At 45.4% G+C, this 66877-nt stretch overlaps 8 protein-coding genes and 1 long non-coding RNA gene across 14 annotated transcripts; 5 read left to right on the plus strand and 4 right to left on the minus strand.

Annotated features, from left to right (window-relative positions):
• The first annotated feature begins 2217 nt into the window (after positions 1-2217).
• Positions 2218-13146, plus strand: LOC117589222 (glutamate synthase [NADH], amyloplastic). 2 transcript variants are annotated; one of them, XM_034280970.1, is made up of 15 exons: positions 2218-2689; positions 2779-2906; positions 5154-6240; positions 6519-6521; positions 7020-7186; positions 7256-8419; positions 8479-8609; positions 8673-9031; positions 9098-9243; positions 9823-9932; positions 9997-10130; positions 10191-10522; positions 10586-12079; positions 12137-12795; positions 12862-13146. In XM_034280970.1, exons 1-15 carry the CDS (start codon positions 2372-2374, stop codon positions 12993-12995), a joined length of 6366 nt encoding a protein of 2121 aa, XP_034136861.1. In that variant the 5' UTR covers positions 2218-2371; the 3' UTR covers positions 12996-13146. The 2 variants fall into 2 exon arrangements, with proteins under 2 accessions (XP_034136861.1, XP_034136862.1); XM_034280971.1 differs by lacking the exon at positions 6519-6521.
• A 942-nt stretch (positions 13147-14088) lies between these two features.
• LOC117589226 (eukaryotic translation initiation factor 3 subunit E) lies at positions 14089-15757 on the plus strand. The gene is made up of 3 exons (XM_034280978.1): positions 14089-14274; positions 14384-14776; positions 14840-15757. The coding sequence occupies exons 1-3, from the start codon at positions 14185-14187 to the stop codon at positions 15659-15661; spliced, it is 1305 nt and encodes a 434-aa protein (XP_034136869.1). The 5' UTR covers positions 14089-14184; the 3' UTR covers positions 15662-15757.
• Positions 15758-15776: 19 nt separating this feature from the next.
• LOC117589225 (acetyl-coenzyme A transporter 1) lies at positions 15777-17913 on the minus strand. 2 transcript variants are annotated; one of them, XM_034280977.1, is made up of 3 exons: positions 17696-17913; positions 16200-17627; positions 15777-16137 (listed from the first exon to the last, which is right to left on the minus strand). In XM_034280977.1, the coding sequence occupies exons 2-3, from the start codon at positions 17613-17615 to the stop codon at positions 15964-15966; spliced, it is 1590 nt and encodes a 529-aa protein (XP_034136868.1). In that variant the 5' UTR covers positions 17616-17627; positions 17696-17913; the 3' UTR covers positions 15777-15963. The 2 variants fall into 2 exon arrangements, with proteins under 2 accessions (XP_034136868.1, XP_034136866.1); XM_034280975.1 differs by having other exon boundaries at positions 16200-17624; positions 17696-17912.
• Positions 17914-18486: 573 nt separating this feature from the next.
• Positions 18487-20179, minus strand: LOC117589227 (cold shock domain-containing protein CG9705). 3 transcript variants are annotated; one of them, XR_004574196.1, is made up of 5 exons: positions 20009-20179; positions 19465-19863; positions 19213-19335; positions 18917-19151; positions 18487-18883 (listed from the first exon to the last, which is right to left on the minus strand). XR_004574196.1 is itself a non-coding variant. In XM_034280980.1 (5 exons), exons 3-5 carry the CDS (start codon positions 19599-19601, stop codon positions 18980-18982), a joined length of 432 nt encoding a protein of 143 aa, XP_034136871.1. In that variant the 5' UTR covers positions 19602-19728; positions 19807-19863; positions 20009-20179; the 3' UTR covers positions 18487-18979. The 3 variants fall into 3 exon arrangements, 2 of the variants coding, with proteins under 2 accessions (XP_034136871.1, XP_034136870.1); XM_034280980.1 differs by having other exon boundaries at positions 18487-19151; positions 19465-19728; positions 19807-19863; XM_034280979.1 differs by having other exon boundaries at positions 18487-19151.
• A 59-nt stretch (positions 20180-20238) lies between these two features.
• Positions 20239-22523, plus strand: LOC117589224 (E3 ubiquitin-protein ligase RFWD3). Its single transcript, XM_034280974.1, has 2 exons — positions 20239-21793; positions 21853-22523. Exons 1-2 carry the CDS (start codon positions 20338-20340, stop codon positions 22407-22409), a joined length of 2013 nt encoding a protein of 670 aa, XP_034136865.1. The 5' UTR covers positions 20239-20337; the 3' UTR covers positions 22410-22523.
• A 512-nt stretch (positions 22524-23035) lies between these two features.
• LOC117589223 (neurotactin) lies at positions 23036-33444 on the minus strand. Of its 2 annotated transcripts, none has more exons than XM_034280972.1 (3): positions 32922-33444; positions 25477-26120; positions 23036-25416 (listed from the first exon to the last, which is right to left on the minus strand). In XM_034280972.1, the coding sequence occupies exons 2-3, from the start codon at positions 26069-26071 to the stop codon at positions 23477-23479; spliced, it is 2535 nt and encodes an 844-aa protein (XP_034136863.1). In that variant the 5' UTR covers positions 26072-26120; positions 32922-33444; the 3' UTR covers positions 23036-23476. The 2 variants fall into 2 exon arrangements, with proteins under 2 accessions (XP_034136863.1, XP_034136864.1); XM_034280973.1 differs by lacking the exon at positions 32922-33444 and adding an exon at positions 26192-26310.
• A 17595-nt stretch (positions 33445-51039) lies between these two features.
• On the plus strand, positions 51040-52791 carry LOC117588872. The gene is made up of 3 exons (XR_004574180.1): positions 51040-51108; positions 51220-52167; positions 52234-52791. It is a non-coding gene; the product is annotated as an uncharacterized LOC117588872 (long non-coding RNA).
• Positions 52792-56829: 4038 nt separating this feature from the next.
• LOC117588858 (mucin-2-like) lies at positions 56830-59719 on the plus strand. The gene is made up of 2 exons (XM_034280360.1): positions 56830-56840; positions 56900-59719. The coding sequence occupies exons 1-2, from the start codon at positions 56838-56840 to the stop codon at positions 59690-59692; spliced, it is 2796 nt and encodes a 931-aa protein (XP_034136251.1). The 5' UTR covers positions 56830-56837; the 3' UTR covers positions 59693-59719.
• Positions 59720-61207: 1488 nt separating this feature from the next.
• LOC117588862 (myrosinase 1) lies at positions 61208-66076 on the minus strand. Its single transcript, XM_034280365.1, has 4 exons — positions 65880-66076; positions 65049-65250; positions 62362-63255; positions 61208-61888 (listed from the first exon to the last, which is right to left on the minus strand). The coding sequence occupies exons 1-4, from the start codon at positions 65918-65920 to the stop codon at positions 61394-61396; spliced, it is 1632 nt and encodes a 543-aa protein (XP_034136256.1). The 5' UTR covers positions 65921-66076; the 3' UTR covers positions 61208-61393.
• Between the last annotated feature and the right edge of the window lie 801 nt (positions 66077-66877).

The raw sequence follows: 66877 nt of genomic DNA on the forward strand, positions 1-66877 counted from the left end.
TAATCGATTATGAAATTGTGAAAGATATTGCGAAAAAGTATTTCTTAGATATATCTCTGGGGATAACATTTAAGCAGATTATCTTTTGGTGGCAGAGGAAAAATTTGCGGATTTAATCTGCTCAGTGCAGCGGGACTCTATCCTCTTCCTCTCTCTCTTTCTGAATCGATTTCAGAGCGCGCCTGCTGCTGGCGTTGGAATGTGTCACCGTCGAAGATTAGGATTGTGGCATGACGTCGCAGCCGACCGCCTGATAGATTCCATTCCCAGCGCCTCTCTGCGCCGACTGCCTGGGACTTTGAACCATATATAAATTTGTAGTAGCAGCCGTCGTCGTTGTTGTCTGCTGGGCACAATAGAAAGTCTTTGATAAGCAGAGGGGAAGTGATTTCTCGGTCTACGTCTGGTGGACCCCATGAACTTGGCCGCTTATCGCTTATCACCCACGGCACACCTTTTGATTGATTAATTTATGGTCTCCTAATTAAAGCAATCGAACCATCAAATCGGGGCTACCAGTTCCTGGGAGAGAGATTTGCAAAGAGATTGCTGGCTAAAATTTAATTAGGCCACTGAAATAAAAAGGAAAGATAGAAAGAGCTGAAGAACTGATGGAAAATTTTTGGCAGAAATCTAGAAAGATTTTATCTTTCTAATGGAGATTCTATTTTGAGAAGAGCTCGCTAGAACAACCGAGAGCATCGATGTATATTCCAAAAATATATATGCATACATCATTTCGAATGCATTTTTTTCTGGTCAACGGTTCAAGGACCCCATAGAGAGATATGTAATGGAAAAACATTCCTTCAAATGCGATGACAACGGTTGACAGTGAATTATTGATGGCAGCTCTTTGCTTTAACACAAAAAATATCTAAAATTATAATCCTAAAACAAAGACAACGATAAAGATGCTGTGCTTCTGGGGATCGTTAAAATATTCTCGAAAAACAGAATTAATTTTGTTGTTCATTTCGAATATTTGAAATTGTTATTTCTCAATTGAATATTTGTTGTTGTTGTACTCGTATGCATATTGTAAATCGCATTTTCAAGCATACAAACGGGGGAATTTGCTTTAACGTCGTTCTGTGACGCCATTTAATATGTATTTTCTACAATAATAAAATACATGACAAATAATTCCACACTTGCAATTTGATAAGGTTCAGCGATTATGGCAGTATGTCGCTCGCTCGCTCCTGTCGTTCCTTGTTCGATAAAAGCCGCCATGTAAATATCGAACGATTTTTTCGTATTTCGCATTTACGTAGTGTCGAGCATTTCAAGGTCTCACCCCGCTGGAGAGGGGAGGGACAATCTCGATTGTTTAATCAATCTGTCAATCAATTGTAAAGATCGATTCGGCGTATGTATATATCGTCGAACTGTCTGTTTAGGAAGCAATTTAGGTAAGCCTTTCAGGTGGAGTGCCTCTTAGAGCGACAGAGATAGAGTGGTGCGAGAGGCAGAGTGTGTTGTAGTGGAAAATAAATTATTTTTTTGTGATAAGAACAAGTGCATTACACGAAAGCGATTGGAGATTGAATCAGGCTTAAATTTCGTTGCGTAGGACAGCGGGAGAGAGAGACAGAGACTCACGAATATAGCAAGAGTCAGAACAGGATTGCGAGAGAGCGATCATGGTGTGTTTGCAGTAAGGTGAGGTATGGCCAGAGGCACTCTCTGAAAAGCCAAATGGCAGCTCTCTGTTGCTTTGCGCTCTCCCCGTCGCAGCCATGAACGAGCTTTGCTGAGAGCAAGTACAGCTGCACTGAATCAGAAGTGAAGGAGTAATTCTCTCTATCTCTCTCTCTTCCTTCAGTTTGCACGCTTGCCTTCCCGCTTTCATTTGAGGTTTCCGTAAATGTCTCACCCCACCAGCGCACACGCCTTGCACCGATCCGAGTTGGGGGTTCGTTGGTGCTCTGCTGCTCGCTCCCCATTTCATTCGCTTGTGAGCAGCCGTCAGTGTCGCGTGTGCCCCCCCAGAAAGCGTCTTGCGCGAGAAAAAACTTACAGCAACAACTTTGAGGCAAGACAAAAAAAAAGGAATACGAAAACAGAACAAGAATCTGTATGCATGTTTTTGTGTGTGTGTGAAAATAGTGCAAAAGGGAGAACAAGAAAGAACGTGCAAAAAGTGCAGCAGCGGCGGCGCCAAAAAAAAGAAAACATCAATTAAAAACTGTTTTTCTCCTTATTTTTTTACAGCCATAAAACTGCAGAAATAACTGTTTGTACTCTAACTGTGAAGTAAACACGAAAAGATCGTAAAGAGAAAAAAACATAAATTAAACGCCAAGCGAAAAACGACAAAAACACAAGAGACAATTTTCAGCAAGTGCAAAGGGTATATAATCGTATAATGGCACCAATAACCACTGACAATTGCGAATTTGAATGTGAATCCTCTGTTGAAACATCCAACGAAACCATCATCGATAACTCGGTTGCCGCTTCCGCCAGTGGCAATTCCATTAACGGTTCGCGCATCAACGAACAATCGAATGAAGTGCATTTGAGCGAAGGTCAGGAGCAGGAGCAGGAGCAGGACCAAGATGGCCCGCAGGAGCTGATGCCTTGGGAGGCACCTGGCAAACAGGGACTCTACGATCCCCAGAATGAGCATGAGGCCTGTGGCGTTGGCTTCATTGTGGCCATCGATGGCAAACGCTCTCACAAGGTTAGCAGCAGTTGATGGAGAGCACACCCCCTGGTGAAGGGGATCCACCCAACTCTAATTGTTCTCTACGATTTCTCTACGCTCCTCAGATTCTACGTGATGCCCAGACCCTGTCAGAACGGATGAATCATCGCGGTGCCTGCGCCTGCGACAATGACACTGGCGACGGTGCTGGCGTCTTGGCCTCCATTCCTCATGGACTCTATGCCAAGTCTTTGTAAGTAACAAATACATAATATTATTTCCATATAGTATATGCCGGTCTGTTAATCCTATGGCGGCGCCGCCTGAGTGCCATTGATAAATGGCTTACACGATATCGCGGCGATCTCGTGCGCGAAATACGAAAATAGCTCAAAGCTCTCTCTACCGCTCGCTCTCATGTCACTTGTCGCTGTCTGTCACTGGGAATACTCTGTATAGAGAAGGGTAAATAACTTTGGGTTAAAATTTCTCCTCCTAATTTCACAGGAAAATTCCGAATGAAAAGTGAACGTTTACCATGAGAAATAATATAAAGGTTTTCTTATCATGGGAGTAAATTGTTCCATTGTTGAGTCTTAATCCTCAGTTGCACTTATCTCTACACTACATTTATTGCGCTTTATTTTATCTTTTATTGCCACTAAATCGGGATTGTAGATAGACAGATTATGGCTTGTAATTCTGCCTAAAGAATGGCACCATTCATTCGAGTCTTATAAAAGAATCAACACATGACAGTTGAATTTTATTGATTTATGAGTAGCCTTTAGCTACTGAGTTTAGCCATAAAATTCCTAGAAATATCAATAATGCATACAAGATTCCCCTTAAGCGTTCCCTGCATTACTTTACGGGTACATTGGCTTCTGCATCAGATGGCAGTCGAGCACGTCAAAAATAGTTTGCTGAAATGAAGCACATCTTCCCCCCTAGACCCTCATAAAACAGAGACCGAGACCCAGCCATGGTCATGTACATATTTTTATGTACCGTACAGCAATCCAACATCTGCTCTTTGCTCTTTGCGCTCCCTCTCTTGCTTTTTCTCTATCATCCGATGTACAATTCTGCTTTCTGATTTCTGTTTATTTTGTCAGCATTTTTGGCACGGTTTTTGTTTTCGTCACGCATTGCCCAGAATCCGGCATCTGTATATTTATCCGGCATGTGTGTATATAAGCCTAAATGTGCGTGTGTGTGCGCAATATTTTTTATAGAAAGTGCTTCAGGGAGTACATCCGTTGGTTAGGCAGGGGGACGGGAAATCTAGTGGCCATTATTTCGCGCAAATTATTCCATTAAACTATTATATTCTATTATTTTTATTATTTTGGAGGTAAACGATGGAAAAGTACAACAAGGTCTCCGAACTGCTAATATATTCTTAAGTGGGGGAGATGTTTTGCATAGTAATCAGAGAGAGAGAGAGAGAGAGAAAGAAAGAGTGAGCAAGGGGGCCTGTGTGCTGTTCTGCTGCTAAATGGAAGAATATTTTATGGGTAAATGGCATTAAAGGTTAATATAAGTCAAGAAGGTTAGGGGAAAGATGTTTATAGAGGGTGTAAAATTGATATAACTAAACTTTCCAGATATATAACATGTTCCCCTTTGGCAGCTATTCATTCATAAAACTCTTCTAGCCTAAAAAAAACTCATCGAAAAGATTCTACCCTTGATAAAACGATATCTATAGAAGCCTTTTGCTGTTGTATATTGATTCGTTCCATAACCCCGCCTAATAAATATGACACTGTCCAAAGCGATTTACAACTCGAACGAAATGTGCTAATCAATCGAATAAATTCGCAACTATTTGCCATAGAATTAGTGCTACATCTGTCTGTCTGTCTCTATATAGATTATGTGTCCAGTCGATTAAATCGCGTAATGTCGCACAGCAAGCCATAAATTCTACTTGAATTAGCGATCATTCGGGGGGTATGCCGAGAGTGGGGATTTTGGCAGCGAGCGGCACGCAATTGCCTGTAGACGGGCACGTGTTAAGTGATATGAGATTTGGGTTGAATTTCAAGTTCAAGGAACGCTTGAAATGTTGCGGCGGTACAGCCAGACTAATTGTGAAATTAGTTCCCTTGCCCCCCAATGGAGAGGAGCTGCTGCTAGCTGGCTGCTGCCTGGCTGACAGCTTCACTGAATACTGCGACGTAATAAGAACGAGATCGAAACGAAGCACCGTCTATAGGCGATATTTGAGTCTATGGAATGCATGTCGCTGAATGACAAACAGGTGAACACTGGGGGCACTGCCAGACGAACCAACAGACTGACTGACAGCTGAGATGCTCTGAAAACTGCGCTCAATGAAGGCAGAATGGCGCGATGAATGGAACTACTTAGAGATTCAATTACAACAAATAGAAAGCTGACTCTGGGGCAGCACTTTTATGGCGCATTACACATCAAAGTATTTTTCTATTTATCTCTAATATCAAACTCATTTTCCCCTTTGCATTTCCAGGGCCAAAGATGGGAAAACTCTGCCCGAACTTGGTGACTATGCCACTGGCATTTTCTACTTGGATGAGGCGCAGCATGCGGCTGCCGAAAAGGAGTTTAATGACCTGGCCCAGAGCCTGGGCCTCGAAGTGATTGCCTGGCGCACGGTGCCGGCCAATCAGCAGGCCATTGGCGTGGTGGCACGCAAATCGGAGCCACTGTCGCGGCAGGTGTTCGTTCGTCGTCCAGAGGGCAGCGATGAGAAGGACTTTCAGCGCAAGGTGTTCGTGTTGAGGAAGAGGGCCAGCCATGAGTTGGCCAAGCCGGGCAGACGCTTCTACATTTGCTCGCTGTCGGATCGCACGGTGGTGTACAAGGGTCTGTTCACCTCGGATCAGTTGTGGGACTACTACACGGACCTCAAGGATCCAGAGTTTGAGACCTATCTGGCGCTGGTGCACACGCGCTTCTCCACCAACACTTTCCCCAGCTGGGAGCGTGCCCATCCGTTGAGGGTCCTCGCCCACAATGGCGAGATCAACACGCTGCGCGGCAACGTGAATCTCATGAAGGCACGCGAGGGTGTCATGGAGTCTGAGGCGTTCGGGGATCAGCTGAAGAAACTGTATCCCGTGGTGGAGCCGAATCTGTCGGATTCGGGCTCCTTTGACTGTGTCCTGGAGTTCCTTACGATGGCCAGTGAGCGGTCGCTGCCAGAGTCCGTGATGACCATGGTGCCGGAGGCGTGGCAGAACGACAAGACAATGCCGCAGGAGAAGCGCGACTTCTATCAGTGGGCCGCCTGTGTAATGGAGCCCTGGGATGGACCAGCGCTCATCAGCTTCACCGACGGTCGCTACATTGGCGCCGTGCTGGACAGGAACGGTCTGCGTCCGTCGCGCTTCTATGTGACCAAAGAGAACGTGCTCGTGATGGCCTCTGAGGTGGGTGTCTACGATGTGGATCCCTCGCAGGTGACGCTGAAGAGTCGCCTCAAGCCCGGCCGCATGCTGCTGGTGGACACCAAGGAGAAGAAGCTCATCCAGGACATTGAACTGAAGCAGCACATCTCCAAGTCGCGTCCCCATTCCGAGTGGCTGCAGCAGAAGGTGAGTGAAGGCTAAACACACACATGGTAAAGCATCCACCTTCTCCTACTCCCACTAATCGTCTCCAGACGACACAAACACCCATTCAGACACGACACACGAAACACACGAAACTTTTGGCACATTTCAAATTGTATTTTTGTCTAAATTTTGTCCTCATTTCTCTCTCACGCTTTCAATGTGATTATGAAATATGAATATCAATGAAAATCCCCCCTCCAATTATCTACTTACAAATGTTTAATGTATTTGTGTGGTGGGAACTAATACTAATGCAGATGGTGAGTCCATAAATGGTGTTTGCCCCCCCAAGTTGGTCCAAGTGCCCGTAGTTGTTGTCCTTAGAAATTTGAGTTTGTTCTTTGCTTTGTTGCTTTTCTACTTGTTTGAGTTTTTTGTGATCAAGAGGCTATAAAATCGACCAAGAAAAACAAATAATAATAATAATATATGCAAAATTCATTCAGACGCGGCATGCAGCAGCTTTCATCGTTTTTTCTGCTAGAAAATGCAGCCTCAGCGTCGATGAAATCTACTGCACATCGCGTGTAGAATGATCTTACGTCATAATTAAATTTATGTGAATTCATAAATCAAACAAAAAAAGTACAAAAATGTTAAATACTTTAATCTTCACAGATTCTGTACTCAATGTAAAAGATTTTTATTCAATTTATACTTTCTTGGTAATTTTATAGTCTCTAAATTTCATTCCATGCATGCGCCATAGAACCCTCCCTAAACACAACTCTAATTCTCTGTTCTACGCTCCCAAATAGATCACTTTGGATGAGATACGCAATGCCAATATGTTGAATGCGCTGCCAGTGGAAGATCTCTCCAAGTTGCCAGCTTCCCAACGTGGCATCTTCGATCCGCGGCTGTCGCTCTTCGGCTACACCACAGAGACGGTGAACATGCTGCTGATTCCCATGTTTAAGAACAAGTAAGTGGAGAATACGCACCCAAATCTATCCATATCTAAACTTCAATACCTCATCTCTGCCTCTTACAGAAAGGAGGCTTTGGGGTCCATGGGCAATGATTCGCCTTTGGCTTGTCTGTCCAATTTTCAGCCGGTTGCCTATGAATACTTCAAGCAATTGTTTGCCCAAGTAACCAATCCCCCGATCGATCCATTCCGCGAGAAGGTGGTCATGTCCATGCAATGTCCGCTGGGACCGGAGGCCAATCTGTTGCAGCCATCCGCCCAGCAGGTGCATCGCATTTGGCTCACCAATCCCATACTGAGCATTCCAGACACCCAGCTCCTGAAGCGGAACACGCATCGCGGCTGGAAGACCAAAGTACTGGACATTACATTCCAGTTCAGCGACGGCGTACCGGGCTACCTCGAGTGCATCGAGCGCGTCTGTCGCGAGGGCTACAATGCCGCCCAAGCGGGCTACCAGCTGATCGTTATCTCCGATCGCAATGCCGGCTCCAATGGCATGACAGCCGTTTCGGCTTTGCTCGCTTTGGGCGCACTGCATCATCATCTGATTGAGACGCTGCAGCGCATGAAGGTCGGCATTATTGTGGAGACAGCGGAGGCCCGTGAGGTGCATCACATTTGCGTGCTGCTCGGCTACGGTGCCGATGCCATTTGTCCCTATTTGGCCTTTGAGTTGGCTGAGGCACTGCGCGATGATGGTGTCATCGGGCATGAGGTGACAAACAAGCAGATCTACGCAGCCTATGCCCAGGCCATCGACACGGGCATTGCCAAGGTGATGGCCAAGATGGGCATCAGCACACTGCAGTCGTACAAGAGCGCTCAGATCTTTGAAGCTGTGGGCTTGGGCATTGATCTGGTGGCCAAATGCTTCCGCGGCACTCAGTCGCGCATCGGTGGCGTCACTCTGGAGATACTCGCCAAGGAGGGACTCGAACGCTATCAGCTGACATACTGCAAGATCTCGCCGGACACACGCATCCTGCGCAATCCCGGACACTATCACTGGCGTCACGGCGGCGAGGCGCACATCAATGAGCCCTCGTCCATTGGCAGCCTGCAGGAGGCGGCTGTCAACAAGAATCTGGATGCCTTTGAGGCCTTCAAGAAGACCACGCTGGACAGCGTGAAGAAGTGCGCTCTACGCGGGCAGCTGGACTTTGTCAACGATCGCCAGAAGATTGATTTGTCGGAAGTGGAGCCAGCCAGCGAGATTGTCAAGCGGTAGGCAGGGATCTCTGAGTGATTCTTCAAGCAGAAATTTATGATTAATTCTCTTATAGATTTGCAACAGGTGCCATGAGCTTTGGCAGCATCTCCTTGGAGGCACATCAGACGCTGGCCGTCACCATGAATCGCATTGGTGGCAAGAGCAACACAGGCGAGGGCGGCGAAGACTCTGATCGTTATTTGAGTAAGTCTCTGGGTAGAGGTTTAGCCTGAAGCTAAGCTAATTATTCGCTTCTCTCTATTGCAGATCAAGATCCCAACCATAGCCGCCGTTCGGCCATCAAGCAGGTGGCTTCGGGACGCTTCGGTGTCACCGCCTCGTATCTGGCAAATGCCGATGATTTGCAGATCAAAATGGCCCAAGGCGCCAAGCCCGGCGAGGGCGGTGAGCTGCCTGGCTATAAGGTGACCAAAGATATCGCCAAAACGCGTAAATCGGTGCCAGGTGTGGGCTTGATCTCACCACCGCCGCATCACGACATCTATTCGATTGAGGATCTGGCCGAGTTGATTTACGATCTAAAGTGCTCCAATCCGAATGCCAGGATCAGCGTGAAGCTTGTCTCGGAAGTGGGCGTTGGCGTGGTGGCCTCGGGCGTTGCTAAAGTAAGTTGCAGACTCCACTTTGAGTAGCAGAGTTCCCCCCTAACATTGGCTTTCTGTTTCTTGCAGGGCAAAGCTGAACACATTGTTATCTCTGGCCATGATGGCGGCACTGGTGCCAGCTCCTGGACGGGCATCAAGAATGCCGGCATGCCCTGGGAATTGGGCATTGCAGAGACGCATCAAGTGCTGGTTTTGAATAATCTACGTTCACGGTAAGTCATCGACCAGGAGCGCAGGCTGCCCAAGAGCTAACTGCCTCTGTTGTTCAACTACTAATCATGAAACAAACCCCATTACTGAAAGTGTGCCTGGTTTTGGTGTGGTTATCCCCCCCCGAGCGAGGACAGCGTTGGAAGCAAATTAATGCTAAGAAAGAGAGCATCAAATGATCGATTGATTGATGCTCGAAGAGCAGACAACAAACTGAAAACATAGATTGAAATCTAAGTAAAACAAACAACTGAAATCCAAACAAAGATCCTAGAAGGATTTTCAATGATCTGAATTGAACTGGATATTCATGTGTGAAGTGCTCGAATTTTTAAGCTGATTATTTCGCTGCTGATTTGTTGAAAAAATGTCCACAAAATCCACTCACTTGCTCGCTTCACTCACTGCCGTGTCACGATCGTCGTGTGCTGTGTGCCGTGTGCTCCATTCGTAATTTCTTCTCATTAAATTAAAACTTGCGCTGAACATTAACGTTGCTAACATTGCGTTCCTTTTTTATGTCGTGTCTTCCCTACTCTCACAAACGGTCTGGATATCTGTGTTCCTACTGCTCTCTGCAGTGTAATTGTCCAAGCGGATGGACAGCTGCGCACTGGCTTCGATGTGGTTGTGGCCGCGCTGCTGGGCGCTGATGAATTTGGCTTCAGCACAGCGCCCTTGATTGTGATGGGTAAGTTAAGGCCAGCAGCTATGCCTTGCCGTAGATTAATCTTTTATTGTCTGCCCACACACAGGCTGCACCATGATGCGTAAATGTCATTTGAATACCTGCCCCGTGGGCATTGCCACACAGGATCCGGTGCTGCGCAAGAAATTCACTGGCAAACCCGAGCATGTCATCAATTTCTTCTTTATGCTGGCGGAAGATGTAAGCTGGGAGACAAAAGCAAACCCATCCACAGCAGATTAAACTCTTTCTCTTTGTTAGATTCGCAAAATCATGGCCAATCTGGGCATCAGTAAATTCCAAGATCTTATTGGACGCACCGATCTGTTGCGCGTGGCCAGCCAGCGTGATGCCAAGGGAAGCAATTTGGATTTGAAGCTGCTGCTGCAGCCGGCACTGGAGCTGCGACCAGGCACCAACATTGTCGGGGGCTCTGTGAAGCAGGATTTCCAGCTGGAGAAGCGCATGGACAACGAGCTGATTGCCAAGGCGCAGCAGATATTCAATGGCTCCGACGACAATGTCACCGTCAAGATGCGCATTCATAACGAAGCGCGTGCATTTGGCTCTACACTCAGCTATCATATTGCTTGGTGGGTTAACCGCTTGCAACTCTAGCAAGGATCTACCCCAACTAACTCTTGTTTCTCCCTCAGTAAATATGGTGAAGCTGGTCTGCCCGCTGGCAAGAGCATTGACATCTTCCTTGAGGGCTCCGCTGGCCAGAGCTTCTGCGCGTTCCTCGCTCGTGGCGTCAATGTCACACTGAAGGGCGATGCCAATGATTATGTGGGCAAGGGTTTGTGTGGTGGCAATGTTGTCATTTCGCCACAGGACACGGCCACCTTTGAGTCGCACTTGAATGTGATTGTGGGCAATGTCTGCCTGTATGGCGCCACCGAGGGCACAGCCTTCTTCCGTGGCATTGCCGCCGAGCGTTTCTGTGTGCGCAATTCGGGCGTCACCGCTGTCGTCGAGGGTGTGGGCGATCATGGCTGCGAGTACATGACGGGTGGACTTGTGGTCATCCTCGGCCTCACTGGACGCAACTTTGCCGCGGGCATGTCGGGCGGCATTGCCTATGTCTATGATATTGATGGCTCCTTCAAGCCCAAAGTGAATCCGGAGAGTGTTGAGCTGCTGCCGCTAGAGCTAGCGGAGGATGTGCAAATTGTCAAGAAACTGCTGGCGGATTTCATTGAGAAAACCGGTTCCAAGGTGGCCAAGGAGTTGCTGGACAACTGGGCCACATCGCAGGCAAAGTTCGTCAAAGTCTTCCCCTACGAGTATCAAAAGGCACTGCAGGACATGGCCGAGCAGCAGGCGGCGGAGCAACCGTTGAAGACCGCCGTAGCAGCCATCGAGAATGGCAATGGCAAGCATGAGCCGCACATCAAGGACATCGAGGAGTCCATACAGGATGTGGCACTCGAGCAGAAGCGGGCCGATCGTGTGCTGGACAAGACGCGCGGCTTTGTCAAGTACAAGCGTGAGACGGCACCGTATCGCGATGCCGCCGATCGGCAGCAGGACTGGAACGAGGTCTACAACTTCCCACATGTGCGCAAGAACCTCAAGGTGCAGGCCGCTCGCTGCATGGAGTGCGGCGTGCCCTTCTGCCAGTCCAACTCCACGGGCTGTCCGCTGGGCAACATCATACCCAAGTGGAACGATCTGATCTTCCATGGCGAGTGGCAGGAGGCACTGCGCCAGCTGCTGCAAACGAACAACTTCCCCGAGTTTACGGGTCGCGTTTGTCCCGCACCCTGCGAGGGCTCCTGTGTCCTGGGCATCTCGGAGCCGGCTGTGACGATCAAGAACATCGAATGCGCCATCATTGATCATGCCTTCGAGCAGGGCTGGATCAAGGTGGAGATCCCGGAGGTGCGCACCGGCAAGCGTGTGGCCATTGTGGGCTCTGGTCCCTCGGGACTGGCTGCCTCGCAGCAGCTGAATCGCGCCGGGCACTTTGTGACCGTGTTCGAGCGCAACGATCGTGTCGGTGGGCTGCTGCAGTATGGCATACCCACCATGAAGCTGTCCAAGGAGGTGGTCAAGCGTCGCGTGGACCTCATGGCCGACGAGGGCATCGAATTCCGCACCAATGTGCATGTGGGCAAGGATCTCAAGGCCGAGCAGCTGCTGAATGAGTAAGTAAATCCGCCTCAGCCGGCTGGAACTTATAATCTTCATGGTTTCCCCTGCAGATACGATGCTGTGCTGCTGACTATGGGTTCCACTTGGCCGCGTGATCTGCCGCTGGCTAATCGTGACCTGCAGGGCATTCACTTTGCCATGGAGTTCCTCGAGGCGCAGCAGAAGAAACAGCTAGGCGGCAAGAAGGACATCATTTCGGCGGCCGGCAAGGATGTGATCATCATTGGCGGTGGCGACACTGGCTGCGATTGCATTGCCACATCGTTGCGGCAGGGCGCCAAGAGCATCACCAGCTTCGAGATACTTCCAGAGCCGCCACTGAAGCGCGCCGAGGACAATCCCTGGCCGCAGTGGCCCAAGGTCTTCCGCGTTGACTATGGCCACGAGGAGGTCAAGCTCAAGTGGGGCAAGGATCCGCGTCAGTATTGCACCACCACCAAGGAGTTTATCGGCGAGAATGGCCACATCAAGGGCGTCAATACCGTCGAGGTTGAGTGGACCAAGACGGAGACGGGACAGTGGCGCATGCAGGAGGTGGCCGGCTCTGAGAAGTACTTTGCCGCCGATCTGATACTGCTGGCCATGGGCTTCCTGGGACCCGAGAAGACAGTGGCCACGGAGCTGGGCCTCGAGCTGGATCCGCGTGGCAATATCAAGGCCACCAATGGACAGTATGGCACCTCCAATGGCAAGGTCTTTGCTGCGGGCGGTAAGTACTTCAGCCTCTCCCCCGCTGTAGAGATATTCCTCTATTTTTCATTTGCTTTTTTTATAGATTGCCGTCGTGGACAGTCGCTGGTCGTCTGGGCCATTACCGAGGGTCGCCAGGCAGCACGCCAAGTGGATTCCTATCTAACTGGTCGCATCAGTGGCCTGCCAGGACCCGGCGGCGTCATCAGAACCTCCTAAGAAGGAGCAGCAGCAGCCGCAGCAACAGCAGCAGTCAATATCAAGTTTTGTGTGCGTGCATCGTCCCTTAGCCTAGAGAGAAATTCTATATACCGATTGCAATTTGTGATTTTTATTTTCGCGATTTTAGTTTAGTTAACACTAAAAACAACAACAACAACAAAGACTTGAGTTTTTTACACACCAAAAAAAAAAAACGAACGCCGTTTACATTTAGTTTTATTTTATCTCAATTCTGGCTGGGGACAGAGTTTTGCTTTTGTTTTTACTGTTACTTGTCTCTCATTTCTTTGCTGTTCTTTCATTTCTTGTACTGAGAGAGAGAGTGATGTGCCCTCCATAGGATGATGATGCTGCGTGCGGCAGGAGTCAATTAAGCGTGCAAAAAAACTATTGATATGAATGAAAATGAATTCCAGAAATCTATATCGAATTATCCAGCAAAAAAAATCTAAAGACAATAACTAGAAATTTACCGTTAACGTTATGAAAGCAGAAAAAAATGAAAAAGTAAAAAAAAAGTGTTAGAAAATGCATTAATTTTCCATGTTGTTTCGAGTTTTGTGTTGCCTGTTTATTGAAATTGGTATGCTGATCTCCAACCTCCAACTATATAAAATATATATATAGTATACACGGACAGACAAACAAGTATTAAGCCCAATATCGTAAAGCATTTTTTGTAGATGTTGTTTGTGCGTATTTTGAACTACAACTACAACCCCCGACACGAACCTTAAACGCAGAAGTACCTAAGTGGCAGAAGTGCATGATGAAAAGTGTGTGTCCTCTTTGGCAGTTATACCACTATTTATACAACAAAATATATATTTATAACCCATATGTATACTCCCTATATATACATACATACATCTATATATGAATATATTTATGTGCAAGCATTTGATGAAATAAACATTCAAACTATTGAAAGCATTAATTTAAATTTTCTTAGTCACCTATTTCAGTGCTGCTAAACTCTTCCATGTCGGCATACAGTCACATTGAAAATATGACTTTTTTCTGTGGTATTTTATTCCTTTTAGTGTGGGTTAATTTATGATATTTACTATCGATAAGCATAACGATTCTTTTCCCAACGCTACGCAGCACTGCGGTCGCACGCGTATTTTTCTTGTAATTTGCGTGGAAATTAAATAGTGAAAATTGTTAAAAAACAATCGCAAACATGGCTAACTTTGACCTAACACGCATCAACTGTCAATATCTGGACCGGCATCTCACTTTTCCGCTGCTGGAATTCTTGTGCGGCAAGGAGGTTAGAAATTTTTTCTTTGCGGTGTTGCCGTGTCACCACCAAATGGCGAAACGTATGGAGAGGGCGTGGAATGTGCATAGCATTAATGCATTAATGTTTATTTTTGCAGATCTACAACCAGCAGGAACTGCTGGAGTACATCCTGGAGACGGTGAACAAGACGAACATGATAGATTACACGATGGACACGCGCAAGCGCCTGAACCTGAGCCAGGAGATGCCCGAGGAGCTGGTGCAGCGCAAGGCCGAGGTGCTGGCCACGCTCAAGCAGCTGCAGAACGAGGTGGCGCCCATCATGAAGGCCACCGATATTCTGAAGAACGGCGAGAGCATGAAGGACTCCAAGACCTTTGTGAATGCCCTGCAAAAGGATTACAACTTCAAGGTGGAGCATCTGGAGAGTGCCTACAAGCTGGCTAAGTACCTGTACGAGTGCGGCAACTACCAGGAGTCCACATCGTATCTGTACTTCTGTCTGATTGTCATGTCGCCCAACGACAAGGTGAGCGAATTGGGAATATATTCAGGGTGCACATTTTAACTCAATTTGTGGCCTCTTTTCCAGAATTATTTGAATGTGTTGTGGGGCAAACTGGCCGCTGAGATTTTGACCCTTAACTGGAACACTGCGCTGGAGGATTTGACGCGTCTGCGTGACTACATTGACAGTGCCAACTTCTCGACCATTCAGGCCCTGCAGCAGCGCACCTGGCTGATCCACTGGTCCGTGCTGGTCTTCTTCAACCATCCCAAGGGACGCGACCTGATCATCGAGATGTTCCTGTACAAGCCGCTGTATCTGAATGCCATTCAGACCATGTGCCCGCACATTATGCGCTATCTGGCCACCGCCGTTGTGATCAATCGAACGCGTCGCAATGCGCTCAAGGATCTGATTAAGGTCATCCAGCAGGAGTCGTACACGTATCGCGATCCCATTACCGAATTCCTCGAGTGTTTGTACGTGAACTTTGACTTTGAGGGCGCTCGCTTGAAGCTGCACGAATGCCAGACGGTCATACTCAACGATTTCTTCATTGTGGCCTGCCTGAATGAGTTCGTGGAGGATGCCCGCTTGATGATTTTCGAGACATTCTGCCGCATTCATCAGTGCATCACGATTAGCATGCTGGCCGACAAGCTGAACATGAAGCCCAACGAGGCCGAGTGCTGGATTGTCAATCTCATACGCAATGCACGTCTCAACGCCAAGATTGACTCGAAGCTGGGCCATGTGGTGATGGGCACACAGCCGCTGAGCCCCTACCAGCAGCTGGTGGAGAAGATTGACTCGCTGTCCATGCGCTCGGAGCATTTGGCCGGTCTGATTGAGCGCAAGAGCAAACAAAACAATAAGGAATCGATCGACTCATGGAAGTACTACTAGAACCACAGACCTAACCCAGCTAAGAAACACTTTTGTAGCCACACCTAAAACACAATGATCCAGCGAATAAATCAACAACCCCTTTTCCATTCGCAATTCTGAGATTTTCCTTCTCTTTGCTTTGTACTCGAAACTAATTTTATTTCCAATGGAATCTATTGAGTTTTACGACAAAAAAAAACAATACCGAGGCGGGAAATTTTCAATTGCACTAGCCTAAACACGATGAGGCGGCTGCAAACAAACTCTTGCCACAAGTTCTATAAATAATAGCTGTTGGCTGCGTTTCACACGATTAATTGCTACCGCGACTTGTGCTTGACCACCAGCCATGACCGCACAGGCAAATCCTGCAAGTAGACAATCCATTTGTGCACCACCAGCAGCCAGATGATGCCATAAACCACGCAGAAGAACGACTCCAAATAGTAGCCATCGAAGGTAATGTCACATTTGCCCTGTGACGATTCGCAGCTCTGCAAAGGTAAGGCAAAAGTTTAGACCCGAAAGCAGGGACAGAGCCAGATGAGTGTCCTACCTGTTGCTCTTCCTTGTTGAGGCAGGCGTTATCCGCGATGCTGCTGCACTGTTTGTACGTTAACACATCCACCAGCCAGAGCACCACTGTGTTGGGCCAATTGCCGCCCAGATTGCACAGCGTATTGAGGAATGTCATGTATGTGCCCCCGACAGCGGGGTCCGAGATCTTTGCAAAGAATGCCATGGCCGCCACAAACATGGAGTACAGGAACACCTGATAGCACGCATACAGCACGATGAGCAGGGCATAGTAGTACACGGGCACATGTCCCTGCTGCACCATAAATGGCGTGGCATAGGCAAACATTGTGGCCACAGCGGCCAGCAGGATTCGATAGGGAATGGCCTTCAGATACACATCCATGGGACGTGGGCCGTTGGTGTAGCGACCCATGACCAGAGGGAGAACCAGCTGCAGTGGGATGAGCGGTATAGCGAGCAGTGCCAGCTGATCCTTGGGCACACCGGCATCGATGAGCTTCAGGCTGGTCACAGCATCCGAGGCGGAGAAGGTTACCTTAACGGTGAGCAGAATGGCAGCCAGGATCTGCACGGGGCGCATCTTCACCATGTCCAGGAGGATCTTGTAGCTCTGACGAATGTTCAGCTCGTGCTCCTCGGTGTAGCGTGCCTCCGTGTGGGCATCCTCAATGTCGTTTTCCTTCTTGAAGATTGCCACCAGCGTGGTGGCCACGACAAAGACAATGCCCCAGAACCAGAGGAAATTTGGCAGCGTGATCATGCCCTCGTTGAGGGGCACATCCCGCAAGTACTTGTTGCAAAAGTCCTTCGATTCGAGGGCAATGAACACCACATAGCCGAGGAAGTAGCCGGCCGTCTGGCCGACACTGTTGCACGTCGAGGCGTAGCCCACATTGCAGCGCTTCAGCATGGTCAGGGCCCAGCCGTCCACGGCGATGTCCTGCGTGGCCGCCAGGAAGTTCAGCAGGAAGAAGAGCAGCGCCAGCAGCACCACATTCGGCTCCACACCGTCGCCGCCCAGCCAGCGATCCACGTAGTAGGAGAGGAACATCATGAAGCCGCCCAGCAGATACTGCACCGGCACCAGCCACGACTTGCGGCGCCCAAACCTGCGCACATACACCGAGTCCACGATGGGCGCCCACAGCAGCTTCAGGCTGAACGGCCAATAGGCAAAGGAGAACTCCGCCTGCTGCTTGTAGCTGGCGCCGCGGTTCTGCAGCAGCATGGGAATGGCGGCAATCAGGCCAATGGGTATGCCCTGCAGTATGTACAGGAACAGCAGTATAGCTATATTCCGTCTGTCGCCGCGTATGTCTGGCTTTTCCTCATCCTTCTCCGCCAGCGGCTCCTTCGGTTGATATTCTGTGATGAGAACGCTCTGGTCATCGCCCGCACTGCCGCCCTGCGGCCTCCGCCGTGCTGTAGACATGCTGGTACTCTGCTAGAAGGGGTACAAGTACGTCTCCAAGCTGATTTCAATCTTGATAGTGCATGCACATGTCGCCTCACCTGTTTCTAATCTTTCAGGTCCACGTCAGTGCAGTGCCGATGCTTTCTAAGTACCAAAAGAGAGCAAATATTGTGTATGTGTGTCTGTCTGTCGTACGCCTAGCTAACAAACTCTGATTAGGTCTACGCACTTAATCCACTCGATCATTTTCGGTTACGTTTAAATAACTTAAAATTTCTATTAAAGTCGTGGCATACGTTTTTTGTTGATGTTGCTTTTGGGCAGTGTGACCGAGCGTTTAGCTATTAAATACACCGCCTGGCACTTAGCTATGTACCGTAAACACACCGAGTAGAAACATATTTCCAAAATTTTATATTCGCTTTAACATTACTAGCTATTTAGCACTTTCAGCATCGAACATATAATTTTAACCAATTGATGCATCAATTTTGCACAAGTTTGGTTAGCTTTTGCAACAATCTTATATCAGTTATACAATAAGTTTTCAACACAAAATGCCAAAAAAATATAAAAAACAGTGGCAATGGAACGATACAGTGAAACGGCACGCTGCATGGTCACACTCGTCAAGTCAAATTCAAATTGTGCGCGTACAACCAAAAGTTTGTTTGGGGGCATGAAAATTGCTATTTTTAGCCGGGTATACACACTGCGATACTCCAGTTGCTTGACTTCCCATGCCCACAGATAAGGCATGCTACAACTGGGGCATGGTATACAATAAATTAACATGCAGATAAAATGTAATTTCCCCATTCCTTGAACACATTCACGGAGATTGGAAAAAAGTGCATATTTAATTCGCAGCATTTTGTTGGTACATATAATATAATAATAAATTGAATTTTCTGTTTCCGTTTGCTTGGCGAACACATTCAGATATTTCATAATAATTAAAAGTAAGTACTGATTACAGACAGGCTCCAGAACCAATTGGGTGGACACACAAACGTGGCAGCTGGCAGGCAGGCTGTGGCGATCATCGAACAACAATTTCAATTTCCAAATACGACTTTCAATATGCATTACTCGAGTTAAACTGGTTTCAGTTGTCGCTCTTCCATTTCAAGGCAACATTTGTGACTGTTTTTTTTTGTTTCGTTAGCTTAAAGTCTAATTAAGTAAATGTTCAATTGATACTTTAATGGCTGGCTGTTTGCTGTTTCGGTTCTGTTCTGGTCTCTCTGCCGGTTCATGCTTTCGTTTTCATGGTTATTGTTTGATTATTGTATTCCCCCGCTTCGTACTGTTTCCATTTCAGCTCGTGCTCCAGTCCAATTAAAGTCCATGGAAGGCTGCTAACATTTATTCTTTCACGCCTACTTGGCGGGCGAGGATCCAAAGACGGGCTCCTCCCATTTGTGGTGCACCTCGGGCGTCAAGTTGCTTATCTGCACATGCACGGCCTGATGTTTCTCGTATTTTGGTGGAATGGCGCACAGGCGATATTTGACCTCATCCCCGGGCATGGGCACATATTCACCTTCGATGCTGGGAAACGTTTGGTTTGTTAACGTTGGGCGAAGGTCGCATGCATTATTCAGCAACTTACTCGGAAACATGGCAAAAAACGTCCTCGCCACCGGCGCTGGGTATTATAAAGCCGTGTCCTTTGCTGCGGCTAAAGGACTTTACCACACCGGTCACCACTGGGTTCTCCAAGGCCCGAGCCGAGCTAAATTTGTTTTGTTTGATTGTGTGTTTTGTGCGCGCGCAAAAGCGTCGGATGGAGGGGATGAGAGTAGGAGGAGAGAGACAATTAAATCAATGCCAGAGCAAGAGGGTGAGCTGGAGATGGACTTACGTCGAGGCCGTGCGTGTGCGTCGAGTGATTATGGGACTCGGTAGCTGTAGCGAGGCATTCGGGCTGTGGCTATTATGATGATGGAACACTGGCGGCTTGGCGGAAAGCATCTTCTCGGGTGTCTTTGGCTCGGCCATGATTAAGGATTCTGTTTTGTGCTCTTTTTCTTTCGGTTAGCGGCAAGAAAGCGGCTTTCGTGTGTATGTGTATGTGTCTGTGTGCTGTGTGTGTGTCGCGGCGTCACTGCATGGACGGCAGCCAAGTCTGTTGAGTTCAAGGCCAGGGGCGCAACGGGTTAATTGCGTTGTGGTATATTTGGGCCCCACACAATGTCGCTCTTACCAATGTTTTCGTTCTGGAAAAGAGGTCGCTTGCGCTCTCTTTCTTTCCAATTAGCACCTACAAATGATTTACAACTGTAATAGGAAACTTTCTTTGGCTTTGGCGGCAGCGGCGGCGGCGGCGCTTCCTTGCACGCACCAATACTGATGCAATTATTTGCCGCGAGGCGAAATGCCGGTTTGTCCACGGCTTAAATGCTTACTTTTACTTTAAACTCGCTGCAGGATGTTCACTGTACTAGCTGCGATTGTATTTATCTCGTTTATCTGCACTTTTTGCCGTTTTTAAATGCGCTTTTTTGATTTTTTCTACAAATTGCGGCTGCGAAGGCGTCAAAAGTTAGAGTGACTGTTTCAGCGTGTGCGAAAAATACTGCACGAGGCCAACTTGCGATAATTTTTACAGCTGAAACATCGATAGAGTGACTATCGCTCATTTTCCTGCACTAGCTGTTGTCCAAAATTTTACAAAATACACAAATTTGTTCTACTTTTCGTGAATTCCTAATGAAATTGGAGATAATCAACAGTTATGAGTAGTGAACCGGAAAGTGACGACAGTTTAGGACAAGAGTCCGATACCGACGACGAACTCAACACAGATGTTGATGTAGAGTACACGGAGGAGAGTCAAGAGTCGCTGCAGCCCGTTGTACGACGCCAAAACTTTCAGAGAATTGTCACACAAGACAATGGCCATGTTTCGCCCGAAACGGCCATGTTTCACGGGTTTGACGCTAATCTGGAACCACTGGAGCCACTCGAAGAACTTCTTCCGCCAGAACTGTTAGCATTGGCAGAACTCCCAGACGAGCCTGAGGTTCAGCCAGTTGCTGCATCGGCAGATGCTGCAAACGATGTGGAAACTCTCGAGGCAGAGCTGCAGGCACTGGAGGAGCCCGAAGAACCACATCCACAGCCGCCCAGTCCGCCCACCAACTCGCACAGAGCCCCAGAACAGGGCAATGTTATAGATTTAGACACCCCATCGCCGCCAAAGAAACGCAAGCGTCTATCCGCTGCAGACACAAGCCTAAAGAAGTCGCCCGAGTCGACAAAGGCACCAGCGCCGCCGCCAGAGGACGAAGATGATGGCTTGACCTGTCCCATCTGCCTGGACTCGTGGGAGATGAGCGGAGAGCATCGTTTGGTCTCTCTGCGCTGCGGCCATTTGTTTGGCGAGGCTTGCATACGCCGCTGGCTGGGCGAAAGCCAGAAGCAGTCGTCCGTGAAGGTGTGCCCACAGTGCAAGACGAAGGCGACGTACAAGGACATTCGGCATCTGTATGCCAAGCGCATCCTCGTAGTGGACACCGAAATCAGGGATCAGCTGGAGGAGGAGCGGAGACGTAATCACATCCTAACCACAGAGCTGTCGGCCATTAAGCTGGCTCACTATGTGACTGCCGATAAGCTGCTGCAAACGACAAAGAAATATAATCAGCTGGTGTCCATGACTGAGGGCACTGGCGGTCGTGGCGCTTACTCCCTGCTGTCGGGTGCCACCAAGAAGCGTGTGCCCCTGCAGCAGCTGCCCATGCATCGGCTGTACATGGAGAAGAACTTTGAGATTACACGCGATCCCGGCTGCCGCGTGCTGCACTTCTCCGGCAGACAATCGCTGCTCATGGCCAGCCAGAAGAGTGGCCAGAGCCTGTTCCCTGGTTACGGTGTGCGCTTCATCGATCCCTTGACCTTCCAGCCGCTGCAGTTCCTCTACACCACACCCATGATGGTGCGGAACATTGCTTTCAGTGACACGAAGCAGCTGCTGGCTGTGTCCAGTCGCGAGTCCAAGATCAAGCTGTTCGATGTGCGCACCAAGCTGCAGTCGTGCATGGTCACTGCCAATGATAGGAAGCTGTGGGCATGCGCTCTGGATCGGAATGATCGTGATAATGTGCTCTATGGCGGGGATCTGCGTGGCGGTGTCTACATTTATGACGTGCGCTTTCCCGATAACATTCTCAGCCAATTCCAGGCAGATGGTGGGTACTCACACAACATTTTCCATGCCCAAACTTTCATTTTTTGTATGCCCTTTCAGAGAACTTTAGTCCTGTGATTCACATTGAGGCTGTGCCACCTAATAAGACCTTCCACAATGGCGGATTCCTCGTCTGCCAGCTGTCCGCGTTGACTTTCTACGAATTTTGCACGCCCGGCGAGGTGGCCCAGCCCACGCGACTCAATGTCGATGGACCGTTCCTCTCCATGCAGTACGATTATGTGCAGGACACGCTGCTCATTTCGGCACGCTGCAATCCGAGCTCACCCAACTCGCGCTTTGTGCTCGGCCAACTGGACAAGATCGACAACATTCCGGTGCTGCGTGTGCGGGTGACCATCTATGGTCCACCAGCCACGCCCATTATGACACGACCCACACAGCTGGGTGTCGAGGATAACACGCTGATTGTGGGCTACTTGCAGGAGAGCAAGCAACTGATGCTGCACGATGTGCGACGCGAGGAGCGTGTGCAAACGATGCCCGTCAACGAGGTGATCTATGACTTTTGTCCAGTGAGCAATAGCAATGGCTCCTATTTGGCTGCCCTGACCGATAACAAGTGTCGCGTGTACAAGCTTAACAGCACGGGTTAGAGTTAGTAGAGAGAGAGAGCGCTGGCAGATTGGTACATTTTCTGTGAAAATGTTTCCACAAGCTTCAATTTAAATTTGTTTAGTTCTTAATCATTTCTTTTGTTTATTAAAACATTTATCAGAACATCAAATCTAAATGTAATTCCATTTTACACATTTTCCTTTTGATTTTCGATTTCAATTCTTGAACTTTTTGTGTGTGTTTTGTGAGTGGAGATTGCATTTTGTATAAAATGTTTTTTGTTTGTTTCCATAAGAGATTAATATACATATAAAGCTATACAAAAAGTACGAGTATTTATTATAAATAGATATATGTGAATATCTCCCAAAAAGGTTTTTGCTGAGGCGAATGAAATGAATGTTGTTGATGCGCAGTCTCTAGCGGACAAGGAAAATGTTTACAACAGAATTCCCGCTTAAATGAACTAAAACTAAATGAGTTGGGGAAACCAGTAATGGTTTGTGGTTTTGGTTTCCCCTTTATAAAGTTGTTATCAAAAAAGAAGTTTCTACATCGTTGGTCATTTTGTTGTTGTCGCTTCTAAATATCCTTTGCTGCATATTTATGTTTCTTTTATATTACTAAGTTAGTTCTTGAGTTGAAAGACGTTTAGACTATACTTTTCAAGTATAATTTTTATATATTTTTGTTGTGTTGTGTGTGTGTGTGGTTCGTGTCGTGTAAGATTAGCGCATAAGTTTAATCGTCGTTTTATGTTTATAAGTATTATTATATGGTTAGAGATACATAAGAGATACTTAAAGAACGGCGTAACTTAAATTGTAAGACAACTAAATATACAGTAGCGATAGAGTGTGAGGGGCAGAAAGTATTCATATATAAACACTAGAGTCACTTAGAGTCTAAACTAAATGCAAAACGATTAGCTCCAAGGAGCTGAAAAGGAAGTATCAGCAGGCGTAGCTGTGTGCATTGGTCAGGGATTCATATTAGAAACGAATCCCCCTAGACACAATGCAGACAGCAACCATTTACAAAGAGTCAAAGAAAAAGTTTGGGGAGAAAGTGTTTTGGGTTTTGGTTTTATCTCTTAGTTTCCAGCTCAATCGATGCGCGCATAGCGCGGCACTATATCCTTGCTAATCCAGTAATTGCAATGCTCGTAGTCCTCCTGCGGCTGTGCATCTTGCCCCACATTGATGACCCTGCGACGCGGCTCAAACGACTGCACCGTGCCATGGGACACATAGTAGTAGAAGAGCTGCTGCATGGCCGACACATAGCGACGCTGCTCCACGGTGTGTGGCTCGTAGCGTCCCAGTATGGCCTGCACATCGGCATCCACTGTCGCCAGCTGATCCTCGCCCTCGCCCTGGGTCACCACATAGAAGGGCACACTCGGCTGGAGGCGGGCATTCGTGAGCAGCGGGCAAACGGTGCGTATGTCCGTGATGATGGACACCAGAGCGGCATAGTTGGTGGCATTGTAGCGTTCGATCACCTCATCGGTGAGGCCCAGGGCGCCAATTTGTGAATTTTGCAAGTACTCGCGCACCTCCTCCTTCGTCCAGTTGGCGTGCAGCTCCCTCAGCTTCTCGGTGTGCGCCTCATGGGCGGTGGCGCCCACAACCAGCAGCGGCTGCTCGGTGGCCAGGTCGCGCTTCCACGACTCAGAGGGATGCTGGAACAGCACATCGCCGTCCAGCACCAACCACTCGTGACGACTGCCGCTGTTGATCTCCTGCGGCTGTGGCAAATCCTGCGGGAAGTGCAGCCAAGTGTCGGGTGTGGCGGCCCACAGCTTCTCGCTGGAAGCATCGCGCAGGCACTCCACATCGCTGCAGTCCAAGGTGACCATCAGCTGCTGATTGAGCTTCTCCGACTCGGCCAGAGGTTTGCCGGGGAATATAGCCGATCCAGAGGAGGACCAGGCGCGTGTGTACAAATCCTTCAGCTTGGGGGAGCTGACCAGCGCAGAGACCAGAGTGGCGCCTGCACGATGTCCCAACAGAGTCACCGACTTGGGATCTCCTCCGAAATTAACGATATTCAATTGAATCCACTTCAGGACAGCAATAATGTCCGTCAGCGCATAGTTGCCGGAGGTTCTTGGGTGCGCCTCCTTGGTGAGCGCGTCCAAAGCGAGGAAACCAAAGATGCCCAAACGGAAATTCGGCCGCACAAAGATCACATCATGGGAGCGCGAGTAGCGAGCCGAGGGACGCAGTATGCCAGGCGATGGACCCGCCAGCGACTCGGCGCCAATGAGCACCACCACGGGCAGTGGGTTCGTGTAGCGCACGTGGGGCGTCACGACATCCAGGAAGAGGCAATCCTCATCGCCGACAGTGGTGCCATTGCCCAAGCGCTGAGTGCACACGACGCTGCTGTTGTGCGTCTGCAGCGTATCATTCCAGCAGCCATCGATGCTGTCAATCAGCTGTGCCGGGCGCCAGCGTAGCTCATCGACGGGTGCCTTGGCATACGGAATGCCACGGAAGGCAAAGGCGCCATCCTCCTTGACACCCTCCACGGGTCCGCAGCCGGTGACCGCCAGAATGTAGCGACCTTCGCGCAGCGGCGGCGAGGTCAGAGTCTCATGCGTCAGCACATAGCCAATCACTGCCAGGAGCAGCACAAAGAGCAGTATCCCGAAGGCAATCAAAGCATCATCCACGCTGCACTTGTAGCCACGAAGGCGCTGCAGCAGCGACACTGGACGATCGCGTTCATCCTCTTCGGCTGCCAGCTTCTGTTCGGCGGCGAGTTTCTCGTCCTTCAGTTCACTTTTGATGTCATCCGTGCCATTGGCATTCTTCACAGGCGCACGATCCACCGTGTCCTGATCCTTGAGTGAATCATCCAGAGTTTCCATGGATGCGAGTCCCGCCTTGCCGCCCAAGCCCATCTCCACATCGTCGCCGTTCTTGCGCTGCTTGGGGATCATATTTGCAATGGGCAGTTTGATGGCATTCAAGAGTCCGCGCTTTGGTGGTGGATCCACGGCAGCTTCCTCCACAGCGGCAGCCTCAGCAGTGGCTTCTAAAGAAAGGAAATTTAATGTAATTTCGGGGAATATAATTGGCATTTTCTATGACATACCCGACTTGGCATCCGCATCACCATTTACGAGCGCTTTCTTCTCCTTTTCGGCGCTGGGTTTGCGCACAAAGAAGCTGCGCAAACGCTGTCCCAGGCCAGGACGCGGCTTGGCCTCTGCTCCCGCTGCTGCTGCGGCATCTCCATTGAGAGCAGCCGCCTCTTTGTCCTTGTCTTCGGCATCCTTCTCGAGCAGCTCTCCCTCGGCACCATCGCCCTCTGCCTTGGGTTTGTTCTTCATAAAGAAACCTGGCAGCTTCAGGCCACCAATCGGTATCTTCTTGGGCTTCACTTCGCGCTCTTCCTTGCTGATTTTTTTCTCCTCAGCCACACCGCTGCCCTCCACCGGCTGTGGCTTCTCCTTCTCCTCGGGTATGTCTATGATCTCATGGCCCTTCTCTTCAGTCGCTTTTTCACCCACTGGGGACTTCTTGCCCGCATTGGGTGTGGCTGGCTTCGATGACTGCGGACTGGGCGTCTTTTCAGTCTTCTTGGTGGTGTCCAGCATCTTGTCCGTCTCCTTGGGCTCCTCCAGCGTCTCCTGCTGCGCGGTCGTTGTCTCCGTTGGCGGCGTTTCCTTCTCCTCAAGTTCCCCCATTATTTTTTTGGTCGCTCAAATTTCGTTTTTAGAGAACTCTGCAAGAATTCTGCAAGCAAGGGAAAGTCAGGAAAATCTTGAGTGGAGTTCGTAGAGTATTTCCCCGTGGCCTGCACCAACCTTTGACTTAGTTTTTCTGCCACTAACTAGGTTAAACTTTGGTTCTACAGCTGCTTTGTAGTTTCTACGTTTCGTTTATTTTCTCTATTTTTTGTTAGGATCTACGATCTAGGATCTATCACGATCGCTGGCTGAAATGCTTCTAGCTGCCGCTGCCGGCTGCCAGCGCACTTTATACCCACCCCGACCCGTCGTGATCCTCTCTGCATTTTTCCTTTTCCATAATTTTCTCTACCTGGGCAGCGCACGTACCTTCTTCTCGTTCGCTCTACTCAGGTAGAATCCATGGAAAATTGCTCAAATTTCCATTGCAACATTCCCGACAGCTGCGCTCAGCTGCGACAGCAAGACGTTCATTTTGGTTTGCTGATCCCTGATCCCTGTCCCATGTCCTAGATCCTAGATCCTTTTCCATCTTTCTGCGCTTTGGTACGTGCTGCCCCGTTCACACGTTGCACGTTTCACGTTCTACGAAAATGTTCTTTTAATTAGCGAAAACCTATAAAATCAACGTCGCAGCGCAGCAAGGACATTTTGGTCATTAGAAAAGGTAACGCCGCAGCGGGATCGAAGGATTAGCGACTGTTCTTCGGTAGCAAAATCACGTCTGCAGCTCACAAATAGCCAAAAGTCAGGGAACTTCTTTATCAAGATAAAAAGAGACCGAAAACGTTTAAAATGTGACTCTAGGTTGACTTTTTTTAAACGATTTTATCGTTATAATTGCATTAGACTGTAGACATGGCTAACTATGAGATCATTAGGCAGGCAGGAAAGCCTTAAAGAGCAAAGGAAAATGGCAACTTAAGAGGGAAATATGCAGTCCATGAATAGAGAAATCTTTGCTGGTTCACGTATTTTGATATGATATTTGATCAAGAAATCACTTTAAAACTTCATTCCCAGTAAACCTCAGCAATCAGTGTTCCAGTTTACCCTTCAAAAGTTACCAAAACCCACATAAAACATTGATCAATGATCATCTAGAATTGCCTTCAATCCAATAGCTCATTAGGAGCTTATCAATCAAGAGTTTGTTCACCGTTTTCTCTGCCATCAATGGATTTCATTGAATTTCCTAGAATCCCTACCATACGCCCTCCCCCATTGACCCACTAAACTATAATCTTCACGCACTCACGCTTGGGGCATCTCTAGCTCAGACTTTTTACAGCGCCCCAACACTCATTATTTCCCCGTTTTCCACACAAGCAACACAAAAGATATGGAAAATGTGGAGGAAAAAACGATGCCAGGTCGAGACCTTTGCTGGCTCTGGCTGTCATGTAAATCAACCGAAATTCCATTAAAATTTGAACTTAAAGTTCAAAACGCATTGCGTGTCATAATCTGTTGCTATATTATCACCATCTACTTTACGTTTTCTTCTGCCTTTTCCCGCTCTTTCTCGTTCTCTGCGGAAAAGTGTGTGTTTAAAGTGGAGGGAAAATCGAAACCAAACCCCGAGGCATTGCGTATCGAAAGTGAAAAGAGTGTCACATGTGCGAGAGAAACACACAGAAATCCAATTGAATCGGATTTCAAAGCATTAACGACAATGGAAAGGCTGGGTATGGGGAGCTGGCGGGGCAGAGCAGATAAGTGTTGTCTGGTTCTACGATTCTCTAATTCTCTGGCCCGAAGTGCAGACACAAGTCATGGGGCCACAAGTCTACATAAGCCTCTCCCTTCCTTCTGCGTATGCTTCTGCTTCTCCTTCTGCAAAAATGCAGGTCAAAGTAATTACAGAATACTCGCTGGAAAATGGAGTAGCTGCAAATATCAACTGGAAGCAACTGGAACAGTGCGTTTCAGCAGCAGCAATACCATAAAATATGTTTACTTATGCAGGATCTTTAGAAGTTATGTATCCCTTCGCTTATGGGAAATTTCAACAGCAAAGCAACAGCCCTGCCAAATGGAATCAATGCTCCTAGTTTTCAGAGAACATTTCGTTGTTTTGGAGTGCTTTCTTATACATTTGAAACGCACTGTCATCACTCAGAGTATGATCCCAGCCTCTTTTGTCACTTTAACAATTGCCAAAGGAATTTATTAATAAACTAGAGTTTCTTTCTTTCTTTTTCTATAAAGCCAGAGCTTAAAGTGCAAAATATTTAGAGATAGATTTTTGTTAATTAGCTGAGAATGGAACGATCTTTTGTGGCTGAGAATTGTTTGCGGCGGTGTCCAAGCAAAACAACAAATGGACGCGCCCAAAAAGACAATAAAAAGCGGCGAAAAGCGGTACAAAAGAAAAGTGTTCCCTGTTGACACGCACTCCCCCATAGCCCTCACCCTCTCCCTGTCTCTCTTTCCATGTGGCATATGTGACCGACAAGCGACGCAAAGTTTGGCTGTCTGGTGGCTGTGGCTGTAATTTGTCTTGGCTCGTAAATTAAATCAAATTCGAAACTTGCGTTTGACATGCAATTTCCTTCCCCTCTTTTGACTTCCTTCTCCATGTCCTAAACTCTACTCCACCCTCTTTTTCCCACTCTCTATAACTCTCTTCTCCCCACAGTTTTCCAAAATTTAATTTCATTTTTTTTTTGTGTGTGTGGGAAATTGCCGTAAAACATAAAAAGTTGACCACAAAATGTGGCAAGGGATACGCTTAAAGAGCATTTACAGTGGGCCACAATATAACAAAAGTAAATTAAATATTTCGAATCTCTTTTTTGTAGCACTTATATTCTCGTTTTGTGCCACTGTGCCCATGTCCAACGATAATCCCCTCTTGTTGCCGCCCCCCAAAGCGCCGTGTAAGCTCATGTATACAGATCCCCGTAGCTTAGGCGCACCAAATACATAAATTCTAGTAGAATATCTCGCCCATATCAGACATGTCAGGAACCACTTTGAAATGCATAAAAATGCAATTGCTTTTGGCCATTTATTCTATTGTTTCACAAAAAGAGAGGGGGGAGAAGGCGGAGTGTTCCGGCCGATAAGCCCCCCCCCCAACGGTGAGTGAGAAAGCGACAACTGCTACACAAGTTTTCAGTGCTAACTGTCATTCAAGACACACAACCTGTGTGTGTGTATCACCCCTCTCCCACTCACCCACACCTAATGGCAGCGAAGCATGAAACGAAAAGGTGTGGGGAGGAGGTAGGAATTGAAAATAGGAGCAGACAAACCAAACGAGTGGGAGAGACGACCCAACAGACCTGCGTCCTGCTATTATTATTTATTACTGTTCTTGTTTTCGCTCCTGCTGTCACTTTACTCTTTCTATTCGATCAATCCTACTTCTACTTTTCCCCCACCGCACTCACCTATCCTTCTCACACTCCCACTCAGCACAGTCCTCATGCCACTCATGAGTCGCTCCCACTCACACTCCCACACGCTCTCTCTCTCTCACCTTTCTCTGCTTATTTTGACTTGCGACCAAACCACCAGATGGCGCTTGCCGCCCTCGTCTGTGCGTGTGAGCCGGCATTAAAGGTGTCGCAGGGAGAGATGGAGAGTGAGGAAGATAGCTGTACTGATTGATAGGTGAGTGCTAGCAGGACGGAGGCACAATAAAAAACACTCACTTTTACACTATTATTATTATGCACATGTGCGTGTGTGGGTGCTTTTTATGCTCAATTAAACAGGATATTGGTACAACTGCAGGACACACTCGGCGCGTCTGAGCCCACGACATTTAGATTCAATGATAACGAACAAGCCAACAAACATTCATTTATAATTACAGACAAACGAGGAAATTTGTCTAGACAGCGGCTACCGCCACTGCCACCGTCACCGCCACCGCAACAATAATAACAGCAATCAACGGAAATGCAATTTCCAGGCTCCTACTCAGAAGGCTCCTGCTCCTACGCGACAGCAGCCCCACCATGCCGTTCCCAAGTACTGCTGCTCCTGCAATCAACCCTGCAGATTCAATATCCTCGGGCTACAACATAATTTTTCAATTTGCTCCTCAAATATCCCTCCAGCAGAGTGACTCCCTAACGAAGTCAATTTGTCAGCCAGACATCATACAAAAGAGAGGGAGAGACAGAGAGAGAGATGGCCTATGCTAATGGACTTTTGCAGTGTGCACTTTTTGAAAGGTGGAGGAGGCTTAGCCAGAAAGCTCTTCTACAAACTGTAATGTTACAACTGAATGAATTTATGTATGCCCTTAGGGTCCACCTCTTCAAATTAACTTGAAAATATTTTGATCTAACAATTTATTATGGTTATTTTTTTCAAGTTTGTTAATTTCATGGCAATTTATAGAGGGGGAGAACGTAATTCCAATCAAAAGTGGGATGATTAATGATGAACCCGGACACGTGTGCCAAGGGGGAAGGGGTGCCAAGTTCACTCGAGCATAAGATATGATGAGAAGCACAGAAACCAAAAACCGCAAAACCCCAAAAGGCTTGCTGTGCACGTGCTCTCCTCTCCTCACTCTTTTCTTCCCTTTTGATAGATGATAATCTCCAGAGAGGCCACAGTGCAGGTAGAGAGCGGAAATTGGTAAACGAGTAAACACTAGCGTGTTCCGCACACACTCACAATAAAGGATCTCTCCCCTCCGGAAGGCGCCAGTGCACTCTCTTGTGGTGTGTGGTGTTGGTTTCTAAGAGAAGGGGGGGAAGAACAAACAAGAATAGTGACGAAGAGGGGTAATACCACTTCAAAAAAGGGAATTTTTATGAATTTGTTATTACACTCGAGAGAGTACAGCAACAGAGGGAGAGAGAGAACAACCTTGAAATGCGTTCATCTCAGTTTACTGATACCTCCGTTATCGTAGAGTGCAGAGGTATGCCTTACTCATGAAGATTTTCAGCGTTACGATATATGAAAACCGTATTAAAGGGTAACCTTTAGTCGACTATCGCATTCTATGCTTTTTTGTCCTTTATTTTCTGTCATTCCTATTTTATTGCGCAGTTCCCTCTGCGACAAGAAGGAGGGAGCGAGATAAGCAAAGATTTCTAGCAAGATAAAAATGCCTGAAATTCTTCTAGAAGGCAATTGAAATTGTCAACAAATTATTTATGAGTCTCCTTCTCCTATTCTACCGTCCCTCCATTCGCAGTCTAGAGTTCCTCATGTAATCCTCTCATTAGTCAATTGTCAGCAGGATATTCTCTTTTAAACCCAAGATTGCTGATGGATTTATAGTGTAAAAAGTTGTGGAAATTCTCAAGCGGTTGACCATGAACCCCAAAACTGTTGTTGTTTATCTTTGGAAAAGGCCGGGGTGTAGGGAAAAAAGTGTTGAAAATGTTGTTTGGATTGTCTTCAATTTTCTCCATTTCCTTTGCTATCTTTTTCCCTTAATTGTTGTTTACTTTTCGAGTGAAAGCCGTCAACACACACGCCCCAACGCCCTACAACTCCGCCCATTACATAAGAAAATACTTCCAATTGAAATGTAAAGCAAACGAAAATGAGAAACTGTGGCGCACTCATCATCATCATGCCCCATGCTCCATTCCCTGTCGGCTTTTGTCTTTTGAAAACTTGGCAAAACAATGAAGGAAGTTGGAAGTTGCGGGGGGAGTTGTTCCCTCAATAAATCTCTTTTCGAATGCAAATGTTGCGTCAGCTTGGAAATCTTCACTTCTCTTAATTTCCCTCCCCAGCAGCTGTCTCTACTTTTTGATATTTCCTTGGGTTTTCTTTGGTTTTGTTGATGTTTTCTTGAAAGATTCCCCCCGGAAGTCGTTGCCTGAGGGCAGGCCCCCTTTTTTTTTAGAGCAGCAGCTGCCGAAACCAACTTTCTATTGGGGGATCATTTGTGATCTTTTCCTCTCATTAATTGCCATCACCTATTCATTAATTATTGAATTATAGTTTTTTTATCCCACAATTTCATTAATTTCCTTTTCATTTGTTTATGGAATTATCTCTATTTTCGGAGAGTTATTCTCCCAAGTCGCTCTATTTTTTATATCCGTCCCACAACTTGATGAATGAAAAATGCCTCTCTGAATGGCATTTGGGGATTAGCAGACCCATTATTGTTTATGAAAATGTTCCAAAGGATTTGTCAAGCCTTTGATTTATGTCAAATGTTAATGTTAATGTTTTTGCTCCAAAGAAAAGGATGGTGATGGAGTGAGTTGCAGATGGAGTTGAATCTTCTGTAAAATCATTTGACACGAGCCATTAGACCCCAAGAGCCACCGAGACAATGAAGACGATGATGATGATGGGTGTGCGTATGTTCTGGGGGAATTATATTCCATGGCATCATGGAGAGGCGCCATTAATCTTATTAAGAGCTCAGAATCGAAGCAGAGTAAGAAATCTTGTAGCAAGAGAAATAATGATTGCTTGGAATTATTTTGGTTAATGTTTTCGAGAGGCAATTAATGGATTGTGGGGGATTAGAAGTTGAGCTTTGATGACTAAAGGATTATTAAAGTCAATTTTTAGAAGCTTTTCCCTTTGGGTAACAGAAATTTTATAACTTCGAAAGGAATATTGTTTGTAAACAGATTGCTGGAACATTTGGTTATGACCAATATTTCCCTCTCCTCACAAAAAACTGTCCTTACAAGAATGTTCTCTCAAAAGTTTCCATATGTTGGAGGGGGTCTTTTCTTCAAATCTAGCATTTTCCACATATTTTTTTGCACTTCACATTTCCCTTTCTTTCCCATTCCTTTTTTCTTGTGTTCCCCTACTTTTACATTCCTTTTGATCTTCCCTTGTCTCTTTTACTCCTACCCACCACAAATTTTTACCGCAATTGTTTGGTTCTTACTTGTTTCTCAATTCCCGCAAATGGATAATTTTTCAGTTCTTGTTGTTGTTGCTGCCGGCACTTCGGCTGCTTGTTGAGGAATAATCCGAATGTGGTCGATCCGAGTAAAATGTATACGAAGTCCTTCCTGCAGGATGCTTTAAGGTGTGTATAACTGGCGTACACAGATTTTGTTGTATATTTATTGTAGTTGTTATCTCTTTCTTTTGATTTCTTTTTGCACTTGAATTTTCGTTTGTTTGATTTTCACTTGGCGTAGTAAAATGCACTTTTTATTTGGACGAACTGCAGACAATAGGAATGGAAAAAAAGTGTTTCCCTTTTTTGATTTCTGCTTTTGATTTGTTGTGTGTGTTTTTCGTTTGATTTGATTTGTCTGTTTCTGATTTTTGTTTTTGTCGCGATTGTCTCTTTCTCCCTCTCTTTCAAAAGGAGCAAAGAATCGGAGGAAGACCGACGACAGAGGCAGAAAAAAAGAGCGTGCGAGCGGTCGCGATTCAAACGGTAAAGTAAACGGAAAAGTAAAGCAGCGCTCTTTTGGTGTTTGGTGTTTCGCGACGTCTGATGTTGCTCGATTCGAATGTTGCCAGCGTCGGCAGGGTGTGTTTGCACAACGATGTGGTGTTCGGCAACACGTAGCATACAACGGCATGCTGCGAAGTCATACCCTGTTGTCCAAGCACACCCTGTGTGCAACATTCTGGCAACATTTTCTACCAGAGCAACACCGCAGAGAGAGAGCAAACATTTCTTGCACTCTCTCTCTCTCGTACTTTCTGATTGTCACTCTCTCTGGCTGGAAGGTTTGCATGCATGCAAGCAGCATAGCCAGCCGGCACACAGTCGCGGTCAAAATAATAGATGAGCAAATTGTTGTTGCAGTAATTTTGCAATAACTTAATGAGGAATCTATCCCTTATTTCAACATTATATAAAATGATAAAAACTTATTCATGAGACACAAAAAAAATGATTAATTCTAAGAATTATTGATTAATCCTACTATTGTGGTCAGAGCTGTTCTCATGCTTGGCTCTGGAAACCCTTGAGGGTTGATTGTCGCTTCATTTTGTGCAGCTGGAAAGCAGCAGGCGCTCGCTCTCTCTCTCTCTTTTCTGATTGTGCATGCGAGAGAGCGGGCTATGTTTTGTTGTACAGTACATGCAAAATAGCGTCTCTCTATTGCGTTGATGTTGTTTTGTTTTTGTGTGCTTGGAACCGCTCAAAAGGGAATAAGGAGAGACGGGAGTGGGGGGAAGAGAAAACCGGCTGCGGGTAAGGACAGCGATTGTACAGGGTATGGCTACTGGGGTGTAAGCGGCAGGACGTCTAAAATGGCAAGTGCTAAAGGATTTGAAGCGCAGTATTTTCGGTTTCTTTTGTGGAAACATCTGTCAGATCGCCGAAATTCCAGGCGCTGATGCGTCATTACTCTAAAACGCAACCCTTTTTCGCGAGTAGAGGGGCAGCGGGGTGTTAGGGTTCACTACCCCTGAGAAAAACAACTTTTAGAAAACAAGACTATGATGATTTTTCACGTCAACTTAGAGAGAATGGAAATTTTGATGCGTAACAAAAAGGATTTACTACAGATGTTCTATGAAGGGTTCCGAAAAATACCATCTTCAAACAGTTGTAAAATCAAAACTAAAGATAGCAGAAACGTAAGCTATATTTTAAATGCCAGAACACATTTAGATCTTTCTTTACACTAATTTTCACAGCGATCTGTGGCAGCCAAGCGTCACTCGTATCATAAAATGATTAGACCAATGAGCCCCATGACGACACGTGCTGGGAATGGATTAATAGTTCCTCTGCCACTTCCTCCTCTCTTCTTTCCCCCCTGTCAGCGTGTACCCACATGTCAACAACTTTCACGCCTACTAAATATGTGGGTTCCCTACTCGAAACGTTTGGAACTACTGAACCATTTCATTAGATATTATGTTAGAGGCGACATCTGCTACCGAACAAATGCAGGAAATAAACGAGCGATAGAGTTACGTTAGTATGTAGGTTGCCCTGCCTTGAAGTATGCCTGTCACGTAGGATCACAGAGGATCGTCATGGAGGAAGCCCACAAAATGTGAGCGCGGAACACATGTTCCTTTTTTTCCTGCGTCTTTTCTGGTTTCATGTGTGTGGGTTGCGGCATAATAATTAACAAGTTCTTTCCCTCTTTCTTGTTTTAATTTAAATTTGGATCATCATTTGGCGTGGGCCCTGGCGCACAGGAAGCGAAATGGAAACCAAAAACCAAACCTTTATGAAGCTGAGAGGGCGACACGTGATGTGTAATTCAATCAAGCAATGATTCAGTTTCAATATGTGCGGCCACTCGAAGTAAACCCCCGAAAAAGCCAGCACAAAAGCCGCTTAATGTTTGAGCTCAATTATATGGCTTTTCCTTAAGGGGTGGGCGACGGCCACTCCCAGTCCCCATTATGTTTCGTTCCCCCCATAAACGCCTCAAAGTCGACTACTACAAATGGTCGGAACATGAAAGTTAAGCTTCCTTTTTGTTCCAGTGCAAATTTCTGTTTTCGGACATAAAGCCCCAGAACCTTTACTACTTTTGGGCGAAAAAAAAAACTACCCACAGTTCGTGCAACATCACTTTCTGTGGTTGCAACCACAAAAGTTACTGTTTTATTTACTCAAACGACAGCAAAGCAGCAAAAAAGTGAGGAAAGGGCGAGGCCAGGTCTATGGTCTGAGCTCTGTACATGTTGCCAACAACAGGGAAGCAAGTGCTGTAGGTGGGTTTTGTGGCGCCCCTTAATGGAACACCCACACACGCCTGGCATGAAACGCTTTTAAGTGTTCTGCGGGATCTGGAGGTTAAACACCTTAAAGGAGAGACTCCTGGCTGGCTGTCTTGTGTTTGAAGGAGTGGAGTTTGGGCAGAGCCAGAGAGGTCTCCTTTGCAACACTCCTTGCGGAAAGACGACACAAAAGTTTAGATGAGCCTCCAAGCAAGTCGTGGGATTGATTTCTTGTGAGAGATCTTTCCAGTCTTACGCCTAAGCCGAGGCATTACAGAACTCTCCAAGGGTCAAATGTTGTCGGCTGGCAATCAAAACACAGCTCATTGAATGCCCAGAAGTTGCTGTGACAAACTCACAAGAGGGAGAGTGCATAAAAGATCATTGAATGAAAATGAATCTGAAAAGATGCAACAAAAAGAGATGCAGAGGGTGCTGCTGGTAGTCAAGTGAGTGGAAATAATCATCCCAGACAATAGAACGAAAAACAGGGGGAGCTGGAGTATATCTCTTTGAATGGCTGCCACATCCACATCCACAGCTGCAGCTACAGCTACAGCTACAGCTTCTTGCTGCATTTTGTGGCATTCAAAGTGCGAACTCAATTGCGGCAAAATGAATGTGGAGGCTGCTTTCGGAGCTAAAGTTCAAGTCGTTGCACTTTTGCCTCAAAAGTGTTGCACTCTCCCTCTCCAATGATTCAATGTTTGCTGAAGCCGCAGCGCCACAACAGTGTGACTCTGAATTGGCATTCAAATTGTAATGCAAATATCACCCCAAGCGATGATCCACTGTGCTGCGATTCTGACATTGAAAGAGGCAACCAGCAACCAGCAACCAGAAACCAGCAGCAGCAGCTGCCCCTCAATAAAGAGCACAGAACTCAGTTCATGCCTCGTCGTGTGGGCCCCTTGTTGCCCAGGTTTTTTGGGGCAGGGGCTCCCCCTGTCTATTAATATCCGACTTCCTACAATTGGGTGAATGCTGCACATAAATTGCATCTCAAAGGAAAAAGACGAACGACTTTAATGCGTCATAATTGAGGCACAATACAGGGGCATGGAGCAAGCATTGGATGTGGTTTTGGTGGCATGATTTGATTAACCAAGAATGTCACTCAAGCAACAGGCACACACACTGCCAAGCGTGCAAGCTTTGACTTACTGCCAAATTATTGATTTTCAGTGTACAATAAATGTATCTTACGGCTTGTGTGTGTGTGTGTGTGTTTTTTTCAAGGAAGCCCTTCAATGTTCTTTTTGCTTTATTTTTCCACAATTATCCGCTTAAAAGTCAGCCGCTCAAAGCGGGCCAAAGCAACAATGGACAAAGTATCTTTGAGTTGCAGCAGTTGCAGGCTTTTAAAGTATCTTTAAGTAGCACAATTAATGCAGCAAAGAGGCGAAATAGTCCAGCAAACAAGGAACTTTTGAAAGCAAAACTAACTTTAAGATGCACTTTTGCTCTTAAAATATCTTTGAGATGTGCCATAAAAGTTTCTATCCAATTAATTGGGCGGCTGTCGACAAACAATCGAAAATAAATTTTCAATTAAACGCCCATCAACGTGCCGACAGCTAGCTGCAATTGTCTTATCACACACAGATACACACAGCTACAAATACAAAAGATGCAGTTGCAAGCCTCTAATGAAGATGATGCGGCGGATCGCATTTTGTTGGCTGCACGGAGCACTGAGACGAAATCAAGACAAAAGCCCAACAGCTGGACAAATGACCAGCGGAGATACATCAAGTAACTGACGGACAGCTGCTGCTGCGGATACCAATAAAGAGAGGAGCGGCACAAAGTAGATGCATAGGAGGGAGACCTGCTGGCGCGTGCCATTGAACTTTGTGGTCAAACGAAAAGTAACAGAAATGAGATACTTGATTGCGTCTGAAGCAACCCAAAGATACTTGTGCAATGCCGCATGAATAATTGAACTTTTGCCAATGAAATACGAGAGTGAACAGACCATTAAATACGTTTGCCAGACAGATACTTGGGCAACCCAAGATTGGAAATCCTTTTGTAGAAAAAAATCAATTAACAGCTTCCAAAAAGATAACCAAATGTTTTTTTTTATAGCATTGATTAATTTTGGCAATTGTTTTTTTTTTTATGGAGTCACAGATAACCAGATACTTTTGCAGCCAGTTGATTACATTATGAAGAAAAATCCACTTTTTGACACTCAATAAATAATTTTCATTTTGCAGCCCACTGCTTTTTGCATCAAAATCAAACTGCAGCTTAAACCCCAGCCAGAAAACCAATTTCCAATTTGACAGCTACGTTTTTGCATCTTGCAGATACGTTTTGTCATAAGAGCGAGAAAATCAATTCTTTGAATGCGACACCCGAACGAGGCGACAGCTGTCGCTGGGCAGGAAATTGATCTGCCTGGCAGCCGCAGTAAAAAAAACTTTGAAAGTATCTTATGGATGCATCTGCCTAGTTGCTGATTGCAGAAAAATCCACAGCCAAGTCGTGACACAGATGGATATTGGGCTCCACATTCATATTTCCGAGATAGATTTCAAAGGGATTAAGACAGACTCCTGCCCCCTGTGTGTCTCTCTGCCGCTTGCTTTGTGGATTGTCTCTTGGTTGGTGGTCTCCGCTGATCCTCTCATTCTTTAATTAAAGTTCTCCTTTTTATTTTCTGCGCTGCGTGGGTGACTCGGACTCTGACTCTCTGGTTGCCCCACCATTCAGCTTCCATTTATTCGTTTTTTTTGTTGCTTTCATTAAAAGATCTTTTTGGGCGGAAGGAAAAACCGTTGCGCCGGGCATTTAAATGTTAATTCTGTGCCTTCAAACACGTGCAACGTTCAACCCTCCTCCTCCATCGTACAACAAATCCAAAACAGATACAAAAAAGCTTCGTTCGGACTCAAGTGTTGAATGTCATTAGCGCTGTGTCGCCTCGGGGTCTCGTCTCTCGTTTTGGGGGAGTCGTCGTCGATGGGAAAGCAAAGCCAAAAGCAACAACAAAAAGTGTTGCACGAACGAGGGAGAGATGGAAATGGGATGTTGGGCTACGCAAGTGGCCAAGTTGATGACCGGAAACGACAGAGAAACAGTTACCGGACAAACAGGAGGGGCGCGCGCAACACCTGAGGCAGAAAAGGCCCAAAGAAGCAATAAAAATATATATAAAGAAGTGGCACTGCCAGGGCAAACCTCTTCTAGCTCCACGTCCACCCACACTGCCACACGCTTGACAGCTCCGGTCTGCCTCTTGCAGCTGCAACGACAAACGCTTTCAAGTTCATTGCAAAAATTGGCAACTCAAGCGCAAAAGCAAATGGAAAACGGGTCTAAGGGGGGGCATGGATACGTTGCAGATGCAACGTTAAAAATAGCCAAACATGTCACACAGAGAAGAGCGGGGCAGGGACAGGGGCAGCTGACAGCTAGCAACTGTGGCATCAATGTGGCAATGAGGCAGGGCAAGGCAAGGCATGGCAGAAGGGCAGAATGCAGAAGGGAAAGGGCACATAATCATTGTTGGGCCTAGCAGCTTAGGAAGGGAGTGCAAGTGAACCGTTGGCATACCCTGGAATTAGACTTGGCAAGTAATGGATTTGGGCAGCTAAAAGGAAAATGAATGAAAATGAATATTTAAATTGTTGCATAAATAAACGTCTCATCAAATGGTCCACAAATTCTGTGTTCTCTTGTGGAAAACCTGCCTCCAACTAATCTATACACCCCCACACATATCCCCCATGAACTCTCTGTTCAAATATGATTCATTTGTACACGCTTTGGCTTTCGTTTTGGGAAGCTTTTCCTGCACCAAAACGCCTGCAGCAACTGGTGACAATTAGTGGACGAATGGAGTGTGGAGGAGACAGAGCGCAAAGCATGGAATGAAAGCGACTCCAATCAGCAGAGGAGGATCTCAGCACAGAGGAGTAGGTGGGAAGATAAAGGAGGAGCGAAGACGGGACGCGACGCATGCGCAGTGAGAGAGAGGGCGCTGGGGGCGTCGCTTGACGTGTGCGTGATGCGCATGAGCGAAGCGTCATTGCGCCTTAAATGGGATCAGAGCAAAGCAGGCGGCGGTGGCGTCGCACAGCTTGCAACATAACTGACAAACGAGTGGCAAACTGCAGCGAGGGAGGGGGGGAAAGAGCTAGAAATGTTTTATATATTTTTTGTTGCAATTTTTTACAACATTTCTCACTGTTTTTGTTTTTTGTTGTTGTCACATTTTGTCGGCTGTGCAGCGATGCGTTGATTAATGCTGGGCTGGGGTCATTCCCTCTACTTCCCTCTACTTCCCTCTCTTGCTGTTGCCATTTTTGGGCAACTGCAACATGGGGCAACTTTTGGGGTCGCACCGCACATTCAACATGCAACATGCAACATTCACAGACAGAGTCAGAGACAGAGCCATAACTCTTTGTGTCCAGAGGCCGGGCCCTCGATTCCCTTCGTTCTTTATTTGTGTCTGTGTGTGGATTTCCTTTTGTGAATTATTGAAATTGTTTCTGCGATTGATCTCTGAACGGAGTTGCCACGTTGCAGCAGTGGCAGAGCTTCTGTTTAAAGCAGGGAGTCGCTGCAGGGTCAGCTCCTGACGCAGTCTGACGTCTGACATTTGCCGGCAATCAATCAATCAAAGAAACAATCAAACAGATAACCGTCAAGGGACTGCAATGAGAGGAGTCTAGCAGGGAGGCATATTTATGACAGTCACGAGAGGAGATAGAGAGAGAGTAAGAGAGGTGAAGAGGGGCAGAGAATATGATAAAACCTTTTGTGTTTCAATTGGATAACTTTTAGTGTACATTAAAATTAAATTAAATTTAATGGAAATAAATTCGGAAAAAGAGCTAAAGCTTGATAACACAGCTGCAAAAAACACCCATAGATGGATAGATAGTCAGCTAAAATGAGACAAAGAAAGATACACTCATGAGTGAATAGATTTGTATATAAACTAAAAGAAAGATGCGTAGATAAATGCATTCAAAGTACACCAAAATATAGATCTTTCTTCCCCGCTTTATCTCTCAAAGTTAAACAAATCACCATCTCTTCCCATCCACTCCAATGCAAACAAATAAAAACACCAAAATCCCCATTCAAATGCCGCAAAAGTCAGCTCATATTTCCTTCATCCCAGCGACAGCCACAAATTATGGTCCCCTGATCCGAGCCAAAGTCAATGCCAAAACAGAACAAAAATATATTTAAAGTGGAGAAGCAGCAGCAGGAGAATACGAAGAGATTCTTTAGATCACAGCAAATGTCGGTCGCAATTTTTGCGCTGACTAAAAATAACACATCAAAAGTTTCCCCCAAGGTACCTAATTCCCTGCGCCCCCCAGGGAATTCGAAGGAACTGTAATGTCAACAGAAAATGGGGACAAGTGGGAAGCGCAAAAAAACAAGCGAGAATCGAGAGGATGAAAGGAAATCAAAACCAAAAATGAAGGCACGAAACTGAGGAAGAAATTGAGGCACAAATAGTGTGGGGAGAGGGGAAATGCCAAAAGAAATGGAATGACACTTAAGGCATTCTTCTCCGTTAAACGCAAAAGACATGGTCTGGCCTGCAGTGCTTTTTGTTTTAGTTTGCTGAAGTCTGAAAAGCAACAAAGGCTTCAAAATCATTGCAATTTTTAGTTCACACTTCATATTTGATTATGCTTAGATATCAGGAAATAGGAAATAAAATAAAAATTGGGAATCTCCACAAGGTGAAGTTACACCATTTGAAAGCTTCTCACGAGGTCTAATCTCAAGTGCCTTCAAATCCCTAATTCAAGTATATAGCTGGCGCTATAAACATGTCTAGTTGATAAATATAAATTGAACATAAAGCAACTGCAAAGATACATACCTAAAGCGCTGGGAGACACGCCACTTATACAAATTATTATGTTGTCAACAAAGAATATTATGTACTTATTATTATTGAAATAAATAAAACAAGGTGCATGGTAGTAATTATTTTTGTATGCCCATTATGGCAAATTTTCAAATGAAATGCTGTTTTTTTTTAATGCTCAATGGTGTCTCTGCACTTGAAAGTCGTTCCAACCACAATCAACGTCATCATTAGCGCACGAGAAACGTGGGATTCCAACTCCATTTGCAGCTCCTCCTCCTCCTGCCAAGAGCTTTGCTTGGAGTGCATTTACCTTCACCTCCTTCTGCGGTGCATTGCGAGCAATTATTTGAGGCATTCTGGGATAAGTTTGACCTCAAAATGTGAGATATTTTTGTTAAGAGAAATTTAATTTTCTGCAGAAGGCAGCTCCAACAGACTTTAAAGTTGTAAAACATCAAAATATATCTGATAAATCACAGAAATTCCAACTAAAAAGCATTGCAAATTCATAATAGATTACTTTATAGATAATGTCTCAATTCACAGTTCCAGCAGCTAGCAAAGACATTATTCCCCCATTGAAATCGAAATATTAAATTCCCATTTTAACTGAAATTTTTTTTTTTGGTTTAATAATTGTATTTTGCAGACATTTCTCTACCATTCAAAGACCATTTATCATTTGGCTGTACAGTTTTTGGCAAACATTCGCCCCTTAAATATGGCCATGGCTCTGTGTATCTTTCCCCCATAGAAACAATGGCATGGCACTTCCCTGTTGCTTATAGACAAGCAACAAAAAACCCATTACAACCAACAAATTATAGACCAAAAAAGTATTAACAACATCAGAATATGGCAGATAGATAGAGAGTATGGAGAAGAGTGGTGATTCTCTGTAACTGGTGAAAAAAGTGGCAAAAGGGAAGTAATGTTCGTACGCAATAAATTTATTTACAATTCACGCACGACAGAACCACACGCTGCCCTGGGCCGCTCTAGCCCTCTCTCTCTCTCTCCCACACTGTACTGCCTTCTCTTTCCAATTTGCATATTCATGAAACTTAATATGGGGGAGCTGCCACACCCCCCTTGAACAGGCCATACCCCCCCGCGTGTGTAGGCATTCCCTCGTTTGGAAAATTTGAATTCAAATTTGAATTTTTATTCACTTTGTTTTTTGCACCAGGGAAGTATGGCAAGAGTTGGGAATCAGAAAGGAAGCAAAGAGGAGAAGAGCAAGGGGAAGCGTAGGAAGGAGCAGGAGGAAGTGTAGAAGCAACGAGCGAGAGAGCAGGGGGAAGACGTAACTGGAAACCAGAGAAAGAGCAGAGCCCAGAGCCAGAGCACGTGCTGTGCTTCTCGTATTACCACGTAATGACGTCATTAAGTGCGCCGAGAGGCAATTCTGCCACCAAAAACTGTAGCAATCTCTCCCACTCCCTGACTCACGCCTCCCTCTCTCTCTTGCTTGCTCTCTCCCTCAACTGCAGCCGCAACGATGATCATTAATCCGCGATGCGACCGCAACGATGTCGATCTTTGACATTTTTTTGTATGCATTGCCAACAATTTTCCCCCAAAAGCAATTTCTTTCTAATGGGAAAAATGCTCCTTTTTTTCTACCTCTCCCTCTCTCTTTTTCGATCAGATTTGTGTCTAAAATAGAGGGGGGTGTGGCTGGGCTGGGGATGGCTTAAAGTGGGAGTGGGAGAAGTTATTGGCCAGGCCAATACTCGCAGATGCAAAGATTAGCTGAGGAGAAGAGAGAAGCAAAAAAACATTGTTAATGGCTATTTTTTGAGCTAAAATAAACTTCAGCCTAAAAGAGAAAGAGGGAGCGGTGTGGGGGAGAGCGGCAGTCTGGGAGAGAGCGTGAGGAAGTAAGAGGTAAAGGGGAGTGGCAGGCCGACTTAGAAGAAGATCAAGAAAAGTCGTGAAAAACAGTTTTTTGCGGGATAATTGCTGTTCTGTGGAGGAGGTGCCTTCTAGGAGGAGCAACATAGAGACAGGCAGAGGAGAAAGAGAATATAACGGTGCAGCAGAGAGTGGAGGAATGATGGCAGAGGAAGTCGCTTCAATGAAAAGTCGCAAATTGTTTGACCCACAATCTGAACTTTGCAAAATTGTAATCTCGAAACTAGGCTAAATGGTTTTTTCTCTGTTATTCTGATTGAAAGGTTAAACGATTTTCTATAAGAAATTTCCCACAAATAGACGCAGATTAAAGCCTCCTCCTTCTGTGTTTGTTTTCAAGTTCATGATAAATATTGCCTGCGCGGAGCCACAACAAAGAGAGAGATAAAAACGTGGAATATATCACAAGTGAGTCCGCCTGCTCCTCCCACTTCCATAATCTGCGCCGCGGCATTCTCCCATTCTTCTGCTGGGCATCAGATTTCGTTTCCAGCTCCAGTCAAAGAATGTGCTGGAGATGCGGTCCGGTACTGCGGTCATGGCCATGGTCATGGGCACTTGGATCTCAGGTTCTCTGGCATCTGGCATTTCAATTACAAGAGCTGTGCGCCTCAGCATAGACCTAATTGATTGACTCCGCCCTTCTATTCGAGGGATTGGGGGTGTAGGGAAGTAAACCCCATAAAGAAGCTGCTGATAATATTTATATCACGTACTCAATACATCCCCTTCCAAACAACTGCAGAATGCAATTTAATTGCATTTTCCACACAGAGAGAGAGAAGGAACTGCAAGAACAATGAGCAATTTTCATAGATTTCCACGCTTGCCACTTCAGGCCGCTGCTCTGTGTGGCACGTTTCCTGCATAAACCATAAGCATCAAGGCGGCAGGCAGGCAGCAGGCTGTACTTCTCGTGGAAGATGCTGATGATGGTGGGGCACTTGCAGCTGCTCCAGCTTCTACCTCCCAACTTTTACTCCCCATATTCCCCTCCTACTCTTGACTTCTTCTTGGACTCCTCATTTTCCTCTTCTGAGTTGCGATTTTTTCACAGTTTTCTAAAGTAAGAAAAATTATCTTGAGACCAGCAAAAGCAGCCAAACGGTAAACACGATGACTGCGCCTCCAATGCTGATTATCCAGAGAGAGAGAGCGAGCGAGGGAGACCGCGAGTAACAAGTGCAACGTGGCACAATTTTCGAAAGCTTCGCCGCTGCCGCCGCCACTCACGATTTTCACCCCGAGGAGGCACTGGCAGAATCCAAGCCTTCAGGCAAAACACACAGATTTCTGCATACCCTGTAAATGGTGTGTTAGAGTATTTCGAACTCTGAGAACACTTTGCGACACGATGCGGAGCGTGTAGAATTGTGGAGCGAAGTTCCTTACACTGGATGCCGACCAAGTCCATAGAATGCTTCGCTCACCTTTAATATCTTTTGGGGGGTACCTTCTTTTTTTTCTACTTGAGCAACTTTTTAATGGAGGATTATCCTCAGGAAAAACAGTTGCAACAGTTGCATCCATCAACTTGGGAACTTAACTTGGTTTTCTTTGGTTTGCAGTTGTTTTTTTTTATGTTCGTTGTCAACACAAAAGTTTTTCCACTCTGGCAAGAGAGGCGAAGGAAGGCCAGAAGGAGTGTTGGCTGGGGGTTACGATGGAGAAGCAGCTGAAGGCGAAGCAGAGGAAATCACAGCAGGCAACGGGCGCCGCAGCAGTTGAATGAACTCTCGCGAAAAGCTGAAAAATGGTTCAGTTTTGTTCTCTTTTCTCAGTTTTTCTTTTGCTCCTGCTGCCCAGGTAATGATGATGTTGCCAACGCAACGCAACGCCAGTGAACAGGCAACCAGGGACCCCAGGTCTACTCCTCCTGCCGTGTGAAAGGAAGGAAACGAGGCCAGAGACAGGCAAAGGGGAACAGAGAAACAGAGAGCGAGTGGAGACACCACAGAGAGCTGCAGCGACAGAGACACCAAAGCAGGGCAAGAGGACAGCCGAACAGAACAAAACACAAGACACAACACAAAAGCCAAAGAAGCAAAGCAGGAAACGTGGCACAATGGGAGGAACGGAACGCCACACGAGGGATACGATATTATGGGATAGGATGTGTGTGCTGATGGTATCCGCTGATGGCAGGGGGGCATGCTACAAATGGGAGATTGCAAATGGTAAGAGGAGCAGCAGCTAGCATAAGAATTGTCTTAATCCCACAATCAATAGAGTGGAGAGGAAGGGGAACAGATTTACAGGTCGATAGAATCTGCAACAGTGCGGGGGATCGCTGCAGATCAGCCATCGGGCAGCAGCTACCGCAGATGCAACTCCAACAGCAGCAAACAGATGCAGCAGCAGTCACCCATTTGGAGGCGATTCTCTTTCTGCTGTACGTCCTCTTCCAAGTTCTACTCCTCCCTGCCTGCCACTACTTGGGCTAACTCAATGGCGTGTAAAATAGCTGGCGGGCATTGTACGGACCAGCGGACCAGCGGACCAAACTAAACGAGACGAGACGGCACTTCTGCTCTGCATATTGTGAACAGAGCAGCGTCCAGCCCAGAAGGCCAGCGATGAGCAATTCTCACAGTTTATGGGAGAATCCATGGAATTTCACAGATAACTAAAGAAAGAACTTTTATCGAGGCAGCTTACAGGGAAAGCCCTTGAAATTTAATGATAGCTTCAGAAAGAAAATATTTTTAAGACTGAAAAGTTTACTGAAAGTTTTATCGAAGAAAATTGTAAACAGAGTTTAAACTTTGCAGGGGGAATTACCTTTTTCTGTATTAAAATACATTTATGCAGCTGTTGCTGAACCTTTCTTCAAATATTTCCTTGAAGAGTACTGGAAACAATAGAAATAAGACAACATTAAGGAACAGTTGAGTAACAAAGGGAACTAAAGTGTCTTTGGATGGTAGTTTCCTACAATTTGTCTCATATCTTGAGCGCTACAGCTATGGCACATTTGCCTAAACACAAACCCAAAACATCGCGATATCTGTGGCGCATCTCTAACTGCCGTTTGGATGGATCTCTCCCGCTCACTGCCTGCCTCAACTGCTTCTCTTACTCGGCTTGCCCTCGAGTGCATCGGCAATTGAGTTGATCGAGTGGACTGAACCCAATGTTGCATGTGGCAGAAATCAGTAGCAGAGGAAGAAGCTGAAGCTGCCCGAACACAGGCAAATGCAGCTGCTGCTGCTGCTGCGCCGATCATCAGATAGAGCTGCAGATGATAATGATGATTATATTCGTAGCTGCTGCTGCATTGGCTTTTCTACTGCTTTTTTGTCTGCCTTTGTGCTAAAATTTAATAAGTGCAAAGTGCCAGCAATGAGGCAACAAACAAGTTCATGACTTGTGCGGATGTGCGAAGTGGCAACAATCAGGAGTTTTAGTGGATGCAAATTTCACATTTTACGAGTTAAGAATACAAATAAGTGAAAATAATTTATAATTTAATTTTCTATAATATTTTAACGCAAAGCCCTGACTTCATTTCCGTCATGGCAACAGAATTGGTGTCAAAATGGTTCACCGAATTATTTTACTACGAGTGGACGTACTCCCATAACATACTGTAATACCTGACACACAATCAATCTGCAAGTGGTATGCGATGCTTGTTGTTGCTGCTTGTTGCATGAAAGTCAATGAACTTTTTTCTTGCTGTTTATTTTTCATTTTTTGCTGCTGCTGTTGTGCAATGTGTGTAATTCAAAGCGAACAAACTTATAATGTTGAAGAAATGTTTGTGTTGGCAGAGCGAAAAAACAACTAAGACAAAATTAACAAACAAGTTGAACGTTGGAGTAACCCCCTCACCAGTTCCTGCCTCTCTCCACTCCCTGCCATTGTCTTGTTCTACCCCCTTTCCCCTTTCTAGCCACTGTCCCATTGAACGCATAAAATAATTTTTTATGACACCGAGAATTTCTTGTTGTCGCCGCATTTTGTTGTTGCTGTGCGAGTAATTAAATAAAGTTATGTTCCAGAAAGAGTACGAAAGAGAGAGGGAGAGGGAGAGAAAGAAGAGAGTGTGAGGAAGAGACTGAGGAAGAGCAGAGACTCAAAGCACAGCCAAAGCGGCGATTGAGTTGACAAACGCTGGAAGACACGCGAGTCTCTGGCAGTGACTTCTGCCACTGCCTTCGGGGGAAAACTGCTGCTGGCTCTATTAAAAGGGCCGGAGGGGCTGTCCCCCCACTAAAAGGAACAGACGGGCCAACTAGCGACACGCGAGCGGTGTATAAAAATAGTTTCGTAATGCAAAATGACATGGAAATCTACGGAGGGGGCACAACAATTGAGTGCAACATGCACTTGACATCATCTGGCGATTCAGCAATTGGATCGCAGACATAATTTGATTAGCTCTATGGAAATGGTTAAGGAATGGATGGAGAGAGTGCGTGTGTAAGTGATCCAAACACGACACGACAGGGCAGGGCAGGGATGAGTTTGAACCCCTTAACGAACTCATTATTAAGAGATCATAGAGATCCAGAGTAAAGTTACATCGAAATAGACAAAGAAAATTGTTCCTGGGAACTATAATAGCAGATCACGAACAGTTCCTCTCAAGTTCTAAAACTCCTAATTAATACTTTATAAAGGTAATCTTTAGATATCAAAATAAAAACAATCAACTATGATATACCACACTTAAAACGCTTAAACAATTACTGAAACCACAATTCTCGTGCTATCTTTTCATTATCTCTCCACTTCAATCGGCCGTTCCCCCCACAAGACAATCTTCAAGAAACTCCAGAAACAGAATAAATAAATCTATCTACAATTGAAATATCATCGAATCGAAAGAGAAGAAAGAGAAAGAGAAAGAAAAACAAGCAAAGAAGATCGAAACAAATTGGCTGAACATTTGAAAAGCATAAAACTTCATTAAGCTCGTATTCTAGTTTCCTATCTGCCACCGGCGAACGATGGGAGAGATGTTGAACGCTGTTGCAGCCACAAATAACATACGAGAACAGTGCCGCGTGCAGTTTTTACAATTAACTGAGGAAGAAAGAAATGAAAATAGAGAGAGAGAGAGCGAGAGAGATATGGGGCAGCCAGATAGAAAGATGCAACAGCAATAACTGCTATTCCATTCCAACTACGATGACGATGACGATGGTTTGGCCCCCAACCTGAACAGTGAGCAACAGTTTGCGCCGCTTGAGTGCATCCGTTGCAAGACCAACGACGGCCGACAACTTTTATTATTATCATTGTTCTGCAGCCGTGGCTGCTGCTGCTTCTTTCCGTTGCAATGAAAGTAGAAACACTCCAGGAAAACAGCTTTAAGAAGAGAATACGTGTATACCCTTGATTTTTATTTTGTTTATTCCCATCCATTGGCGGTTGACTTTGAATATCATGCCCCTTTTCGAGCAGGGTATCAGCCAACAGCTTAAATGAAATGCAATGATAGAGAGCCCCAGCAGCAGCAGTAGAAGCAGCAGAAAAAACTAGAAGCAACAACAGTGAAAACAATAAAAATACAAGCAACAAATAAAAAGCAACAGAAAGCAAAAAAAAAATACGAGATAGAATTGTACGTACAATGGATTCAGGTCTGGTTTTTAGAGTGTTTTACACTCGTCATCGCCCCCCACTCCACTCCACTCAGCTGCCGTGCCTAACCCGATCTTCTCATCCCAAGACCCGTCCGACCCCCTCTGGGGAGAGAGTGCACTTTTTTATTGTTGAGCAGACAGTGGAGGGGCATGAAATTTGATTCTCGGAAGAGTTCATTTGTAGCTTACCAGGAATACTCGTACCTCGTACTCGTACGAAAACGAATGGAATGTTTTTTTGCTTCTCTCCTACTCCTTCGGGCGGTACTTGTAACTTAATTAAAACTGATTGCAGGTTGCACAGTGTTCGGACAGGGTTGCCAGGCAACATGACTGCGAAAATCGGCAAACAAATAACGGAAATATGGTAAAACCATTTAGATTGCAATAACATTCTGTAATGGGCGTGTCCCTTGGGAGGGGGAGAGGCAATGGCAATGCATTGACAAGGCTGTAAATTTGATTTCACTGCCATTTGTGTGTCTCTTCTTTGTTTTTTTACATCCTCGTTTCGCTTTGCTGTTCTTGCCGTTGACACTGCATCCCCGTGGGAGCTTGCAAGCGCTCCCGAAAATTGCCCAGGCCCCCTTCCATAAGTATGGGATCGACAGGGACAACAGCATAGACAAGTAAACACACGCATACAGCCATACACACATACGACAACTGCCACAATGCCAAACAAAACAGCGGAAGAACAAAGCGCCAAATGGTGGCTTTTGTTGTTGTTGCCGCCGCTGCTGCTGCTACAGAGGATAACTGCATTGATTTCTGACATCGCATTCGCTTTTCGTGTCCATGCAAGCGTGAAGAAAGACGGAGAAGCCCTCTGCCATGGGGTTTCGTTTCCCTTTCACCCCCCACATACACACAAACACACACACACTTCACTCGCAGCAACTGATGGTGTATTAAATAAGAAGGTGGATCACCAATCGAAAGTGGACTTTTGACAGACGGCTGCCTCACCTTACATTCGCAACACCTTGCTACTGATGATGCTCTCGTTGCCTTAGTCAATTGGAATGGGGAGAAGGGGGAGAGGCACTTTGTGCCTATTGCACTGGATAAATCATTAACGAGATTGTTATTAACTTACCAATTTACACTGGAGCATTTTTAGACCGTTTTGTCATATTGCACACTTACAAGGGGCCAGGCAGTTGTTGCTGCCCACGCACTTGCTCCGAACCCGATGGCATAAACAAAACTTATACACGTAGCGATGTGGGCAGTTAATGAAGATAAATAACACAACAAAAAATAAATAAAACCATTGCATTAACAACATTGCGAAATCACAATATACACGCGTATACTTCTCCTTCAACTAGCACACACACGCACAATGCACTAATTTACCGCTTTTTCACTTTTGCGCGTATTTTAACCGACCGAATTGAGTGAAAATATTGTTATTAGTCGACTACCACTTTAGCTGCAACTGGAGCATACGCAAGTAAAAATCTAAGTACTAAGTGAGTTTAATCAGCAATAACCGAACTGCGAGTTTCATTTCGGCCTTTTTCCAGAAAGTTCTCGAGCGTTTTTTTTCTTTGGCACAAAACTGTTGGTAACGCGTTGAATTAAGCGATTAACTTTCTTTAATCGAACGACTAGCAGCTGAAATGAATAGGTTTTAACAATTGGTTATTTTATTGGTATGTTTAATTGGATTTTAATTCATTTATTTCCGGAAGGCGCGAAAGTCAATCGCGCAGCGCAGAAAAAGAAGACGAAGAAAAAGGAAACAAGAAAAACAGTTGAGGACTGATGCCAGAGCGGGATAGCACTAGTGCACTCTTGTGTTCTCTTGTCATCCTTTCTCTTCTTTGCGTGTGGTCAGATTTGATGTGCATAATTTTGCGGTGCTTGTAATTTTGAATAGTTTCTTTAACAAGTGATTAAAAACGAATCAAATACATTCAATTAGTTGTGTGGCCTATTGGCAAGTATAGTTTATTGTTAAATTGCAATGTGCGCGTGTGTTTTTTTGTCGAGGTACACAATTTTTTTGCAAGTGCTAAATGTTAGTGTGCGGTGTATATATGTGTGTAAGTTGTGGTCGCCACTTGTCCCCCATAATTGATTTGCTAAATTTAATGCTTTCCCGCCTCCACTGTGCTTGATTGTAACATTAAATAGTATCAACAATTTTATTGCAGGAAAACGGCGGGAGAAAAGAAGGAAACCAAAGAGAAGACGAAAACATAACCAAAGGCAGGCAACGCATGTTGCACATGCCAAAGCGGGATGGCATGATACCACTTCAGTTTTGCCATTTTTTTTGTTGTGAAATTTGTGTGCAATTTTGAGAAGTTTATTCGAAAATTTGCAACGATACGGCTTTGTGGAATAACAAATCTGGCCCTGACCGGCTGGCCACCCCTTGTTTCTCACTGGAAAATTCGCCGACGACCGCAGTTGGCTTTGCATTTTACGTTTGAAAGGATTAAGAACGGGTTTGCAGTAGCAGCACCACCGGCACCACCCCACGGGGCCCACAAAAGAGCTTAAGCGCGGGCCCTGGTCTCTGGTCAACGCCTGCTGCCGCCCGTTGTGTGCGGCTTTGGCTCTGATTTACTCTCGGGGGTGGCTTCCTTCCACTTCATGTAAATGGCCCAAACATTAAAGCAGCACTTGAGTTGCTGTGTGTGTATCTTGCTGCCCGTCAAAGTCATGCCACACACAGTCCAGTGGGGGAACCACCCTAAGCTGAGAGTACTGTGGCGTACTATATGCAAAATGCAAACAATGGACAACGCAACGCTGTAGTCACGTGCTGCCAACACCACCACCAGCTGCTGCCGCTCGGCCTCTTTCCGAGAACTCCTCCTAATAAGCGGCAAATAATTGGCAGACGAACTTGAGACTAGAGAGACTACCCCAATGGCAGGGAGCAGGGAATGGGGACCAGCGGCTGCCCGTGGCAACTGCAATTGCCACTAAAAATCGATATCCACCCTGCCACCCAGGCCTGTCTGCCTGCCCGCCTGCTGCAGGTTGTCGATCCTGGAATGGAGTACTGTTTGTTTGCATTTCCAGTCCCCAGAGAGAGAGAGCGCGTTTGAATGAGAGTCTGCTCTCAGTTGCAGTTGGAAATTGGAGTACAGGTAAGTCCTGAGAATATAGTGCTCCCCCACCCCGCTTTAAAACCTCTTTTTTTCTATCTTTTGTAGGTATGTTTTTGTAATGTGCAACCACAACAACAATTAGAATTTCCGGCTATAAACTCTGGGGCACAGGCCTAGGCGTAAGCGTTAGCCCAGAACCCCATGTCATTTTGACCAAATTTGAATGTCAAACGCAAACGGTGATGCAGGGCCGGATCTAAGTGAAAGAAATTGAGGTACAGAGGTACTGCATCCGCTCCTGGTAATGACAGTTGCATTCTGTGGCCCCCTGGCTGCCTGGTGCTCAATGAACCATTCATTCTCTTCTCTGTTTTCTGTTGCCTGTCTGTCTTGGACTACGAACATGGGCAACAACAATTAATATGGCCAGCGATGCGAATCTAATAATGTGACTACAATAGACCCGCTTCAGCCAGTCCAGTCCGTCTCTCTGTGTTTCACTGTTTTATGTAAGCCCCGCTGCAGACAAAAGCTTGACTTGGGCTGCGCTCTGGCAGCTGCCTCGTGTGATATGTTGCCTGTTCTAACGATACATCATTGGGATATATATGTATGTATGTGATCCTATAAGCCACTAGCACGAGGTGTGTGTACCTCTAGGTGTGCCATAAATTAACACTAGATGTCCCAGTGGGCGTTTCTTTTGCCTCATAAATGCAGCAACTGCCAGCAAAAGGAGAAAACAATTAGCCATTGCATGTAGGACGGACTCTCTCTCTCTCTCTCTGGCCCTCTTTCGGTTTGCTCTGGCGGTGTGTGGTGGTCAGAGGGTGTGCGTGAGATCGTCAGTGGGTGATAATCACCGCATGGGCATTCGGTTACAAATGAGGCGATCGGTTATCTAAATGGGTTACATGATCATCAAATTGGTTTTTGCTTCTGACTGACTGAAAACTGAAAGTTTCTAAGGGTAAAATCGTTCCAGAATGTATAATTAGAGCTAGAGTCCCACTAAAATCTCCTCTTGGTTAGATTTTCCCATTTGTGAGTGCTCCCCTAGAGCAACTCCCGCTCCTAAGTCCAATAAATCTTCAAAACAAATCCTTGGCTAAGCTACAATAGCAGTTAAGTGTGGAAAAACATGCAAAAAATCAATGAACTTGATGTGCAATTCCCGTTTGGAATCAAAATATACAAAAAATAATACAAATAAGGGAACATTTCTGTAACGGTGAGATGATGTGCAATCCACAAAAACGAAACCCGAATCCAGGCACTGGAGTAAACAGCAGCATTCCCAGGCGATGATAATCGAAATGGTAGTAGCTAAGGGTTGATCCAAAAAGCTACCCTCCACAATGAGTAACATCAAAACTGCAATTGCACTAAAGGAGAAGCAACCCCCGGAATGATGTAGAGCCAGAAAAACCCCTTGGAACAATGGCCCATTCCAAACCAAAACCCATCCTTCGCCTTCGCCCCTTTTGTTGCTGTTTCTGCTGCTTCTCTGCTTGATGGTGGCGCATTCTGGAATGACAAACAACAATAAAAATTCGATATCGAGGCGATCGATCAATAAGCAGTTACATATATGCACACACACACACGCACACACACTGGACGTCCCGTCCCGCTCGCTCTTCATTGCGTGAAATTACAGACAAAGAGGCGACACATAATACCCGTAGAGAAGGAGACAGACAGATGGAGTGCGTGCTCCCTAGATTCGTAGAGGGAGGAGTGCGCGAGCAGCGGCAGCTGCGCAGGCGCCACAGTTGTCGCTTGGTCCAGGCGAGGGTCCAGGTCCAGGGTTGTCATCCCATTCGGGAGTAGCAGCTACAGCAGCAGCAGCAGCAGCTTCAGCCTCCTGCATTTGGTGGTGGATTGAAAACCAAACCCAGGGGTACAGTAGCGCACGCCACTGCAAATGGAAAGTTTATGCGGGAATTATGATTGTGATTTGAGCAGAAAGAAACCTTCAAAACGTTCCTGCGTGGACTTATCTTAATAGTTTCCCTCAACTGCAAAGTTCACATAATCTAGAAACACATAAACATTCGAGCCTCACGCACAATATCTCGTCCTCTCGTTGCATTTGAGTTTCGAACATTTGTCACTGTCTCAAATATGGCCTGTGTGATGCCTCTAACTGTGTTTTCCATCCTTAAAAGGGGTGACATGCGTCGTTTGTCCAATTTGTTGCGCAATCATGAGACAGGCTACACAACGCCTGCCAATGCCTGGACTACGTGCCCCAAAAGACCATGAAAGTCCATGTCCAAGTCCAGGTCTTTTACTGGTAATTGGTTTGTCATTATAGCTTAAACAGAGAGGGAGACGACAGCGAAAGCCATGCAACGCGGAGGACATTGAACCCTGACTGACTTTTAGGATTCGTATTTTGATTCGAAGAAAAGGTTTTTTCAGCTGCCGATCTTGACACGTACCCTCCCTTTCATTTACCTTTCACACCTTTCATTACCTAACGATATTTTCTGGCTAATTTATGGCTTGGACCACTACTCACGATAGGGTGTTTCATTCTTTTCTTTCTGCTTTCTTGCAGCACTGTAATTATAAGGGTTTCAAAGACTTTAAGGATCATTTCTGATACGCATTTTCCCATGATTCAAGTGAAAGATTTATGTGAAAAGTTTATCTCAGGCAATAAGGGGGCTCTATAAACCATTTCCATGCCGAACAGTTGCATTTCTAATGCAATGAGGGTGCTACTTAAGCTTTTGTACTCGTAGCCAATTACTAAACGTCACCATCTACGCGAATGAGGGGGAATTCTATAGTTCATTCTATAGTACTATCGACCCCAGCACAAAAAGCACAAAATATTCAATGGATTCAATGACACTTTATCGCCAAACTTAATCTACACTTGAGGCAATGGGGGGCGAATGGACTCTCATGACATGTGGCAAGTGGCATGGGGAAGGCAGGCATCAAACGATGAGGGCAACGATGTTTCAATCAGTGCGGCAGCATTTTATGAAATTTCTATTGGAATATGATGTAATTTAATATTGATTTCAGAAAGGGTTAACTCAATTGTTGGCTGCTTCTAATTGCATTTTGCTATATATAATTGAACCAATCAGGGAAGAAGGCGATTCCCGATGATGGGAAACATGTCCCATGAGAGGAGCCTTCATTCGAGAGCATCGACAGACCACTTTCATTCGAGTGTTCAGGATATATTTCATTTACATGGCTTCTCTAGCCATGCCAGCGGTATCCCCCCATACCCGCATTCTCTCAAATTTTGTTTTCGTTTGTACAAATCTTAATCGAATTAACCGCAGGGCCACAGAAATCTGTGTACACATTATTCATTTGATTGCCAGTTGGTTGATTTGTTGCTATTGAAATATAATTTTTCTCAATTAAAGGAAAATATTTGAAATGTGATGATGGGAAATATCAGATTTGTAATGTTGATGGGCGAGAATGGGTACTTTGGATGGAAGGCACCTACTTTACACTGCCATAAATCTTTGGCTGATTTCTGATAAAGTTTATCAATCGCATATTGTTAGTTAATCCTTTTTTTTTTCATCCACAGACAGATGTTTGTTGAGTTGATAAATGTACGTACCCCCCTCTGTCTGCTCTAAATGCCTTGTTCGCGGGATTATCGTTAGTGATAGAACAGGGGAAGAGGGGTGGATATATGGGAGAGAGAACACCAGAGAGCTGGGAGCATGTGTGCAGATTTTTGCACTGTTGTGGGATTTAAAGCCGTATTAATTTTCAATAAGTGCAATGAGCTCTATGAATTGTTTGATAAATGGCACAGCGGGTTAATCCTCAGCGCATTGATGACGGGTGTGTTTGAAATCGAAAGAAAACTGCCAGAAGATATAATCCAGCACGTGTTTACCACGAAACTAAAACGTGACAAGGCATTTTATAAGGGGAAATTTGTATGGTGGATTTATGAATCATTTATGGCTCCAATCAGTTCCATGCTTCCCAATCGATTAAAAATATTTTACTGAACATCAGGAAAAGAGAATTTGGAAGGCAGCGATCAAAATTTGGTAGACATTTGAACTTCGCGCTAAAGAGATGCGATCAGATCTAGATATTTACATTACATTGCAGGCGCCACCTACAAAATGTTAGCCATGAATGTGGAAATCATAGCATAATTTTGGGGCGAGACTCTCTATTCCGAAAGAAGTTACCTAAAATAATGTGAGAGACACACATAATATTTTAATTGAAATTCAACTGTAAGAAGTTGATCATCATGCACAAGATCAATTATTTATATTAAAACTTATCAATATCAGCGTGTCTCCCAAATTTACCGACTTCTGTCTAGACTGTGTCTCTTTGTATTCCAGTCACCGATTGCCTTGGTAACTCCGTAAATATCATAGCTTAAAACACGTTTGGGTGCCCCATTGATAAGAAAATTATCAACTATGAAAGTCTAGCTTTCTTCACTTACTTAAATACATTCCTTACGCATTCCATTATACCAAACCGAAAGAACATTGGAAATTGGAATAGTTTCTTAGAAACTTATCGTAATGTCATGTATGGCATGCTTCCTTCCACCTTTGTTGAACTTTGAACTTCAACCATAGACATAGCTTATCAGAGAAATGACATAGCAACTCTGATGGTACTTCCTATATAAAAACACGGTTTGAATCTAAAAAATCAACAGTTTCTTTGAAACCGTCTTTATGGTAAGTTGGGGAGTCCCTCGCACAGTAACATAACGTCATCGTTTCTCTCCCAATTATAGCATATCCTGAAAAGTTTCCTTTTCCTTGCCCTTCACCATGCTGCGCATGCAGCCCGGCAAGGAAGTGGCGCCAGGCAGGACTCTCATGACATGTGGCAAGTGGCATGGGGAAGGCAGGCATCCAACAATGAGGGCAACGATGTTTCAATCAGTGCCAGGCAGATCGATGAGGCGACGGACTCGGCTGCTGTACGATATCCATTTTATTGTAACCTAGATCCCTTTCTGCCGGGATGCCCTCTAGCTCCACCAACCCCCGAACCGACGACAACAGTAACGAAAACCACAAGCTCGACCATTCAAACATCTACAACGCTTAAGGCGACAACCGAAAAGACAACTACTGAGCCGACAACGACAACTGCAAAGACAACTACCCCAAAGACAACTACTGAGCCGACAACTACAACTGCAAAGACTATTACCCCAAAGACAACTACTGAGCCGACACCGACAACTGCGAAGACAACTACCCCAAAGACAACTACTGAGCCCACAACAACAACTGCGAAGACAACTACCCTAAAGACAACTACTGAGCCGACAACTACAACTGCAAAGACTACTACCCCAAAGACAACCCACAAGCCCACAACGACAACTGCAAAGACAACCACTGAGCCCACAACGCCAACTGCGAAGACAACTACCCCAAAGACAACTACCCCGAAGACAACTACCCAAAAGACAACTACTGAGCCGACAACGACAACTGGGAAGACAATCACCCCAAAGACAACTACTGAGCCGACAACGCCTAAGACGACTACAGTAAAAACCACAACGGCAAAGACAACTAAAGAGCCAACAACTCCCAAGACAACTACAGTAAAGACCACAACGGCAAAGACAACTAAAGAGCCAACAACTCCCAAGACAACTACAGTAAAGACCACAACGACAAAGACAACTAAAGAGCCAACAACTCCCAAGACAACTACAGTAAAGACCACAACGGCAAAGACAACTAAAGAGCCAACAACTCCCAAGACAACTACAGTAAAGACCACTACGGCAAAGACAACTAAAGAGCCAACTACGCCTAAGACATCTACAGTAAAGACCACAACCGCAAAGACAACTAAAGAGCCGACAACTCCCAAGACAACTACAGTAAAGACCACAACGGCAAAGACAACTAAAGAGCCAACAACTCCCAAGACAACTACAGTAAAGACCACAACGGCAAAGACAACTAAAGAGCCAACAACTCCCAAGACAACTACAGTAAAGACCACAACGGCAAAGACAACTAAAGAGCCAACAACTCCCAAGACAACTACAGTAAAGACCACAACGGCAAAGACAACTAAAGAGCCAACAACTCCCAAGACAACTACAGTAAAGACCACAACGGCAAAGACAACTAAAGAGCCAACAACTCCCAAGACAACTACAGTAAAGACCACTACGGCAAAGACAACTAAAGAGCCAACAACTCCCAAGACAACTACAGTAAAGACCACTACGGCAAAGACAACTAAAGAGCCAACAACTCCCAAGACAACTACAGTAAAGACCACAACCGCAAAGACAACTAAAGAGCCAACAACTCCTAAGACAACTACAGTAAAGACCACAACCGCAAAGACAACTAAAGAGCCGACAACTCCCAAGACAACTACAGTAAAGACCACAACGGCAAAGACAACTAAAGAGCCAACAACTCCCAAGACAACTACAGTAAAGACCACTACGGCAAAGACAACTAAAGAGCCGACAACTCCCAAGACAACTACAGTAAAGACCACAACGGCAAAGACAACTAAAGAGCCAACAACTCCCAAGACAACTACAGTAAAGACCACTACGGCAAAGACAACTAAAGAGCCAACAACTCCCAAGACAACTACAGTAAAGACCACTACGGCAAAGACAACTAAAGAGCCAACAACTCCCAAGACAACTACAGTAAAGACCACTACGGCAAAGACAACTAAAGAGCCAACAACTCCCAAGACAACTACAGTAAAGACCACTACGGCAAAGACAACTAAAGAGCCAACAACTCCCAAGACAACTACAGTAAAGACCACTACGGCAAAGACAACTAAAGAGCCAACAACTGCCAAGACAACTACAGTAAAGACCACTACGGCAAAGACAACTAAAGAGCCAACAACTCCCAAGACAACTACAGTAAAGACCACTACGGCAAAGACAACTAAAGAGCCAACAACTCCCAAGACAACTACAGTAAAAACCACAACGGCGAAGACAACTAAAGAGCCATCAACTCCCAAGATAACTACAGTAAAGACCACAACGGCAAAGACAACTAAAGAGCCAACAACTCCTAAGACAACCACAGTAAAGACCACAACGGCAAAGACAACTCCTAAGCCAGCAACAACAACCACGAAAACAACTCCTGAAACGACATCTCCTGACACGACAACAACCACGCCACCATCAAATTCTTCTAATGCTGGGGGGCAACAGGGTATTCATGCGTACCATCACATTCATTATCATAATTTGGTTGATCCTGGTTTTGGGCTCCCTCCGCTTCCACAACTTCCTCCTCTGCCGGCGCTTCCTTTTCCACCATTCGGGCTACCTCTTCCTAACCCGCTTCCTCTGCCATTTCCAGTGCCTAAATTTCCAGAGTTCAATTTAACCGATATTAGGTTGCCAGAGGTTGCCTTACCAGAAGTTGAATTACCAGAAGTATCACTTCCCGCAGTTTCGTTACCGGCGTTACCCGCGTTACCTCCTCCTTTACCAGCATTGCCAAAACCATTTGGTGGTTTTCCTAGTTTTTTTTGGAGATCCCAAAAGAATGGAAATTAAGTAAAAACTCGATTTAGCTAAATGTTATTCTAGATTTTGAATCACTCTCTGACCTTTTTTCAAAGAAAAAACACAGCACACATTCATAACTTCCCACATTGCAATATCGCAAAGTTCGTGCCAGGGGAAAACTCAACTCAAAACATTGGCTGATGCAATGCCCTGTAGAAATTTCATCAGCGAATCAACAGAAAATCCAGAAAAAAAACATCAGAACTTTTAACTCCACAAGGCATTACCCCCGCATGTTTGTTTGTTTGTTGTTTTCGCAAAGTTGGACCATTATTTGTAGAGTTATTTTGTTGTTAAGAGAATTGCACTAAAAACAGTAAACTGTGACAGTGGCAGCCATAAAGAGGGGTTTCCAATGCTTAAACGGATACGTTTTTGGATCATTAATTAATATTCTCATAGATTTGATAGACTCACTCACTTGTTCACTCATTAGGCAATCATCAATCATAGTTAATCAAATTGTATGACGCTCTTTGGTTTCTCAAGTGGTTTATGACTTTGTAGGGGTTCTCCAAAGTTTAAAGAACTTTAAATTATTAGAGCTACGAGCCCTAGGAGCCTTAGACTTCAGTTTGCAGCTCTCTCCAGACGATGCCTAATAAATTATGAATGCCCTTGCACTGGGGCTCGTGACTCAAACAGGTGTAGTGGCGACTCTGAATAGAGACTGGAGTGTGTCGAGGAGGAGTGTGTGCCGTGTGTTCCTCCTCCCCCCTGAACCGACATGGTCATGAAATGTTTCCTACAAAAGCACTACTACACAAATGTTTAATTAATTCAAGACATTTCGTGTGACGACTGGAAGGCATAGCTCCGACTGCGACTGATGCTGAACCGAAACAATAAATCCAAGTAAATGCATAAAAAATAAGTATAATTAAGGAAAAAGCATTACCCAAAATGAAAGGTAACTGGTTCTGAACACGATATATATATATATCTATCTACTTGTATATATTCTAGACATAAGTGAAGCCAAGCCAACTTTCAATTCCGTTTCTGTTTAGAGGTTCGACAAGCGGATATTGTGAGAGTGAGGAGAAATAATATTGCTATTCTGTGATCATGTTATATGCATAAGCAAATGAGATAATCAGGGTGATTACTAGGGATTTTAATATTCAGATTCATGCTGGAACCACTAGACTAGACCCCTACAATTATCCACCAACAGCTGCCTGCTGCTGCCTCTAAATGAAGCCCAACCTTATCGCATCCCATAATGGTGATATAATAAACAGAGAGGGAGAAAAAGATCTCTCAAGCATCAGGGCTCATTGTGCTTTAAAAAAACAGATCATTGGTTCTCGGATCATTGGTTCCATTGTGTGGATTTACTTGCGGAAATATCAACATCACAGACAGCTCAAGGAATTGCTTCGGTTCGGGGGCTCTACTACCCACTAACATGTACATAAATGTCACAACGATCTATAGAGATCTGTTGAGCTGCTTAACATTTGAATGACTTTAGAAGTGAATGGAAAACCCTCCACAAGGTTCTCTTTATAATATCACAAAATGTTTTATTCTGGTTTCGAGTCTTTAAGTTTAAGTACAAATTAGAGTTTCTATACATAAAGTAGATTAGATTAGATTTTTAGACAAAACTTAGGGGCTACGAGTAGCAAAACAATACATGGCAAGCCTCCTTCTATACTCTACACATCTCTCTCTTCCACTCTCTCATCTGATAAAAGTCAGCAGAACAACGGAAAGCAGACTCCAGCCTGCAAGACTAGGGGCTCCACTGGAGCGGGGCACCATTGCTTCGGCGGGTAACTGCGCCAAAGCCACCAATTGCTGATCATCGAGCGTCGGCCTAAAGCTCCAGTCAATCTCATTCGTCTTGCAGATCTGTGCAAAAACTCGCGCCGAGATCTTGGGCGTACGCGTGCGCTCCGGCGATGTAAAGTCCACATGATAGAGTCCAAATTTCTCGGTGAAGCCAGCCTTCCACTCGTAGCTGTCCATCAGGCTCCAGGCAATGTAGCCACTGATGTTCACACCATCCTCGATGGCATTAAGTATGGCATCTAGATACGAATTGTAGTAGTCGACACGGGCATAATCGTCCAGGCCACCGCGATCGCTCACGCCATTCTCTGTGACAATAATCTCGGGTGCATTGTACTCGCGATGAATCCACTTGAGCAGGTTGTACATGCCCTTGGGATACGACTAGAAAGATAGATTAAAAGTGGCAGCCACAAGTTATTAGAGTTCGTTCAACCTTTTCCACCTGTGCCAGTGGCAACCCCCATTTTGATGCTTTACTTAGAGCATAATTCAAACTGCAAGTGGGAGAAGTCACCCTCGTGGCACAAGCCTCACTTCTTCCCCCAGTTAATTACAGACGCCACAAGGGGCTCGCTCTCATCTCCAGAGAACACAATCAATTTGCACCACTAATCCACTAAAATTTGGTTTTCCAAGTTTACAGAACGACTAACGACCGTCTGGATACTGATTACTATTGCATGGATCGGAGGGTTCTAGAAATTTGGAGAGAATTATCTGCTGAATTCTCAGAGTGTTAAATTCTAAGGAAAGTTGCAATTTGAGTAGAAAATCTTCAGATAAATCCCTAAAATAAACCCCCAAATTTACTTCTACCTTAAGTAATACCCAAAAGTTCTTCAATTAAAACTTACCTTTAACCAAACAGAACCGGAACCGGGCCAATCGACACCCTCCTGGCTCTCCACCACGCCCATGTCATGATTGAACGAAGGCACTGGGAACTTTCCTGTGTTATTATGGCCATTGGATGTCACCAGATTGCTCGTGTAGGAATTAATGCCAAAGAAGTCGGCTGTGCCGCGTATGCGACGAATCTCCTCCTGGGTGAACTCTGGCAGACGCGAGCGCACACCGAAGCCCTGCTCCTTGCTGAGGTTGCGTATGCGTTCGATCATTACTTTGGGATAGTTGCCATGCTTCGAGAAGATGGGATGACCAAACCAACCGACATAGAACTGCAGGGCACGCTCTGAGGCCTCACGATCCTCGGCCGAATCAAGATTCCTTGGCTCCGGCCACGAGATGTCCAGGGTGATGCCAATGCGTCCCTTCTGCCGCTGCTGGAAGAGATCCCGGTACATGTGCACCACCTCAGCGTGAGCCTTGAGCATATTGTGGCCACACAGATAGGCGGGAATGCCGGGATAGTTGTACGATGGTGCCATGAAGTCCACACCATACCCATGCTCACACACATGCCACGGCTCATTGATGGTGGTCCAGATCTTGACGCGATCGCCATACATTTCCATCACCAATCGCGCGTAGTCCTTGAACAGCGGAATGATCTCTGGATTGGTCCAGCCACCCAGCTCCTGCAGCCGCTGTGGCAGCTCCCAGTGATATATCGTCACCATGGGCGTGATGTTGTAGCGCAGCAGTTCATCGATCAAGTTGGAGTAGTACTTGATGCCGGCGGTGCTCACATGATTCATGTAGCCACCAGGCATGATGCGTGGCCAGGACAAGGAGAAGCGGTACGTGCCCACATGCAGCTCTTTGACCATTTGCACATCGCGTCGCCACTGCAAAAAAGAGCAACGAAAAATGGTTACAATTTTGGAAACCAGTTGGCAAGCCAGAGGAGAGACATTCCATCAATGCAGCGGCGTGCTCGGGGGCTACGACTTTGGACATGGCTTTGGGACATGTCTAATTATTGTCTAGCTTTTGGACATTGAATACTTCAACTTCTACTTCTAGTTTGTAATGTGATCCGCTCGGAAGGAAGGGGCGTTCTGCTTGTTTATACTTTGATTCATTTATTAAGCCGATTGACAACAATACTCAAACTCGCACTCGCATTTGTTTTTGTTTTTGTATGCATAACTAGATGGACAAGCACCTGCCACTGATACCGCCACTGGCTAGCACATTCAGCCAGGGGCTGGCTGGCTGCCTGCACACCTGTAGTTTTGTTGTTGAGGCTGTCTCCGAGTCTCCAAGTCTACGAGTTTCTGCCATGGATTGGCATTAGGTGGCGAATTATGACACCATTAATGTACAAGTATAACTCAGAGTATACTCCAACACATGCTAGTCGATAAATTATATCTAAATTATGGCAGATATTTCAATGCAAATTCTTAACAAAATAAAAACTCGGGCGAGGGTGTGACAAGCGGAGGAGCTACAGAAGGATATCAACTAATGGAATGTAAATAAAACATAAATATTGCCATGGATATGTGTGGGAAAAATGGTTTTCATTGAAGAAAATCAGACAAAAGATTTCTGAATGTTTCACAAAGCTTAAAGAGAAACAAACAAGATACAGAAAGGCAGATAAACTTATCTCTAGACCTCTCTATATCTCAATGCATTATCTCAAAAATGGGTCAGCTTTGTAGCCTTTTGTTTTTGCATAGATAACAAACACACCCCAAAGGTCATGCTACCGAAGAACAGAACTGCTCGCAGCAGGTTATTCCAGATTTATATGCAAAATAGGCACAGTAAAAAAATCCAAATAAATTCCACTAAACTGATTCCAAATGGAATCTAACCCAGTTCCGTTTAGTCACCGACACGCCCTTAAATTCCGCCCTTTTGTCACATCATTAATTATTTAATTAATAAAGTATCAGTAAACTTAAAGCCATTAATCAGGGGCTTTAAAGCCTAGGCGCTGAAAGCGACAGATGGTAGACAAGTTTATCATGTCACCCGCAGGGGGGCGGATGGGATGGCAACCCCTATGCTTCGAAGTGGTTATCAAACAGGTGGTGCCTTGCCATGATCATTCATGATTTATAGAAGTCTCTGCTCAAAGATCTGTGGCCTGCACTATGCAAATTAGTGTGTAATTAGAGGCTACTTTGGATGCCATTGGTAGCATACATTGTCCACACTTGTAGCCATTACGCCGCGTACTTCTACGATTAATCGTATTCGCATTCGCTGTACATTGATATGACTGGTTAATATGCTTAATATTTATACTTTAATTGATTCCAGTCATGCCACTAAACATAATTGGCAAATGAACTTGGCTTTAAAAAGTTATTGGGGCCAGTGGCTAGAGACCAAAGAAGATTTACTTGAGAGGGAAACTGTCTTAATGGATATTGAATTGATGCGGACTACATTTCCTCCTCGCAGCTGAAAAGTAATTATCCATTTAACTAAAATCCCCACCGACATCAAATTGCATCAATTGCAACAATGTAGTCATATATTTTCCACGCGATTACCTCAGCGACTTGCACCGACTGTCTGCCTGTTTGCTTGTTCAGTGTGGAGATCTTGAACTCTTTGCATAACTTCCACTCAAATATTAATTCCACGCGACTGGGGATTGGGTCTGCTGTCCGCTTACCTGATGATAGCTATCCGCCGTGATATCTGCATTCGAACCATCCTCTATCTTCTCGGGATGTGTGTGGGTAAGAAAATCCCAAATGGATTCACCTTTATCATCCGCATTCCATCCTCCCTCGATCTGGTACGAGGAGGAGCCAACACCCCAGAGAAAGTCATTGGGGAAGCGGCGATTATTGCTCACTGGACTGCCCAGACATCTGCAAACAAAAAGAGAGACACGCCAAAGTGTTAATCAATAATATATTATTTAATTATCTTATCCGCTCGCAAAATCTCTCGCTAATCAAATGACATTCAAAACTGGACAAATATTACGACAATTTTTTGTCAACTTGTTTGCATTTTTACGTGTGATCTTGTGATGGCTACAACAATTACTGATCGATCGATTTATCTGGCCAAGGTCTTCCCCAATTTAATACAATTTCAGACCTTTCTTTGGATAAAGCTTTGGGGGTTTTTGGCAGGCAGCTCAAGGCACTCCATGACTGTTTTTGTCGCTTGCTTTTGGTCTGTTGGCTGTTTTTGTCGCTTGCTTTTGGTCTGTTAGCTGTTTTTGTCGCTTGCTTTTGGTCTGTTAGCTGTTTTTGTCGCTTGCTTTTGTCACTAGTTTTCTCTGGGTTTATGTGAGCGTTCTGTCGTTTGTTTGTTTGACTTTTATTTAAATTTCAAACAAGATTTAACTTTATATTACAATTATATTTATCTGATTTAATTACAGTTTTTATCATCTCTAAAAACTTGACGCGTTTCTCGAGCTGCTTTTTGCCTGACATTTGATGCGTTTTTTTCTTGTAGTTTTTCCATTATTTTATTGCACACTTACGAGGCAATTAACACAACTGCTGGCAATATAATTTTAAACATTTTGCTTATATCCTTAAACACGAAACTAGGTTTTAACGAAAACTTTTGGGCGCTTTTAGCCGCCTGAAAACTTTTTCGTTGCGTTTCCAATTTTTCGCGCGTGCTTGTGCGGGGACTTTTTTTTGTATCGCGAGCGTTTGAGCCCGATCGCGAAAGGTTGTCAAATGAACGCTGGCGGTTATAAGTCCTAGCGTTATAAAGTGTGCGGCTGCGGAGCGATTTCGAGGCGGCAGCAGCAGCGGCTGTCCGAGCGGCGGTGTCAACGTCAGCGTGCGTTACAGTCATAGACGAGTTCTTACGCTCCCACTCTCCATCTTTTCCCCATTATATTTCTATACACGGGAGAGGCTTAGCAGGCGTTGGGGAGCAAGGTGCATATTTTGGTGGTGGTGAGGAATGCAGCTGAAGAGGCAGTCATAAATGGAGAGAATTTCACAGGGTTATGTTTCTGGGATTGATCTGTGATAATTATTTACATAAAACAACGGTAACTTCCTCTATAAATATCTTCAATCTCATTGCTCAATCTTCATTGATCTTCATTTTCCGCTTGCTGCCGCAGAACTTTCATCGTTGGAGCACCGCCCTTGCCCTGCCTCACCTCACCTGCAATGCACCTTGGCTGTTGTTAAGATCTCTGTTTTGTTTTGTTTTGTTTTGTTATTTTGCTTTTGTTTTCGTCTCTTGCTTTTACCGGTTACGTACGTACGACAGTTGGAAGTTTTTACCGCGAGAAGAATTCCCCCTCTCTTGTGACGCGTTTTTCAGGCATTCGGGAATCATTTCTTTGCAAAAAGTATTCAAATGGTTTGTAGCAATTAAACCCAAATTACTGGCTAATCATAAATTACAAATCTCTATAAGAATTATGCAAAATGAGCCATTAAATATGGCCACAAAGGGCACGTTTAAACCATAAACTAATACAAAAAGAAAACAAATAAAAATCGAATATAT

Source organism: Drosophila guanche, unplaced genomic scaffold (assembly GCF_900245975.1).
Source record: "Drosophila guanche unplaced genomic scaffold, DGUA_6, whole genome shotgun sequence".
Lineage (NCBI taxonomy): Eukaryota > Metazoa > Arthropoda > Insecta > Diptera > Drosophilidae > Drosophila > Drosophila guanche.

What these genes read in the sequence shown, in the direction of transcription:
- LOC117589222 (XM_034280970.1), top strand. Translation starts at nt 2,372, where the DNA reads ATGGCACCAATAACCACTGACAATTGCGAATTTGAATGTGAATCCTCT. An exon ending in GCCAGCGAGATTGTCAAGCG is followed by an intron (nt 8,420 to 8,478) that starts GTAGGCAGGGAT and finishes ATTCTCTTATAG; the next exon opens with ATTTGCAACAGGTGCCATGA. An exon ending in AGACTCTGATCGTTATTTGA is followed by an intron (nt 8,610 to 8,672) that starts GTAAGTCTCTGG and finishes TCTCTATTGCAG; the next exon opens with ATCAAGATCCCAACCATAGC.
- LOC117589226 (XM_034280978.1), top strand. Translation starts at nt 14,185, where the DNA reads ATGGCTAACTTTGACCTAACACGCATCAACTGTCAATATCTGGACCGG. An exon ending in AATTCTTGTGCGGCAAGGAG is followed by an intron (nt 14,275 to 14,383) that starts GTTAGAAATTTT and finishes TTATTTTTGCAG; the next exon opens with ATCTACAACCAGCAGGAACT. An exon ending in TCATGTCGCCCAACGACAAG is followed by an intron (nt 14,777 to 14,839) that starts GTGAGCGAATTG and finishes CCTCTTTTCCAG; the next exon opens with AATTATTTGAATGTGTTGTG.
- LOC117589225 (XM_034280977.1), bottom strand. Translation starts at nt 17,615, where the DNA reads ATGTCTACAGCACGGCGGAGGCCGCAGGGCGGCAGTGCGGGCGATGAC. An exon ending in TCAACAAGGAAGAGCAACAG is followed by an intron (nt 16,138 to 16,199) that starts GTAGGACACTCA and finishes TTACCTTTGCAG; the next exon opens with AGCTGCGAATCGTCACAGGG.
- LOC117589227 (XM_034280980.1), bottom strand. Translation starts at nt 19,601, where the DNA reads ATGGCCGAGCCAAAGACACCCGAGAAGATGCTTTCCGCCAAGCCGCCA. An exon ending in CGCACACGCACGGCCTCGAC is followed by an intron (nt 19,336 to 19,464) that starts GTAAGTCCATCT and finishes AAACAAATTTAG; the next exon opens with CTCGGCTCGGGCCTTGGAGA. An exon ending in GTTTTTTGCCATGTTTCCGA is followed by an intron (nt 19,152 to 19,212) that starts GTAAGTTGCTGA and finishes AACGTTTCCCAG; the next exon opens with CATCGAAGGTGAATATGTGC.
- LOC117589224 (XM_034280974.1), top strand. Translation starts at nt 20,338, where the DNA reads ATGAGTAGTGAACCGGAAAGTGACGACAGTTTAGGACAAGAGTCCGAT. An exon ending in CAGCCAATTCCAGGCAGATG is followed by an intron (nt 21,794 to 21,852) that starts GTGGGTACTCAC and finishes ATGCCCTTTCAG; the next exon opens with AGAACTTTAGTCCTGTGATT.
- LOC117589223 (XM_034280972.1), bottom strand. Translation starts at nt 26,071, where the DNA reads ATGGGGGAACTTGAGGAGAAGGAAACGCCGCCAACGGAGACAACGACC. An exon ending in TGATGCGGATGCCAAGTCGG is followed by an intron (nt 25,417 to 25,476) that starts GTATGTCATAGA and finishes TCCTTTCTTTAG; the next exon opens with AAGCCACTGCTGAGGCTGCC.
- LOC117588862 (XM_034280365.1), bottom strand. Translation starts at nt 65,920, where the DNA reads ATGTTTAAAATTATATTGCCAGCAGTTGTGTTAATTGCCTC. An exon ending in GCAGTTGTGTTAATTGCCTC is followed by an intron (nt 65,251 to 65,879) that starts GTAAGTGTGCAA and finishes TTTTGTTTGCAG; the next exon opens with ATGTCTGGGCAGTCCAGTGA. An exon ending in CCGGTTCTGTTTGGTTAAAG is followed by an intron (nt 61,889 to 62,361) that starts GTAAGTTTTAAT and finishes CTATCTTTCTAG; the next exon opens with TCGTATCCCAAGGGCATGTA.